Source organism: Amborella trichopoda, chromosome 13 (assembly GCF_054954075.1).
Source record: "Amborella trichopoda isolate Santa Cruz 75 chromosome 13, AtrichopodaSantaCruz75HAP2 v2.0, whole genome shotgun sequence".
NCBI classification, from domain to species: domain Eukaryota; kingdom Viridiplantae; phylum Streptophyta; class Magnoliopsida; order Amborellales; family Amborellaceae; genus Amborella; species Amborella trichopoda.
Window position 1 is genome coordinate 36,403,758 of NC_142348.1, and position 72,089 is coordinate 36,475,846.

General features: G+C 40.6%; 1 protein-coding gene across 3 annotated transcripts; it reads right to left on the reverse strand.

Moving 5' to 3' along the window:
• Window positions 1-8,322: 8,322 nt before the first annotated feature.
• Window positions 8,323-28,281, reverse strand: LOC18446337 (Myosin heavy chain-related protein). Of its 3 annotated transcripts, none has more exons than XM_020674953.2 (3): window positions 28,052-28,281; window positions 27,590-27,693; window positions 8,323-11,257 (listed from the first exon to the last, which is right to left on the reverse strand). In XM_020674953.2, coding segments are annotated over exons 1-3 (2,406 nt in total). In that variant the 5' UTR covers window positions 28,053-28,281; the 3' UTR covers window positions 8,323-8,956. The 3 variants fall into 3 exon arrangements, with proteins under 3 accessions (XP_020530612.1, XP_020530613.1, XP_006856519.2); XM_020674954.2 differs by having other exon boundaries at window positions 27,961-28,074; XM_006856457.4 differs by having other exon boundaries at window positions 27,851-28,064.
• Window positions 28,282-72,089: the final 43,808 nt, after the last annotated feature.

Sequence of the window (72,089 nt, forward strand, 5' to 3'; positions counted from 1 at the left end):
CATACCCATCGTCTATTTAAAATAGTTCAAGATCATTTGGACACCATTTAGTTAGTAAACAGTCCATTACAAAAACATGTGCAGTTTCTGGAAATTCACTGCAACCACTAAAGTAACACATTCGCACAAAAAGGGGTATTTTTTCAAACCATGGGGAATTTCAACATTGCCCTAGCACTAAATTTGAAATACACACACTCATCTTCCATTTAAAAGTAGTTTGAAGTCATTTGGACACCGTTTGGTCAGTAAATAGTCCATTACAAAAACATGTACAGTTTCTGGAAATTCACTGCACCTACCACAGTGACACATTTACAAAAAAAGGGGCATATTTTTCAAACCATGGGGAATTTCAATATGGTCCCAACACCAAATTTGAAATAGATACACTCATATTCCATTTAAAAGTAGTTTGAAGTTATTTAGACATCGTTTGGTCAGTGAACACTTCATTACAAAAACATGTAGGGTTCTTGAAATTTCACAGTAAGGTTTTGGCATACATTATAGAATGATCAAGAACTTCCAAATCAGAATGGGTATTAACACAAAATCTTGTTCATCTTAAATTAGATACGCAAGGGTACTTTTCCACAATTTTCCATAGCCAATCAGGAGTATTTTCATGCTCAATTTATCATGCTAATGAGAACCACATTCCTGAGAAAACAAGCATATCTAACATAAATTTCATAACATGCAACCACATTTCATTTCACAATTCACAAGTATACTCAAGCTTAGCCTCATGCCTATTTTCATGCTTGCATAACTAAAGACATACAAGGTGTTTGATCCACGTACTTGGTGTGTAATGGTGTCCCCAAATCCCTCACATAGCCCCCCTTGAAGTTCACCCTACGTTCTCCCACAATGACTAGAAAGGACTGGAATTTGGCTTTCAAGGGTGAGAAATGAGCATGGCGTGGGGGAAAGAGAGAGAAAGGCTTAAATAACTCAAGGATGGGAGGTGGCAGCTGTTAGTGGTATAAAACCAATGGGCTACAAATACAATCTTTTAAAAACTTTCCATTGTATAAAAACTCAAAGGTTTAAATGCATGAATATCTCAATACAAAACCATAATACATATATTCCAGCCTACAAACATGGTTTATACACATTTGAATAATAAAATTCAACCTTAAGAGGTCCCTTACAAACCCCTTACTAAAAAATTCAATTAAACTGAATACAATATTTAAATATTCACATTGTACATATCTACAACATATTGCATGACTTGCACTAGCAATTCCTCATTTTATATCAAAATTATATGATAATTTCATCTTCATTCTTCATCCTCATCATATATCATAATATCTCATACACATCATACACTTGATCATAATAATTCAATAAGATTTCAATTCGTATAAACAATAATGCATATCATTAAAGCTCTTACCGCAAGATTAAAAAACAATCTCAATATTCACACAACATACTCAATTTAACCAATCATGAATCTATTTAATAATTGTAAATACATCAAATTAACATGCAAACATACATGGGGAAACGATAGCTCGAACCCCTTGTGCCCGGGCCACGAAAGGGCCTTTTGAAGACTTAATGTTGTCCCATTGTCTAAGGCCCGGGTGATAATAATAACTCAAGGAGATCAATCCAATGGGAAGTAAATGATCATATTTATTTCACTTAATGGGGATCAAATCATAAGAGAGACATGTATCAAAATAGCCCTTCAAAGTTTGAGAGAGATACTACACAAAATAAGGAAGTTATGGTGAAACTACACCATGTGGTCCATAAAGGACCACACGAACTTTTCAACATTAAAAAGGGAACTCAATAGACTGTTTTTTATGCTCAAATATGATGAAATAAACTTCTCATCAGTTGTATATTCTCAGTAAAGTTGAAACTATTCAAGATCATGGAGTAAGAAAGCTAGTCTAGACATACTATGTGTATGGACTATACTATTGCTTTGAGACTCTTCAAATATCAATTTTTCATGACCAAAAATGAAGAAAGCTATTGTAAATTAAGAATTACAGCAAACTTTGATAATGGAAATGAAGTAAGAATTAAAAATATGAGAAAAAAAATCAATACCTTAATGAAGCAATAGTATGTGCTTGATCACATAAATGATGGACTATACTCCATGGAAGGGTTTCAAATGAAAACTCAAGGAAGAAGATAATCTCATGGGTGACCACATTTTTGTCAAGGGCTCTCTCTCTCTCTCTCTCTCTCTCTCTCTCTCTCTCTGAAGTGGATACTCAAGTTAGGGTTATAATTGATCTCATAAGTTACTTTTATACTTAGATTATAAAGATGGATTTGATTTTGATCCTTGGTGGCTTTGATCAATGGCACATGAGAGGCTTTTATCGAAGCCACTCATTCATATCTTATTACCAAGATCAATAGATGAGCTTTTGACACCTCTCACTCCTTAAAACCTAGGTTTATAATCATTTTACTTGAAATCCTTAACTCCATGTTTTATTTTCCATTAAGTCCAAATTCATGTTTACACTTATGCTCATGGTTTTAAATAATTTGTGAGAGTCAATAAAATATAAGGACATGGACATAAATGTAATATGGGACATCCACACATATGAATAAAATATCTTATGACACCACCAATAGGATTTTAACAACACTAAAGTTTTATATGGGTGAAGCGCATAAGGTGGTGCCACATAAGATATACTTACATGCTACAAAATCATATGTGGATAATAATATGAATTAAATTAATTCTCAAAATTTCATGACTTCACACATGCCAAAAATGGCACATATGAGCAAAAAAAACATGTGACTTAAATCAAACTTAAGTTATAACGATATATAACACTTTAAATAACAAGATAACATGTTATAACATAATACCAACAAAAGAACTATGATAAATAGGTCCCCACATAGATATGATGTCATCCACGAGTAGGGAGGTGGGGTGCCACGTGGCATCCCTATGGCCACTTGGGATCCATGTGGTATTCCCATAGAATGTCCTTGTTTGATATTTATGTCAAACAAATATGAAAATCATATTTTCTTGTTTAAAAAAAAATTAAAAAAACCTCCAAAAATCTCAAAAATTCTTTATATAATTTTTCAATATTATTACACAATTTTTCATCGATATAAAATATTTTCCCATCAATTTTAGATTAATAGGAGCCAAAGGTAAATGAGATCTCAAGCAGACCCAATAGACCTGTGCTCCATAGTCTAAGGCATGGACACATAATTGGTCACATCAAAGTCGCTGAGGCAGAGCTTCCCATCACCAAGGGTTCAATGGATTACTGGTGCACTCTGGTGGGACATGTTCCTACTCAAATACAGGGGTCTTCTCAAAGCACTCCGGTGGGACATGTTCCTACTCAAATACAGGGGTCTTCTCAAAGCACATGTGCATTAGCTCTTCTAAGTCGGATAATATTATAGAAGAGTGGATTCCCCATACGACTGTGGGTGAACATGTCATGGAACGGTTTCGTGTCAAGATACGGGCTCATGTCTCATGACCCGACCATTCCATATGGGGCGATTACTCTTCTAAATACTGAGGTTATATTATTCTTAATTGGATTCTTCAAGCCCTGGCTTATAACATCAACTATGAGGCATTCTAATCAATATAGTCCTGACTGGGAGGTGACCCTCACACTTTCCTGAGAGTTTACACTCTCAAAGCGTATACTCTCAATGCCTCAAATACTCGGGGATATGAATCTGGGTCCAGTACGCCAAGCACCCAGATTCAGTCTCTCTCTAACTCCCACTTAGCGTAAGATTATTGGCTTTAAGGCCTTGAAAGGCCACATAGCCAACAACTTTTCATACAAATGGGACACGTGGTGAGTGGAATAGCATGCAAAGGACAGATGGAACCTAAGGGGCATGCATGGCTCGACAGTGTCATGCACGGCGGCCTTCTCTTCACACTGTCGAGCACGCCTCTCTCTTCTCACTTAGTCCGGTCAAATCTGGGTCGTTACAGTCCCCCTCGTTACATGTTTGACCATCGCCTCCCAAAACTGCACCACACTGTAAAATCATGGGTGGCATAAATGACATATTATGCACCATGTAATAAATAATAGGGAAACGTAGGTGACAATGGAGTTGGTGACATTGTCACTCTTGATCGGTCTAAACGGCCAAGATTTGACTCCGAACTGCAATGGTGATCAAAGGGGATGTTTGTTTGTAAATATGGGAGCAATTATCTGATTTAGAAAATGGATCACTGACGTATGCGCCTAGAGTCTGTTGTACTAATCCGAGACCCGGCTATACCTAAATCAAACCAAAACCACGGACCCGAAGACTTCGGCCCAGCTTAACCAAACCAACAAGCCCGAGTATCTTGACTTTTCAATCCCCCCCGTTACTCGTTTGTGCCTTGCTCGGCAAACCCCTGAAGGATCGGGGGGAGTCGTGTCATTACTGACTTTGAACTCTAGGTATCGGGTCGGGGGGCCCGGCTTCAGGTATACTGTTATTTTATATTATTTCTTATTCGATTCCGATTATATTTCTAAAACATCTTTGAAATCTCCCCCCTTTTCTGTCTGGACTTCATGCTCAACCATATCAGGAGGCCACTCTACTGACCATTCGAGCGGATTAGTTTCCTATAGCCTGACTCTCACCCGAACAACAATTTGACGGGACTCTTTTCTCTACCTAATCTTTTCGACGAGTTTATGCCTGAAAACAAGGCATGGACTGCATTCCCTACTAGAATTTTCGAGTATAACAATCTAGCACGTACTGCGGGGCTTGGCATGTTTGAATTGTTGAAGTGACTCTGTGAACTCCATCCTGAAGGGCCACCATCAATTCGAAACCCATTCCACCACGTCTCGGGCCCCTTTCGCACGTGGGGCATGAAACATGCAAACAATTTTGGAAATAGCATTGTCGCATGTTCCAATAACGTTTGCTTGGTTCCACCCCTCCTGCTTCCTCTCTGGCACGTCCCTGTATCCTGGTATTTTTTGAGGACTCAGGACCTTCCTTGAAAACGAGGCTAGTAGTGGCGTTGGCGAAGTTGGTTGTTGTCATGCCTCTGAGCTCCAGAAACCCTCCTCTGAAGGCCTTTTCTGCTTCCTGCTTCGGGTTCAAGAAGTGTTATAGTTGACGCTATTGTGATACTCGTTAACCCTAGCGTCACCTCGTTGTACCTGAAGCCCTAGAATCCATTCATTGGGTCTGAACGCACCGAGGCTGCCACCATCGTTAGAGACAATGGCAGCAACGTTGGCACTCTCTAGCCCTCTTTTTCTCGTGCCCCAGCTTTGCGTTTCTGTATCCAAATGGACCTTTAGGGGCCGTTTGGATAGTTGTATTTCTATTATGGGGAAATAGATTATGAGGAAATAAACAATTTCCGGTGTTTGGATGCACGTAGTTGGTAGGAAATGAAACACATTACACAAAATTTCTTTAATAATCATGAAATTTATTACCCACCCCAGTAAGTAAAAAATCTATTATGAGCGTAATGTGAAATGGCGGACCCGCTAGAAAAGATTAACTGCGTCCAATGAATTTGAACTCCCCCTGTCTCTCGCTCAAAAGACTAATTAATTGCACTCCACGTGGGCATCGAAAGACTCATATATTGCCATCAAGACTCTCTCTCTAACATAAATATTAACCGTTCATTTCTCACGTGCCCATTACAATGTTTTATACTCTCTAATAGTGTGTTGCCATAAGAAAAATACACTCTTCTCTCTCTCGAACATTGTGTCGCTATCAAAAGAGACTCTCTGTCTAGATCAGAGAACAGGCAAAGGTGGGCTAAAACATCTGTTTTTTTTTTTTTTTGAAGAAATTATCTGAAATGTTAAGTAGAAGATGGTGTAAAAATTGTCCATGCCATCAGTTGGATAAAAATGCCAATTTGCCATGTCCAAATTTGTACATGAAAATAGAGAATAACATGTGCAATTAAATTTTCATCTTTTTTACTCTAATAATTTATGCCATTGATTTGTCTTATTCAAAGGCATCAAAAGGAAAATAAAATAGAGAGAAAAGATCCTTGAGATTTAATGCTATAGTTGTAATTATGACTATATTCTTTCTTTAGAAAATTGTGACACCATTCACCTATTAATGAAATAACAATATGGAAAAGAATAAAATTAACCCATATGGATATTACCTTTAAATATTAGAAAAAAAATAGATTTAATTAGTATTTTATCTTAAAAAAGAAAGCTCTATATATATATATATATATATATATATATATATATATATATATATATATATATATATATATATATATATATATAAAAGACACTATTATACATAAAATTAGTGCAGTATTGCCTAGTCAAAACGTCGGTAATGTATTTTCAAAATTTCTTCTAGACATAGCTAAACAGTAACAATATATTTTTCAGGTTGCATCTAGATGCTATCCAAACAGTAACAATATATTTGTAGATAATATATTACATCGGTAATATATTACACGTGTAATATATTTCAAAGGCAAAATATTTTTAGGTACTTAGTATCACACTAATCCCTCACGCCCGTTGAACTGAAATTAGAGACACCAATCTTAATAACCTCATAAGAGTGATATGATCTCAAACCATAATCCCTCCTTGAATAGCACTATCAACCTCACATAGGAAACTGAGAAACCAAGTGCAGATACAAATCACTCGTACCAATTCTATCAGAAATTATATATTTCTTGTTCACTGCAACCCTAGAAACAAGCTAAACCAAATTTCGCAGAGAGCATTTGGTCATATCAAAACTAAACACCTTCCACTGAATCTAATGCCTAGATGACCAAACAAAATTTCTCATTCCACTAGCATGGACGATGTCCACATGCAGCTTGTTACTAACTGTGGGGCGTGTTTGTTTCATGGAAGAGGGGGTTGCCAAAGACCCTTCTTTGGCATCTTGGAAGCTGCCGCTTCCATGGGTAACCATGGAAGCAGCAGCGTCTACAAAACATCAGATTGACATTCACACTTCCCTCAAGCAAACGTTGCAAGAGTGCTGGAATTTTGGAAGACATGAGTTCCATTACATGCCCTGGGCTTCAGAACTCTTTTAAAATTGGGTGTGGTTTGCATAAGGTTGTGACCTTAAACAATCACATTAAGGTGCACCTCCAAATTTTATCTTAAGATGTAATTTTGGTGTTAATATTTAGGATGGCCTAAGAATCTATTTTCATAACATTATAAATTTTAAACTTAAAAAATTAGTTAAAATCAAATAGATCTATAAATACAATAAAATCTTGAAAATGGATGGTCTAGATAATTTGTTGCATGATGCCCTATTTTGGCATTCAAAATCTCTTCTTTTTTTTTTTTTTTCTGTATTGATACATCTCGATATCAACATTATCTTTTTAGATGATTTTCCAACATCAATACAACCTTTGTTTATGGATTTTTGAGGTGCACCTTGATTGTACATTTTAAGATTGCAACCTCGTGTAAATTTTTCTTTTTAAAATTTGTTTCTCTATTGCAAAGATTCAGATTTTTAAAATGTAAAGTACATAATAAGACTATTAACCATTAATCATTAGGGGTATTGCTATTAGCTGCTCTCAAAGCTCGGGAAAGTTTCACAAGAGCATGTATACTCTGCTCCTGTGGGAGCATAATGTACTAGTCCCTCAATTAGGACTTTATTCAGTCTTGAAATTTTTGGAAACAACTTGGAATCACTAGATTGTTGTCAAAAGAACAAATTTCAATTTTGAGTTTTTTTGGCATAAATCACGTCTGTACAAAATTGGATGGTCTCCATTCAATCTCAAGTTATTATTATTATTATTAATATTTTACTGGGATGAGTCTTTGGGTTGAGAAGGTTACATCCACAAAATTTAGGGTCCAAAAATTATTCGTATAATGTATTTTACCCAAGGGATTAAATGGACAATATACTCCTTATTAATGCATAGAATCTTTGGGTATTTCTCAAACTTTGTGGAAAATGAAACACCCCCCCAGCCTTCTCGTACTAAAGGTCAAAAATAATTCCAGTGCCTTGTAGAAAACGTTCACATTATGTGCATGTGGCACAAGGCATAACGGGCAAATATTATATAAATCTGTGCATATACAGCTGCAACCAAAATCTTCTCAGAGAAACTGATCCTGGTCCCATAAAGCACACAACTTCATGCACTTAAAATATTCTCTAAAATTTTAGATGATGCTCAAAATCTTCACAAGAAAGTGAATGGATGCACTAAATTCGGCCTTCAGAGAAGCTTTAACCAAATATGAATATCAAAATTGCATTTGCAAAAAAGGGTGCATCACGAACACAATCCTTTCCTGGCTTTCTATTTGTCAGATGTATTCTGAATACAAATTTTATGAAATGGAATTCTGAATACAATTTAGGTTAGCAAATTACATAAAACATCTGTAACAAAACCAACTATAGCAATCTCATTAATAAAACTAGAGGAGTGCTGGTGCGCTGCATAACCGTGTGAACCACCGATGCATATGGCAAGCCTCTTTGACATGAAGTGGATGAACAGTGAAATTCTAGCTTCACTGTATATCATAGATGATCTGTAATGACTTTGGAAGGCATTCCTGCTGAGATTATCCATTTAAACCTTTATGGCCTGGGAACTTCTTACTGTAAGAATGCAATGAAGAATTTACAGATGTTTGCAGACTACAAAATACTGTAGTAGTAGTGCCCCTTCATGTACTTCTCCATGACAAAATAAAACATGGCAGGGGGGGAATTTATACAAAAGAATATACAGGTTGGTACAAGTTGCAGGTATCATACAAATACAACATCAACGATGCATACCGGTAGGAAAAGAAAAATGAAAAGAAGGAACATCATTGCCATTAGCCTGCTAAAGCAGAAACAAATTCGTTAGGTATATACGCTACCAGTATGCCACTGATCGCCTCTCTCCCTAATCTTTCACAGCAATACCAGCATCTTCCAAGAGTTTATCTGTCAAGGCTGAAAGATGAGCAATGGCTTCTTTTGTTTTCAAAAAAGATTCAGTTGCATCCAAGCTTTCGTTCAAGGATGGCTCATATGAAGTTTCCGGATCTTCTTCATCAAGGATCTCCATTTTTGACTGGGCCATAGTTATATAATCAGGAGAATCAAACTTCAAATGAGTCTCCGTCCCTTTAAGAAGCGTTTGGCTCATATTTGCAAGGTTGCGGAGTGCACTAGTAGCAACTTCAACCTCGAGCTGAGCAGCCTCAAGCTGAAGCTTCTCCATAGTCAACTCCTCAATACTCCTATTCCCTATTCCGTCATCTGCAATGGCTTGTGGTTTTTGTAAACCATTAACCTCTTCCTGAACGTTTTCCTGTAACTTTTCTAATTCCTTCTCTCTCGTATCCCATTCGTTAAGAATTGCTTGGAGCTCCTCTTCTTTGACAGATAGAGCTCTTTGGGCACTCAGATATTCTGACTCTGTGTGTCTAAGACGCGCTTTAGTCATTTCAAGTTCAATCTCAGTTTCTTTATGTCTATCTCGCATTTGCTCTAGTTCAGAACCCTCCACACCTGATAGTAAGGATCCATGGCTTTCCAAGTTCCAAGTTTCTTCCCTAGCTGTATTGACCAGTATATTAGTGAGCTGCATGATACGCCCCACCACTGCTGCAGCTTCCAAATACTTCAACTTTGTGTCGTCGATCTCAAGTCTCATCATCTCAACAAGTTGGTCTTTCTCCTGCAGCCCCAGAGTTGCTTGTATAAGTTGTTCTTCCTTCTCTCTCATCAGCTTCTTCAAATCCCTGACCTCCTTATCCAAATCCTCTAAGTTCTTATTTGCAAGACTAAGCTCAACATCTTTTTCCTTCAGTAGAAGCTGAATGGATTCATGATCAGATTTCAAAAGCTGGATCTCAGATCTGGCAGATACTAATTCAGATTCCTTAACTTTGAGAAGTTTTAGGGTATTGTCAAGATCAGATATTTTCTGTTCTAGAAGTGCCGTAAGTGAACCAACATCCTTGGTTGTCTTCTCCAGTGATAGCTTCTCCCTGTTCAACTCATTTTGTAATTTCTCTATCATTGCTTGCTCCTTTGATATCTTTTGCTCAAGTTCCTGGTTTCGAGCCTCAGCATATCTCAGCTTCTTTCTCTCACTCTCAACTTCTAACTGGGCTTCTTTTAAATTGGTCATGTATGACGTTAGCAGAGATTTTTCTTCATTGAGATCTTCCAGTTGTTTCTTAAGTTCAACGCCTTGGTCATCCAGCCTCCTGCCAGAAGATGCAAGAGACTTTTGGGAAGCAATCAGCTCAGTCTTCACATCAGCAAGAAGCACTCTCACCCTCTTCAACTCTTGTGCAGTCCCCTTAGCTTCAGCCTTGTATTTTGAAGCTTCCTCTGCTATTTTTTTCAGTTCTTCCTGAGAAGACAGCCATTCTACAGCTCTCTGTTCCAAATTAGCCTTTGCATTTTTCAGCTTCTCCTCATCATTTTTTCGTTGCTGAATGGTGTCAGCCAACTCTTCTTCCTTTGACATGATCGCTTCTTTGAGATCTTGAACCTCAGCTTCTTGCTTCCTAATAACTTTATTGGTTTGTTCAAGAATTTGGTCTCTCGATTTGAGGTCTAAATTGATCCTTTCTACCTCCTCTGTTTTCTCTACTAACTCGTTTCTTAGTATATCTAGTCCGGCTTCCTTCAAAGAAAGAGCTGATCGAGCATTTTGCATCTCCCTATCCTTCTCTTTTACTAAATGCTTTAGCTCTTCAATCTGCTTTTCTTGAGAAGCAAAATCCTCTTGTGCCTTCTTTAGGTCTTCTTCCAATTTAGCTTGTTTAGCATGGGCAGCTATGATTTCTTCCTCTCGATGATCCAGGTCTTGTTTGACATCAGTTAACTTAGCACGATCCATCAACACCATCTTCTCTGCATATTGAAGATCTTCTTCCTTCTTCTTCAAGGCTGCCAAGGCAGCTTGAAGATCTGATTCAAGGACTTCAAGATTTATATCAAGTTTGATGTCCTTCAAAGATCTCCGCCGTTTACCCATTTGTTCCTCCAGTTTCTGTGTCTGAGCAAACAATCTCTCAAGTAGAACCCTGGCAGACTCAGAGGGCTCATGCCCATTGCTCCCAATGTTTGATGTTGGCTTATCAACAACTGATCTGATCAATGGCAGGCAATGTCTTTTCTTGACATAATGCACTATGGAAGTATTCACAATTTTTTCTTTAGAATAGAGTCGCACAGCACAATGCTGCAGATAAAAAAATATGAATGTAAAAAAGTATCCTAATTATAATCATAACATTATACAAGTAAATTTAAAAATTCAACAAACCTAGTAGCAGATTGATATCAACATTCTACTAGGCCCTTATTGATGTTCTAAAACTGAATGATCATGATAGATCTGCAATCTACAACCATTCATAACTCACATACAGAAATCAACTCTCTAAAGCTTTTAGACAAAAATAAAAAATGAGTGAACTCTTATTCTTTTTGGCTGATGAAAATGACTGAACTCATTCATCACTACTGATAAGAATAGGAAGGAGTAATGCTAGGAAATGAATAACAATCCAATATTAAACATGACAGTTACTATTGTTGGTGTTTGTGCATAGCCTCGAAATCCTTACCCATACATATATGTACACATGGTGAAACTAATTGGAATAATGGGCAATTGGGCATCACCTACATATGGGGTGCAATGAGGGAGATCTAATCCATCTTGTATAGTCCATATAAGATGGGAGCAAGATCGACAAGCCAAAACACCGGATCCACCTGTGAAACCCCACAAGATGGACCGGTGGACTTCGTTAGAAGGTTCATGGACGTTTGTGTTTCTTCATTCTTTTTAAGAGAAGAATGAAGCGACCATGAAAATGAGAAGCCCTTCCACTGTGGGATCCCAGTTTGGCTATGATCCTGTGTTGGGGGAGTACACCACAATAGTATGGGGGTCGATTAAAAAGTCAACACAATCATATTCTTTATATTTTTAAAGGAATACAAGCAATTCATGCATGTCAAACAAAAAAAAGCAATAAATTCACGTCCATCAAATAAAGGAAAAGGCAATAAATGCATATTAATAAAAAAGAAAGCACAAATTATTCAAATCCATGTACCATAAATTTCTCAAACGGAAAGATTCTTAAATCTATATCAATCAAAAAGAGAGTTTTAAATACAATACGCCCACAATCGAATCTGTTGTATGGAATGGTGGTTCCAACTTATGTCACAAATGGATATGAGATTTTGACACGTTATCTTTTTAAAAACATCTACGAGGAAGGGAAGATCTCGCTCTTTATATTTATATAGTTATTTGCTCTCTCTACCTCATGCTTTAGTTTTCCCCCACCAATGCCCACCCCCCTAATTGAAATGAATGGGGAGATATGAAGAAAAGGGTATATGGTTTGTATATGATTTGACCGAAATAATCTCCTTTCTTATCATATCATCATCATCATCAGAGCCTTTTTCCAACTACTTGGTGTTGGCTACACGAATCCTGATCCGCCATTCTGCTCTATCAAGGGCCATACCTTTAATGAAGCTATGAGTCCCCCATATTTTTTGTCACTACTTCCAATTATGTCCTTTTGGGCCTACCACTTGCTATTCTTTAGCCTCCCACTTGAACCAACTCGCACCTGCTAACAGGTACTGTATTGGATCTATGTTGTACATGGCCAGCCAGCCTAAGTCTACTATCTCTCATCTTATCACCTATTGGAGCCACGCCTAAGTTCTCCTAAATGTATTTATTTCGAATTATATCCCTTCTTGTCTTGCCATTCACCTAATCTCAACATCCTCATCTCAGCTACACTTATCCTATGGGTATGTTGTTTCTTGTTCGCCAAATATTCTGCCCTATAAAGCAAAGCTGGTCTCACAGCTGTCCTAAAAGCAAAGCTAAACCTATCATATGCAATGTAAAAATCAAATAAATATCTTTACTATATTATTGTGAAGGCCTTATCTAGGAGAAGACTCAAGAATAAATGTACAGTAATACTCAGTTTTCATTTAAGTAAATACACTTATAACAAATCGATCTCCAATACACTCTAGTCCACCTCTTTTTCATCTAGAGCCACCAGAATATTGGAATTAATCAAGAAGAACGATGCCCCTCTCCATCCAATGCTAGAGTTCTAACAAATATTTCATATTTGCTTCCTAGAAAAAATATCTGCCCATTGTATAAAATCCAGGTTCATCCACTGTTTTTTTTAGAAAGTTAACTTTGAATAAGAGATAAAAGAGTAAAGCAAAACATCGAGAATGGGCTATCCACAGGGTGGATAGTTCAAGATACAAAATGCTCTTTTGAAAAGGGAGGTGAGAGAGTAGAATAAAAGAGCCTTCTTTTAAAGGTTACTATGACATAGAGGCTAAGCAACCGGCAAAAAGAAACCGATCCCAAAAAGTCGATCCTATAATCCATCAAGGGCCACTGCTTCCTTAGCTAGAGCGTCTGCTGCCTGGTTTGACTCCCTCAAGATATACCTCCATAAGAAGCGTGTATCCCTGCAAAGGTGGTTAATGTCGTAAACAATATGCGCTAGAACCCAAAGAGAGGGGGGGGGGGGTATTTGTAGCCCATGCTATAACATTCTTGGAATCTCCCTCTATGATAACAGACTCTATCCTATGAAGACGAATAAGAAGAATAAGCTTAAGTCCCTGAAGTAGCGCAGTGGCCTCGGCCTCCATTGAATCAGTATGACGGATGTTCTTAGATATAGAAGTGATAGTTGAGCCCAAATAGTCCCTGAAGATGGCATCAATACTGGTAGAGGCCCGGTTTTACCCAAAGAGCAACCATCGAAGTTAAGCTTAAATTGGCCCTGGTTAGGTGGTCTCCAATTTGATGCCTGAGGTAGACACTTTCTACAATGTTGTGGGGTAGCAGTCCAGTCCCGGTAAAAGGCTGAAGGACCCCTTTAAAACTTTTGTGATTGGTTGCCCAAAACACTACCAATGATTTAAGCTTAACAAAAGTATTGTACGAGGAGTACTCTCCTCGAAAATTACTCTTGTTTCGCTCTATCCAAATAGCCCAGAAAGAGGCAGCCACCGCGGATTTCCACAACAAAATGCCTGCTTTAGGCCAAGGCAAAGGTTGTAGGGTGCTAGTGGTAAGAGGTATTGTAGCTAGTAGCACCCACTGAATATTGAAGAGGCTAAGAAGTTCTCCTCAAATCTTGAAAGCAAACAGGCAGTGCAGGAAAATATGGGCATTAGTCTCCTCATCGGTGAAACAGAGCACACATAAATTGGGTAGAGGGATTCCTGTTCTTTGAAGCTGGTTAACTGTGAGTGCCCTCAGGGAAAGATCTAGCCACATGAAGACCTGAATTTTCGGAAGGGCAAAAGAGGACCAAGCTGGGGGCACAATAGAGGAGGGAGATAGAGGGTAAGTGGGAGGTTGGATAAGTTTTTGTTCTTGTTGATCTTACATGAGAGAAATATTACAAGTAGTAAGATATAAGGCATCCCTGGAAGCCTAAATCCTGCCAAAAATGGAGGCATCGAGGCAACTAGGGGTAAACCATGGTATGCCTGAAGCTTTGTATCTCTGGTTGCAGCAATAGACATGGGTATGGGTCAGTGAGTCTGTCACACCCCAAGTTTTATAACATTAAAATTCTTGAGATGTGACAGTTTATTCTTAAGGAACAAAACAAATTCGAAATTTTTACTATACATTGGTCCAAACAAATTTACCATTCAAAATTTTTTTGTACGAAGTCTATTTCACATATTACAATAACATGAAGATCTATATATATACAACTTTGATAGACAAAGTTACAAAGACGAATTTATCTATGAGTACAAACTTCTTTCAAACTACTCTTGGTGTACATATGAACAATACGGCTACGATTACTCTGAAAAAAATTCACAATAGCTTGATGAGTTTGGCTACTCAGTAAGTGATTATCATTATCCTTAAATATCATGGTTGGAAAGTGTAAATATTTTCTAAAAGAATGCATATTAGGCAGAATTTCGACGTATTGATTTCACGCATTCTAATACATGCTATTAAACAGATTCATTTCTTATCTTACACATATCCTGTATTCCTTATTGGACAAAGAAAATAAGCATGATACATAAACCATATGCACATGATTCATATCAAGATCATCAATAAATCTAAATTTAGTAGTTTAAAACATTACTGTAATTAAGTATCAGATATTATCAAAGAAGCATTCACAACAACAGAAGTCTTGCAGTAGAAGCACTAACCCTTGGGTCTGAGGTTAGAACTTTTACCAACCCACAGGAAGAAGCACCACCAACAGATAAATCCGTTGCGTAGTGCCTCACACACGCACACAACCCCAGCTTGCTTTGGGGCTTTTGATTAGCATTGGCCTTGCAAGACACGGCTCTCTCATGTGCCCTTCTGACGAGAGAGTGTTACACTACCAAAGGGGTCCTAATGAGTAGTGCCTCACATAAGTTTTGGGGGAGCGACCACTCAAACACACACACTCCTAACTTTCATCCTATCATAAAGTTAGGGAATATCACAGCTGCCGGCACAAATATCTCATCAGATCATAACAGAGGCATGCACCCATATCTTATCGAAAGCATGTTACCATGCACACATATCTTATAAGAAACATGTTACCATGCACACATATCTTATCAATAGCATATTACCATGCATACATATCTTATCAGAAGCATGTTACCATGCACACATATCTTATCAGAAGCATGTTACCATGCACACATATCTTATCAGAAGTATGTTACCATGCACACATATCTTATCAGAAGCATGTTATCATGCACACATATCATATCAGAAGCATGTTACTATGCACACATATCTTACTAGAAGCATGTTACCATGCACACATCTTATCAGAAGCATATTACCATGCACACATATCTTATTAGAAGCATATCTCATATGTACTCAAAAGAAATATCAACATGTCTATGCTATACATATAGTCACAAGAGACATCACTATGTCATATTATCGTGCATATAAATTCAAAAGACATAATTATGTCAATTGCAGGCCATATATCAATGTAGTAGCTATCGAGAAACAATAATATCGTATTTTCAAAATATCCTAAAAATTATTAACATGAATTCACATGAAGCAATTTATAGCAATCACTTGCACACAACACTTGCACATAACACTAACACTTACACATACCACTTGCACGTAACACTTGCACATAACACTTACACATAACACTTACAGTATTTTCAAATAATCACGTTACAAAAACACGTAAAACTTATAGCGCAGAAACCCAAATTTTTAAACAATTGTTTTTCAAGAAAAGTAAGGCCACTTGCACATAACACTTATAGTAACTAAATAAATATAGAAATACGTAAAACCTACAATATCGGAAATATCACAAAATTAAATGCAGAAATATCTCTAGGAGTATTACAGAAATATCAATTTTTCAAATAATGAATTTACAGGAAAAATGAAGTCACTTATACATAAAACTTACGATATCTAAAATTCATAACAATAAACAAAAATATTACAATTTTATTGAAGGAGGAAATACTATAATTTACAATATCTAAAATTCATAACAGTAAATGGAATATTATAATTTTATTAAAAGCGAAAATACCAATTTTCAAATAACTATTTTACAGGACAATGAGATCACTTACATATATGTCACTCTGAGATGGATATGTTATTACCGTTGCCGGAGTAGAACTGGAATCAAGGGTGTTTAGTGCAGAGAGAGCTCATTGTAAACACTCACAACAAGAGAGAGAGAGAGAGAGAGAGAGAGAGAGAGAGAGCTTACTATAGAGACAGCTCACCGTTGCCTGTTTTCAACAGGAAGCCGAAAGGCATTAATCTTAAAAAAATCAAGTGAGTTGTATTAAAGAGAAACATCGTCAAAATTCCTGATAACAGGAAGCCCGTTACTGTTACCTGAGCCCATAAAAGGACCCAGAGAGAGTATGCTTCTCTTATTAACGAGAGTGTGAGAGAGAATCTAAAAATAAGAGAGAGAGAGAGAGAGAGAGAGAGAGAGACTAACTTAACACCTCATAATAATGTGTCAAAATAACAAGAATGGGGGTTGCAAAGTTGCCACGTAGGTGGTTGTACCAGCCACCTTTAACGTAAAAACTTTTGCAAAAGCTAGTGGAGCAAATGTCCACAATAACAAAATGGACCAGCACAATTTTAAGTGGTTTTGAAACACTTTATATTAACAAAAAGCTAACAATCCCCCACCTGTTTTCAAAATATCAAGATCTCTATCCAAACATATCAGGAAAGATGAAAAGAATGGTGCCTATGGTGTATTAATAACACAATGAACCATCACTCAAAATCATTTCTTTATGTAAGTATTTTGTTTTTTTTTTATTGTTATTGTTATTGTTATTGTTATTCAGTTTCAGAAAAAAGATTAGGGTCATCACATTCGTCATGCACCTCATAATCTTTCCTCTCATTGTACTTTTACGCCTTAACCAACACTCTAATGTTCAAATGAAGGACTTTCTTTGGGGTAAGTAATGGGAGACTTTGTTATCACTTACCAAGAAAAGCACTTTAAGATTCATCCATGTCTAGATCTATTGATTTTAGGCCTTAACTAGCAATCTAACGTTCAAATGAAGGACTTTCTTTGGGGTTAGTAATGGGCGACTTTGTTATCACTTATCAAGAAAAGAACTTTAATATTCATCCATGTCTAGATCATTGCTATGAGTACTATGTCCCATTCTCATCCCTTCTAGCAAGTCCTAGAGTTATGTCAGTAGCATCCAGATAGTTAGATGTATGCTTTCATTCATTTATTTCCTATTGCAATATATGGTGGCTGATGCAAGTTCTGTACCACTTAATTTCTAACCTGTTGTTGTGCAAAATAAGCAGTAATTGAATCAAATGATGGTTTTTGTGTCCACAACAACTTTCATGAAATTAATGCCAACACACAAGGCATTCACTTTTAAGAAGAAGAAGAAGATGAATAAGCAAAGCCTCAAGCAACAACCTCTCTCAATCTTTGTCAAGGTTATAACTGAACTATCTTTTCCTCAATCTCTGGTTCCATATCATTTCTAACACAAATAGAATGAGCGATATCAAAGAAAATGTAAAAACAAAATAAGATCTCAATCTCTGGTTCCATCTGTGGTATGCCGTTTTACCTGCAAAATATGGAGCAAATCGAAATAGAATGTGGATTGGAGGTGGTAGGGGCAATGTATATAGATATTCCTGCTGGAAAGCTATTTTTTTGTGCAACCCATTTTTAGATCGGAATATCCGATTGTGTGTAGGTATGGGCAATCAAGTCTTCTTTTGGCACCATAAGCGGCTTGGTGATAGTCCACATAAGGTGTCCTACCCAGAATTATTTAATAAGGTGGCGCTACCAATGCGAAGATGGCTGATATTGCTGTGGGACATGGCAACAATGTGGTTTGGAGCCTTAACTTCCCTTATAATCGTTTAGATGATGGACGGTCTACTCAGCTCATTAGCTTATTAGCAGAATTGGAAGATGAGATTGTGTGGGAGGTGGAGAATGATGGACAATTTACAGTAAGGTCCATTTATAGATTCTTGGTTCATGACCATTGGCATTGGTCCGTACCACAGATTGCTCAAATTTGGAATGGCCAATCCCACACAAAGTTCAAGAGTTCATTTGGTTGGAGGCTCAAAATAAGGTACTTACCATAACCTGATCAAAAGGGTAAAATCCTTTCAAATACATGCCCTATGTGTAAGAGAGATGCTGAATCAAGTGCGCACTTATTTTTGCACTACCCCTTTGTCTCTAGGATGTGGTATTGGTTTCTCATGCAACTTGGGGTTAGGGTGGCTTTGCCCCAAGATGTTTTGGGTGTGGTGACTCAATTGGTGTTCCGTGACCTTCCTAAGGTCGGTTCAGTGGTGTGCAAGATAGTGAGAGGGGTAGTCTTCTGGGAGGTGTGGAAAGAACATAATAGAAAAACTTTTGATGGGGAGGCCTTGCCTTTTGATAGAGTCTTCAATAATATAAAGCACTCTCTTTGGTGTTGGTTGTCAATTGCTAAGGAGGGCTGAGGCATTTCTGAGGCAGATGTTATGCTTAACTTGCCCAATCTTTTCCAGATGGATATAGTTAAAGTAGACCTCACAATAGATGGCTTCCTCCACTCTAGGGCTGTTGAAAGCTCAACTTCAATGGAAGCTCGTAGGGGAACCCCGGTGTGGCAGGTATTAGGGGACTCGTTAGAGATTGAAATGGCGTGGTGATATTTACTTTTACAGTTCCTATCGGGGTCGCCACGGCTAATTTCGCTGAGTTCTCAGCATTTCTCCATGGTCTGAAGCTTTTTCTGACTAGAAATTTGGGGAATTTTTGCATGGTGAAAGGGGACTCCTTGAATGTTATCAGTTGGTGTAAGTTAGAACAGAGTGTCCCTTGGGCTCTCAAATCGTTTTTATTACAAGTTCTTCACTCGACTGAGTCTTTGCATATCTCGTTTTTTCATGTTTTTAGGGAGGCCAATCATGAGGCTGATTGCCATGCCAAGAGGGGTGCTGCTCTGCCCTTGCTTGTTGTCTCTGATACTAGCTGTTGTAATTTACTTCCAGAAATAAAGCTTTTAACGTTTGTCAAAAATAAAATAAAAAGAATCTCTTATTTTTCATTTTTCTCATCTTGATAGTTTTATCTCATCCCTTAATCTCATCCATCTGTTTTATTGTATTGTCACTTTATCTCCCTATAGTCTATACACTATCCCAATATAAACAAATGGCCTACATAGCCACCTAGACACGCCCTTGGACTACTTCTGCACCTACTGTTGTGCAGCCTCCTTGATAGCCTAGGCAGTTGTCTAGAATCTTTGAATTTTGGCTGAGATAAAGACATTAAAAATTGGATAAAATTAAGAATCTCGATTTAACAAAAATTCCATCAAAACTTTTCACCAACATTTTTCATAAAATATTGTATTACAAATAAATGCCACCAACACATTCATATTTTAAAAATATTCTCCCAAAACAAACCGCATATCTCAAAATAATAAGTAAATTTAGAGTAAGAGTAACTCAATGGAAAATCATCTTTTTCTCTAAACCAAGAGCGCCATTACATAGAGGAGAGAGAGAGAGAGAGAGAGAGAGAGATTCAGCCAATTGGGAATTAGGTTGAGGTTCAAATATTTGTGTTTTCTTACACATGTTGTTTATTACATTTAAGGCTTATGTTACTCTTCATGTACAAAAATTTGTTTAATTTCACTTTTTCTGAATTTTTTGTTATTTCATTGGTGTATACAACACAATAATTTAGATAAACTATTGTTTCACATTTTTTGTGTTTTAATTGCAATCATATAGTGAACTTTTTTTTTTTACATTCTAGCAGTATTCCAAAACCTAGGGCTATTGTTCTTGTTATTTGTTAATTAAATTGAAGCATTTGGTAATGTTGCTGTTGTTTCATTTTATGCTCCCAATAAAATCATAGTACATTTTGTGTCTTTTTTTTTGGGTAATTATATTGTGTCATGATAGTGGAGGAAAACTATGTTGGTGTTTAATGGAACTTCAAACAAAATTTGTCAAGTAAGACCCTAAAGTTACTAGGTAAGGACATAATTATTGTTCAATGACTTTAATGTATCATTATCATTATCATCTACGCCTTAACCCAACTATTTGGAGTCGGCTGCATGAATCTTGTTCTGCCACTTTACTCATAGGTTCAGGATTCATAACAAGATTTGATAAAGTATTAAGCTGGCTGCCCCTACCTAACACAACCCTCCTCCTTTACCTGGGCTTGGGACCGGCAAGACCAACTTGGGGCCGGCCAAGGCAGAGTTATGTAACTTAAAATTATCCTTACAATAACTGCAAATCATATTTATCTTATTATGTCATCTTTACATATCCAATTTTTTCAATCCATTTTTTTGAGCCAAATTTGAAATACTCATGATCCTTTAACTCGAATAGTTTTTGGAGGTCTGTATTTTTTCCCTTGAGATTTTGGACCACAATTGATTTATCACTGAAATATTGGTTTGTCGATACATTGTTAATCCCAGACTTGCTAACTATGATTTGGACTACCGTTGCCAAAATGCAAGAAACAAATCTGGATAATGTTTGGGCTGCTTGGTTAGAGGCCTTTTGTCAATGTACTTCATGCACACAAGAATCTTATTATGGTTCCAACATATAAACTATTTTCCTCTTTGTCTTTAGCTACTATTGACTGTGATTGTTCCCTCCTCCCACTATGTTTCTATTGTTTCTCTGCCCACAGTTGGTAAAGCAAATTGTGTCCGACCCCTTGCATACAGGAAAAAAATAAATAAATGAAATCATAAGCCACCTTCTACCACTATGTGACATCATCACCTTCCATTGACAAGTTATTTTAAGGCAATTTGCCCTGGATACCCACTTCTGAACACAAGCTGATTGTCTTAGATACCCAGCTAGTCATTTGAGGGCTCAAACCTTTCCACTTTGAGCTTGCTTCGCTCGAGGAGCTAAATTTTCTCTCCTTGGTTCCGTCCTGGTGGGATTCGTTTCCAAATTAGGTCCATGGGTGGGCCGGATTTCAACATCAAGAAAATTACAATTTCCCAAATCCTCTACGAGAAGTTGTAGCAACCGACTCCCTAGAAATTATCAAACTAAAAGACCTCTTATTCCAAACTATAAATAATTGGGATTGAGAACCCAGAACTTTGGACCATGGCGAAATGAACCAAAGAACCCAGGCTAAGCTCAATAACCAGCTCCTTACTAAAAAGGGAGAGATTTATTCGTTCCAACATTCTAGGATTAAAATGGCTGAAATATGGGGACTTCAATAACACCATCTTCCACAAGATTGCCTATTGCAGAAAGCTCGACAATAACAACACACAAGACAAAGTTAGCAATCACCTCTTTGATCAACCCCCTCTAGCGGAAAATGCCATCATTGATTACTTCAAGAACCTCTTCACAACCCCTTCTTGGCCTAGGCCACGGATGGCTGACTTGTCTTTACACTGGGTTCCCCAAGACAAAGTGGTGTGGCTAAAGCACCTTTTCTCTGAAGAGGAGATCCTCATAGCCATTAGAGTCCTTGGTCAGGATCATGCTCCTAGTACCATGGATACCGAGTTGCTCCATTCAGGAATTCCTAAGACTCCCTAGGACCTAACTTGCTTTCCTTCTTCCAAGAAATCCATGAAAGAGGTATTATCCATAAGGCCAAGAATGCTACTTTTATCACCTTAATACCCAAAACCCAAGGGGTTAAAGGACTGAAAGACTTCATAACTATTAGCTTTATCAAGAGTTCTTACAAGATCCTTTCTAAGGCCTTGGCATCCAAGGTGAGAGACGTCCTAGGCTGGGTCATTTCATCGAACCAAGGGTCCTTTGTCAAGAACCATAAAATCCTCGATGGAGCCTTAGATGTCGACGAATGCATCCCTTCCAGGCATTTGTCCAAAATAACGGGCATGGTGATCAAACTAGATTGGGAAAAAGGCCAACGACGTCGATTGGGCCATCCTAGATGAAACCCTCCGTAGGTGGGCTTTGGGTACCATTGTAGTGCCTGGATCCCCAGATGCATATTGACACCCTTCTCCATCCTCATTAACAGATCCCAGAAGGTTTCTTCCCTTCTTCTATAGGACTAAGGCAAGGGCTGACCTTTCCCCTTTTCTATTTGTCCACAAAAGTCTTTTGCAAAGCCATTGCTAGGAGGTACCACCATGGTCTTCGGAAAGGTTTCAAAACTGGGAACCACGGCCTCTCTCACCTTCACCATGCTGATGATACCCTCCACAGCAGGTGAACTCCTTACTAATTTTTCTTAAATTGTTTGAAATGGCTACAGGCCTACGGGTAAACATGGCCAAGTCCAAGATGATAGGGGTTGGCAACTAAGGGCCATGTCATTTACAGCCTAGCTAATCAGTGGGGCTATGAAGTCGATGTCTTGCCTTCTACTTGCTTGGGCCTGCCCCTGTGAATCGGCAAACTTAAACTGCGATAGTGGGGCCACATCATAGAAACGTTCAACTACAAGCCCACTGGTAGGAAGGGGAGATTCCTCTCTTCTGCTAGTAGAATCACCCTCTTTAAAGAGACCCTCTCAAACTTTCCTATCTTCTGAGGGTCCCTGTTTCAGACGTTTATCTTAGTTGTAGATTGCCTCAAACAGCTGATGAGGAACTTCCTTTGGTCAGGTGAAGGGGGAGTAACAAGTACCACCACAATGCATAGGACAAAGCTTGCTTACCAAGACAGCAAGGTTGCCCAGGAATCCAGAGTCTCAAAAGACACAATTTGGCGCCTTTAGGCAAGTGGTGGGGGTGCTTCGTCACCACCACAAGACAACCACCTCTTGCAAGAGGTTATCTGCCACAAATACCGCTGCGAAAATTCTGGTGGCTTCCCAGGGGTTCGTTGAACAACAGATCGTCAGGAGTCTGGTAGTTTCTGCTACACAGCTATAGTCTATTCAAAGACCTCCTGGAGGGGACTAGAGTCAAGTTCTAGTCCGACATTCGAATAGGTAACTTCCCACTCAAAGACAGCTTCCACAACCTATTTCTTGGAGCTCGGGACAGTAATGCCACCGTGGTTTCAAGATACTGGGAAACTCAAGGGTCTAGATTCCCATCATCAGGCGGCTCCTATTGGAGAAGGAATCTGCTGAATTTCAAGCCCTATCCTGTCTCTTACAATCATCCCTCCCAAAGAGCCTTGACTGTGGATCAACTTCAAAGAAGGAACTGCCGATCCCCAACAGATGCATAGTGTGCAAATCCGAGGAAGAAACCAACACTCACCTCTTCATTCCACTGTGACTTCGCAAGTGCATTGTGCGGGGAATCCAATGCAACTCTTCAATTGGAGGTCGGTGACCTGTCCCCCACCTTTTCAGCTCCCTTACTTTTCCTCTTTGGTCAAAGTCAGGCATCCTTTTTTGGCAGGCTGTAGTGGCAGCCACCTTGTGGGTGATTTGGATCGACAGAAACCACAGGATCTTCCATGCTGAGGTGTCTACCAAATAAGCTTTGGTAGACAAGAACAGTGGTTTATCTTTTGGGCTACGAACCACAAATACTTCAAGCACTTTCCTCCTATTGACTTCCTCCACAAAATTACTTCCCAGGTAATCTTTTGGGCTTCCAACCACATGGCTTTCAAAGGAATCTCGGCTTTAACTTTCCTGCAAAATTGGGAAGAAGTCCTCCACTTACGCTCCCCTCGGGCAGCACACGCTAATAACTGGTCCCCACCACCGGAAGGTCTCATTAAACTCAACTTCGACGGGTGCTCCTTAGGTAACCCTGGACAAGTAGAAGTGGGAGGGGTCTTCAGAGACCACCATAACAATATCTTGGCCTCTTTTTTCAAAAACATTGGCCACACCGATTCCCAGTTTGCCGAGTCAATGGCACTCCTTTTGGAGCTCAAGTTCTTCAACCACAAGTGCGGTCAACCACTCATTGTCGAGGGAGATGCCCAAAATATAATCACTTGAGCTGCTAGACTTGCTCCCCCCCTGGCATCTTGCTTCGATTTATGATGAGATAATGCACATTTGCAGGGATACAGCCGTCTTATGGATGCATACCTGGAGGACGTCAAATGCTTTGGCGGACCAGATGGCTAAGGAAGGCGCATTGTCAACCACATGAGACACTCAAGCTTTTTGACTTACTGCAGTTTCGACAGGTTTCCCTCGATGTTTTGGACTGTCTGGGTCATCGGCTCCTCTCTTTTGTAAATCCTTGTAATGGGCACATTTTTGTAAATCTGATGTAATGGGCATTACTTTCTAGCCCCATCCATTTTTTGTACAAGAGCTCTCCTTTGGGGAGCCTAATATTTTTTGCCGAGAGACCTGATATGTGGGTAACCTTGACAGACTATTGTATTACTCCTCTTATCTTTTTACAACAGTTAACAATTTCACAAAAAAAAAAAAACGGTAGTTACATTGCCACTACAGTGGTAAAAAATGGCAAGGTATGTTGAATCTGAAGTCTCCTCAGATCCATCATGGTTCCCTTTGGAGGCCACTAGAGCCAATCAATCCAAGTTTAACTTTGACGGTTGCTCTGTAGGCAACCCGAGTCCAGCTGGTATAGGGGCATTTTAAGAGGTGCAAATGGCCTCACTCTTTTCCCATTGTCCAAACTATCGGCCACACAGACTCCAATACAATGGAGGAACTTGCCCTTCTCAAAGGCCTAAAATATTTTAAACCGTTGTAGAGCCCTATTTTGCTAATTAAGAGGGACTCCAAAAATGTCATCTCCTGGGCCTCAAAGGTCGCACCCCATCCATGGAGACTTGAGCACGTGTTTGATGACATATTACACATTTTCAGGCATATGCATGTCTCATGGAGGCACACTTGGCACGAGGCCAATTCAATAGGCATGTCAGGGACCTTTTTGAGCTACCGTACCCCTTTTCTTTTTTCTTCTTTCTTTGTATCTAAGGCTATGCCTTACTTTGCTGTACAACATTTTTTGACGTATAACCCTTTTTGTATAGAACACCCAGCCTATGGGATGCCATAACTGTTGCTTTTTCATTCCTTCTTTTCACTCAATACAAATGTTAATAGTTTTGGGGGCAAAAAGAAGAAAAACAACTTCCCCTAGACACCCATCTCTATGTAGATAATCGTGTAGTCTCACTTAGAAGTGACGAGCCTTCTCTAAGAAGACCTAGTTTCAGTGTTGCTAGATTCGCTTTGGAGCTTACTTCAGTTCGGTCTAAAAAATGAAGAGGTTTGGTGCTTCGGCTGATTCAGGAGAAGACTTCGGTTCTTTTTTTAAATATTTTAAAATAACTAAAATATATTTTTATAATTTTATAAAGAATTAAAAATAAATATTTAAAAATAAAAAATTAATAATAAGCAAATTTATTTCTACACTGAATAATAAATAAGGGAAAATTTTATATAGAGCCGAGGCTCTAAACAATCAAATTAGAGCCTACCGCAAAAATTTCACTACAAGAGGTTGTTTTGATGCTCAAATATCCTCAACTTGATCATCTCAACATCAAGATGCATGGACATGAGAAAAAAAATGGATTTCAAGTTTTGGAAATAGTGTATTTTGTAACTCATTTTTGGACCATCAATTTTCAAGATTTTCAAGTTTTCATAGATCTGTCGATCTTACACTATTTTTGAAGCTTTAAACTTTATAAATAAAGATGAAAATATACTATGGATTTAAATTTTAAAAATATAAATACCTTTTCACTTTTGACTTTTTGTGTCCTGTCAAGGTTGTCTTTCCTTCTTGTATTTCTCTCTAAACGTGGCATGTTGTTGTTTTAAGTTTACACATTTTATTTGTTCCTTGTTACTTTTGAAAGGCATTTGATAAGAACAAGTAACATCACTCTTCACTATTTGCTTCACGTCAGTGGTTAGGGAAAACACAAAGACTTCGGGTGCTTCACCTGAAGCGAAGCGAATTTAACAACATTGCTTAGTTTCCTAATGAATTGGCCATGGTGCCCAAGCTCTGATCTCTAGAGAACATCTGGTAAGCTACCTATCTTGACCCATGTTGGAAAACCTCAAACTTCTCCCTTCGAACGACCTGGCATCTCCGTGCAAACATAGTGTAGGTTAAAATACAATAGGGAAAAGCTTGTTCCTTTTGGGACAATCTCATTAGTCCTTTGACATGTTATCATTTAGCCAAGCTTCTCTTTAATAGAGTCTAATTACACATAATGCCCGATATCATCCGACCAGACTAAAATTCATTTCGTTACTCTCCTTGTAATCTCTTTGATAATGCACACGGTAGGACCATCATGTTGCCCAGGAGCTCATCCCTTTGAACAACAGCCAATCAGGAGGCTAGGCTTTAAAAAGGAATCTCCCCTTGGGTCCATCCTAAGCTAATATCTTTATAGAGAGATCTGCCCCATTGGCAAGAAGATATGTGAGAGGTATTGAGGAGGATGAAAAGGAGGGTAAGTGCAGAGCTTGAACAGAGAGTTTAATGGGTAGGCAAAAGGGTGCCCTCCAATATGTGGGGTTGCGGAGTGATTCTACAACTACATCCAGAAGTCATGTTAGTTAGATGATAGACACTATTGAAATCAATAGAGCAACAAAGATATAAAAAATACACAAATAATGCACTTCTTTAAGCAATAACTATGCAAATAATGCAATTACAAACTTATTTGAATGTAAAACTCGTCACAGCTATGCAATCAGTTTCACAAGAATTGATCCACCCCATCATATTATAAACAATAAATATGCAAATAATGCAATTACAATCAGTTTCACAACATCTGAATCAAAAGAATTGATCCACCCCATCAGATTATAAGCTCGAAAAACCACAGACTATCTAGCACCTTCATCTAGTTACTCCTTCACTTAATTTCGTAACAGAGACTAAGACCAAAGAGAGATATTGGAAAGAATAACGAGAGATTACCCAAAAAATGGCGGAAAAAAGGAGAGAGAAGAGGGGATACCTCTGATACATGAGACCTCCGAAGAAGCGAACTACTGAAAGATTTCCCATACAAAGGTGTGGAAGCCATCTCCTGCTTCAAAAGCTGGTGCCTTTCTACTGGCACTGTTCCATAAAACCAAACAGAAATGAGAAAAGCCCAAAACAACTCAATTTCAACTGTCTGCAATTTCCATTTCAAAAAGGAAAAACAAAAAAAACAAAAATTAAAGAACCGAAAACTGGAAGAGAACAAAGCTCAACATTAGAATCAGCTCCTTACAATAACCCGTCACAATCGCAAACCTTCTCTCTACGTGCCAGAGGCAAAAGCTTGAGAAAAAATTATTGGACACAGAAATTAAAAAAAAAAGAGAACAAAAATAGCAGAACCTCGAAAATAAAGAACAGAGACCCGAAAATCCTGCAATTTATAAAGCGACCAGAAAAAGTAATGGTGTAATGCGAGGTTCTGGGTTCTCACTTTGCTTCAGTTCTCGTCCACAAAGGTGTCCTAGACAGAGAAAGATTCCGCATGCTCCGGCGGGAGCATGCTATTTAAACATTTGTCTGCACTTCAGTTACTCTTCTCTCTCTATTCAGTCACGTGTAATGGATAACGTAACGCGGACCTTATATTTGAATTTTCATTTTTAACGAGGTACATTAGGCTTTCCTTAATTTCATAGGGCTGAAAAAATAAAATAAAGCTTCAAAAAATGATATAGATCTTGCCCATATTTGAACATTTATTTTTATGGTTAAATGGATAGTCTAGACAATATACACTATTTTTACATATTGAAATCCTAATTTTTTTTCACTAATGTTCAAGCCGAGATGATCCAGGCAAAAATCTTTGAATGTTTGAATCGCAATTTTGATGAGTTATGCGATAAGGCTTTACTTAATTTGAGAGGGTTGCAGTCCTATCAAACCATTTTCCTTTCCAAAATACCAAAATAATGCAGTTAAGGTTTGGATCATGAGGTTGTAGCAAAACCAGCGATGTTTGTGTCCTGGCACATATTGTGGCACGTGATGCTTTTGGTTGCAAAAACGGTTTTTGTACAGTGTTATCAAACCTTGGATTTTCGGCTTAATATTTAAGCGAAGTGAAGCGTGGTGCTACGACTTCAATCATACTCGAGCCGAAATTTAGATTTGCTTCATGACAATTCGGTGGAAGTTTCGGTGACTTCTGCCAAAGCAAATAAAATAATTTTTATTTTTTTGAATTTTTTATTTTACATTTTCTATTTTTTTTATGTATTATATATATAAGTATCTAATTTATTTATATTAAATTTTTTTAAAAAAATCCGAAGTCTTCTCTTGATTCGATCGAAACACTGGATTGCTTAATTTTCTCACCAAACCAAAGAAGATTCTTGGGCGAATACGACAACATTGGTTTTAAGTTTGAGTTATTTCTAAGACCAATTTTAGGAAATCGACAACTCCAATAATCAAATAAATTAAGCATGGTATGCTTTGTGAAGACAATAGGCCAAAAGGTGGCATTTGAACTTTATTTTCAAACAAAGACTTCGTTCCTCAAGAGGACATGAGAAACCAAATAATGAAAATTTAGCCCTCATTAGTTGTATTGCTCTCGTGACTATTGTGTTGGTTTTTTAGTCATAGTGTTGTATGTTTAAGTTTTGAGAAGAAAATTTTTGTTTGTACACACTTTGAGCTAGACCGCTCTATACATTCCATCAATTAAAACCATCAAAACAGTCAAATTAACTAATTCATTAATAAAACAGTTACTTTAAAGCCAAAATATTTTATCTTTGTATGGGAGTATACTGTGGATTTACTTCTATGTGTAAAACCCAATTTAGAAGTTATTTTGTGACCCTCCCCTCTTCAACCTATAGACTTTCATTAAAAACAAAACAAAACAAAAAACAAATTGAACTCTCTATATATCTGGAAGAAAATTAGTCTCAATATTAAACAAAGACCATATAATTTCTGAAGGGAGATATCTAAGTATAAAAAAAACTCAAAATTCAAATTTTTATTAAAATAATTTTCTAATGATTCTTAGGTAGCTCCTAAAATTTCAGTCTGAAAAATCCAAGTATATCTTTTAATATAGTATTGTTACTCAAAAACATAATATATGTGTTCTAATTTAAAAATACCAATCTGGTACAACTTGTTCATAAAAATCCAACACCTTGAGGTGCCTAAAAAAAAAAGGGGGACTTTAAACTCAAGTACTGGCACATCTCGAGCTATATAATTTCGCACATCAAACATCCCCAAGTGAGTGATGGACTCCTGGTATTGTATACAATGAGACCATTTACTTTTAGTACAAGGAGGTCACAATTATTTATAAGCATACGATGTGAAATCTGATAGTTTGGATGTGTTATAAAATTCAATAATTTCTTTTTTTAACTTTGAGCTTAGTAAACAGAATAAAAGCAACCACCCAATTTCACATCTAATAGTCAAGATTAATTATGACCACCTTATACCAACGATAAATGGTCTCATTGTATATTTTTTCTTGACTCCTTGTACCAAAAGCAAATAATCTTATTTTACACTTTTGTTAAATGGCAGCGGACGCGTCCTGTGGATAAGACGAGTATCAATATTTTCTAGGTGAAGAGTATCTGAATTAAAGGGGTATTTATAACATATTGATCAGTTAACAAAATCAATGCATAATTACACACAATAAGATACATATTAGAGTATGCAATACTGGGATGTGTATTTGAAAAGCATTTTCCAGATTTTGTGCAATTGTTGGGAAAAGTTTTTTTAGAAGATAATTTGTGGTTTCCATTCCCACTAACACCATTCCACTAATACTTACCAAAAAAAAAAAAAAACTAACTTCTAAACTATTTAAAAAAACAAGTAGGGGTCTGTCTTTCCCTCTGAACTACCCAAAAAAAAAAAGAAAAAATTGTGTATTTCAAGGGTAACACCTCAATGTTTAGGGATAAAGCGCAATTTTAAAGTGCATTCTTTTGAAATGGATGATCTATGAAACTATATGAAATAAGCAAGCAGGTTCTTATGCAAGGATACCATCAATTTACTCCCTCGATGTATTTATGGGGACTCAAATTTGAGTTACAGCCTCGTCAATGCAGCAACCAAGAAAGAAAACATTTTATATGTGAATAATAAAAAAAAATCCTAATATGGAGCAACAAGATCTAAAGTGGATTTTCAAATTTGGAATCCATGAAATTCTCTAAAGCTGGTCTTTTATATGAGAGATTAAGTATACAAAGTGTTCCTCCGAGGGCAGGGCTATATGTCGTCATTATACAAAGGAAAAACGTTTATATTTCAATGATGTACCTTGAAAATCCACTAAAAAAGGCTCCTCTAAAACCATATAATTGATCATCTCATATCAAGATATACATTTTTTTTTTTTTTAAAGTTGAAGCTCTAAAACTGGTGCATCTTGTAATACATTATGTATTCCGCCCATTTTTAAATATTTTAAATTTTGTGTAGATATCCTTGATCTAGACCTTGGTACTTTAGTTTTCATAATTAGAGGTGAAATTTTTTTTTTAAGCCATCATAAAGGTCTCTAGCAGCATAACTGTCTCTCTTAGCACGATTTAAAGGTTTGCTTATTTTAATTGTTTAAGATTGACTCCTTGTACAAATAACACCTTATAAAAATAGGGAGAGATTTAAAGGAGGTGGATGTGGAAAGAGTACTTGGTTTAGGTGGATTCTGTTGAAAATTTAACCTATGAGGTTATTGGCTTCTTGAGATCGATTGCGGAACGGGGAATCCCAATTACTGGGATCCCACTCAAGATCGTGTACTCAATTGGTCAAATGCGAAATAGATGCATACAACTATAAATCGAGTGCGAGAAATAAATCAAACATAAAAAATACACCACAACAACACATGATTTACGTGGTTCACCCCATAGGGTTACATCTACTGCCTCGGCAACTAGAAATCCACTATCACAATGAAGATTACAATTTTGACTTACAAGAGATAATACCTATCTCTAAACATCGGTAAAAAAACCATCACCGCTATTCCCTTCTATATTCGCTCTACCAACCGAGCAACACCGTCAATCAACCTCTTTCCCATCGCAATACTGCTATTGGAAAGATAACATCGAGAGCAATATAGAGATCTTATCTCTCTAGAAGTGGAAGTTAACTAACTAAAAATTCATGGGAATACCGCCTCTCTCTTGAAGGCTATGTCTCTCTCTCTTGGAGACCCATCTCCATATTGAAGATCCATTCCCATAACCTTCAAAAGGGTGACCCTCAAAGGATGAGTATTATGTCATCTTTCACTCTCTTATAAAGATTTCACTTTCTTGCTTTCCAAGAAAGTCAATTTTCTATTTCTCATAATACCATAATCTTTAGAAGAAAATATAGGTATGATGATTTAACTATCACCAAACCCAACAATCTCCACCTAAATAACAAAATCATCATAATTGCCTTGACAACTTTCATTGAATAGATTTATTGATTTCTTCATATTTGCCTCCATTGTGGAATTTTCATAAACACTTTGCCTCCATGTTTCTCCACTTCAAACCATGTATCCATAAAACTGTCATTCCTTTTTTTCTTGACATAAACCTTTGCCTCGTACACATCCTGTGCTTTGATATCAATTGAAGAGTTCTCAAGAACTCCGCGGCTTGCGAAATCGGGAATCCCAAACACTGGGATCCCATCCAAGATCATATACATGATTGACTAAATATGAAGTAGATGAATACAATTATAAATCAAGCGCGAGAAATAAAGCAAATATAAAAAGTACACCACAACAATACACGATTTACGTGGTTCACCTCGTAGGGCTACATCCACGGCCTCAGCAACTAAAAATCAACTATCACAATGAAGATTACAGTTTTGAGTTAGAAAAGATAATACCTATCTCTAAACATCAATAAAAACCATCACCGATCTTTCCTTCTATACCCGCTCTCCCATTTCGAGCAACACCGTCGATCAACCTCTTTCCCACCGCAATACCGCTACCGGAAAAATAACTTCGAGAGCAATATAGATATTTTCTCTATCTAGAAGTGAAAGTTAACCTACTCCAAACTCATGGAAATACTGCCTCTCTCTCGGAGGCCATGTCTCTCTCTCGTGGATACTCATCTCCATTTTTGAGATCCATTGCCATAACCCCCAAATGGATGACCCTCAAAGGATGGGTATTATGTCCTCCTTCATTCTGTTATAAAGATATCACTTTCTTGCTTCCCAAGAAAATTAATTTCCTATTTCCCATAATACCTTAATCTTTATAAGAAAATATGAGTATGGTGATTTAGCTATTACCAAACCCAATAGAGGTTTCTTCTCGTGAACTACGGAAAGTGACACGTGATTTATTTTTTTTGGGTACACTATTGAGAATTAAATTGACATAAATAACGAAATACAACATTCACATATGCAAAACAAAAAAATGGGGGTGTAAGCATATTTGGGTTGGGGCATGACCCCATACCACTTATGTGGAATTTCTTGCATCCTTTTTGGTTTTTCAATGGTTGGATTGATGCAACAAAAATATGAATTTACTAGGAATCAGATCAAGGCTAGGTAGTCATGGTGGTAGGGTGTCACAATTTAATGTCTTGAGTTCTATTTTTATCAAGAGTAATGAACCCTGTCCCTACTAAATTATACTGGAAAAAAAAAACTATATACTTACTATTTACCATCTATCAGATGGTCAAGCAAATAATTGTCTAATAATGTTAACATACTTGTGCATGTACTTGGTCAGAGTTTCACTTCCTCATGATCTTGAGTCCGTTGTTTCCTTTTCATATTCAATAAGTGGCTTGCGCTACCACTCACACCACGTTTTGAAGCCCTCATAGCTGGGGGATTTTTTTTTTCTTGTAGATTTTTAGATCATTCTTGTCATTTGCGATGTGGTTTGTATGAGGCTGAGGACTTAAACAATCAAAATAAGGCATAACATCAAATAGTGCTAAAATATGTTGTTTTAATATTAAAAATCTTTATAATGACTTGAAACTTTATTTTCATCTCTAATTATAAATTTAAATATTAAAAAATAGTATAGATTGAGCAGATATATGAACATTAGAAAAACTAGAAAATTGATGTTCTGGATAATACATTACAGGATGTACTATTTTCAGGACTTAAAATCTATTTTTTCTCATGTCCATAAATCTTAAGGTTGAGATGATTGAATTGAAGGTTTTTCCGCTTTAATTTGATTGTTTGGAGCCTCGCCCTTGTATAAACTTTATCCTTTACTTTGAAGATCAATTTAAAGTAGAAAAGGAAAAAAGGGTTATTTAGAGATCAAGAAATACTCCTAATTGATTCCCTTCAAACAATGACTTTGACCTGTCAATATGAGGGAGGATAGACATACAATTTTAAGAGCTCGAAGGCATCTCAAAATTGTTAATTGCCATCAATAATTACGTGCTGTACTTGATCATAGTTTCATTTCCTTATGTTCATGAGTTCTTTGTTTCCTTTTCATATTAATAGTTAGCTTGATCTACCACTCACACTACATCATCGATCCCTCACAGTTGGGGGGATCTTTTTTACTTTTTTTTTTTTTTATTATAAATTTTTAGATCATTTTTTACTTTGAAAATCAATTTGAAGTAGAAAAGAAAAATATTTATTTTGAATAAAGAAATGCTCTTAATTGATTCCTCCTCAAACAATTACTTTGACCTGTCATTTGGGGGATGATAGACCTACAGTTTTAAGAGCTCAAAATCTCAGAAGTGAATTAAGATTGTTTGAAACTTTTCAGATAGAGAAACCTCTTATCATTGGGGAGCCCTCTAAATAAGGAGAGAGGGAGAGAGTTTCTCCCAAGATACCGAGGTTCAAATAAGAATTTAGTGATTCTATCTATGAGGGGTTAGGATTTGGGCTTGGGATTAGATTGGTTAGGTTAAACTGGATTGAAAAATTCCTGAAGAGTTGGGTGTGAGCTCAAATACAGTAACATTATTAAATTTCATAACCATTTCACAGAAATTTATCTGTCATTTGTTTGTTGCTCTCTATAAAGGAGCGAGAGAGGGAGTTCCTCCGAAGATACCAAGGTTCATACAAGAATTTAGTGATTCCATCCATGGAGGGTTAGGATTTGGGCTTGGACTTGGGCTTAAATTGGTTAGGTCGTTTATGGTTACATTCCCTACTTTAAACTGGCTAGAAAAATTCCTCAAGGGTTGTGTATGAGCTCAAATACAGTAAAATTATTAAATTAGTCAACTCCGCCAAGGCTTCATGCTCACATGGAGCTATAAATGGGTTTGTATCTGGATCGATAAATCCTGGTTTTTTATTTGACCATCGGAGACATCACTTGCTAGGTCCACTTAATGGTCCAGGTCATCGAAGTGACACCTCGCAATGATAAAGAGGGTGGTTTTGTAGACTCTGTTTAAATGACTAACTCAACCCAAATATAGATCTAAACCCAAATAGGTTTGGATCCACTTGACTTGGATTTGAGCAGCCCGCACAGTCTTGTTATTGATTGATCATTTGACAGGACGACTACAAGAAGTTCTTACAGGAACCGTCTTGTGTCCAAATCCTAGTTTTGAAGATCAAAGTCACCATAGGAAGATCAAAATCATCATACCAAAGGAGATCGAGAAGTCCTTGAGGACAAAATAGGTTTTCGCTATTGCCTCCTATCACCACATGAGGCAAGGACCATGAAAAGCCCTTTTGAGTATTGCCTCGTTTGAGTCATGGAAGGGGCAGATAAGGGTTGAATTAGAGAAATTTTAGGCTTTTATGTATTGCATATTTGAATCACTTCTTGTTCACCTAACGGTGCTTGCATCTTTGATGAATATCCCAACGGAGTACATGATAAATTAACCTTAGAAGATGATCAATCAATTATTTAATGTAGTCTTTATGCACTCAAATATACATCTTAAGAGAGCTGGTGGCAAACCAACATATTTCATGACTACTACATTGATTAATACAAGGTTTTCTATATCTTTGTTAGTGGTAGAAGCTGAAGGATGGCATTGATCAACAAAGTGTAATTAAAGATCTAAGTTTCAATATGAGAACAAGTGGTCTATAGAGATAAGAACATTTAATAGAGTAAAATGATAGGAGAATGAATGAGCTCATCATGGCTAGGTACTCAGGGTTGCAACTTGACATCTTAAGTTCTATACCTACACGGTAAGGACCCCCTTTCCCACTAAAGTACCCAAAAAACAGAAAGAACTGTTAAATATGTGAACTTTATCAAAATACACCCCAAAGATGAACTATTCAACATTTACTTATTGCTTTTGATATAATTTCAAAATCCCATCAAAATTCAACATTTACTTATTGCTTTTGATCTAATTTCAAAATCCCATCAAAAGATACATGGTCATGCTTTGGAATGCTGAAAAAGGGAAAAATGTCAAATAATTAAAATTGTATGTGTATTTTGATAACTTTCCCTTGACACATTTTTATCATTTTAGGCCTCCAATTTCAGGGAAAAATAGGTGACAAGACATTTGGAGGATTTTAAACTTTTAATTTATGATTAGGTAGTTTAGTTATTTTCCTTTTGAAGAGTAATGGTTAGTTAAGGAGATGATTGGTAGAAATATCCTTTTCTAACGTTTTGATATTTGTCTTAGAGAGAGACACTCGGAAAGGGAAAGTGCCCTAGTTTTAGTTTGGTAGCCATTCTTAGAGCTTGCCCCATTTTTCAACGCTCTTTTGTAGTTGGAAAAAATTTATATAGAACCGAGGCTCTAAACAATTAAATTAGAGCCCACCTCAAAAATTTCATTAGAAGAAGTTGTTTTGATGCTCAAATATACTCAAATTAATCATCTCGACATCAAGATGCATGAACATGAGGAAAAAATGGATTTCAAGTTTTGGAAATGATGCATCTTGTAACGTATTTTTGGACTGTCAATTTTCAAGATTTTCAAGATTTCATAGATTTGTTCAATCTACACTACTTTTAAAGCTTCCAATTTTATAATTAAAAATGAAATATATTTTAAGGCTATCACAAAGATTTCTAATATTGAAATCATATTTCTCAACACTATTTGAGAGTGCACTTTATTTTGATTGTTTAGAGCCTCGACTCTATACAAACCGCACCCTTTTTACTTTATCAGATATATTTTCCCTTACTATTTGCATTTGATTTCTTCTGCAGCACCACATTGTTTCATAAATACATGATCCACCTAAAGGCTAACATTATTGTTGCCATATTTCAACATTGCATTCGCTATCAGTTTTCAACTCCATCGACCTCACTCTATGCCATTGCCAATGAGGACAATGTGTATGATATGCAAACATGAATGAGACACTGAAGCTATTAATGCTCCTGCATCATTGGAGAGAATTACGTTTACCCTACTCTTACATCTGGACATGGTCAACAGGAAATACTAGGGCTTTTGAACCAATCCAGGTAGGTTATTCATTTATTTGCTTTGGGTAGTTTAGTTGTAAGAATCGAACATGATACATAAGATTGCAATTGTCGGAAAATAACGAATTAAAGCCCAAGCCCGTTCCGTACTATCGAAATAATTTACATATATGATAGGAAAAGGATATGATGAGACCATTTACCTTTGGTACAAGGTGGTCACAATAAATCTTGACCATTGGATGTGAAATTCGGTGGCTACATTTATTTCATTGACCAAATACAAAATTCAAAAGAATTTTTCTCAAACTTTGTGATACACCCAAGCTATCAGATTTCACATCAGATGGTTGTAAGTGTTGTAACCTCTCTATTTCAAAGATAAATGGTCTCATTATATACAATCCTTATATGATATCTGCATTATAATTTATGGATTGCTCACTGCTGTAATTAGGAGTCAAACCCATCGGCCATTAGAATAGATTAGCTCAATGCCAGCATGCAAAAAAAGTTAAAGTAATTCCTTATAAAATAAATGAACAATAATGGGATAAGTTCTTGTAGACAAATAGTTGCCATAACATCCAATGCCACAGATAGAGAACATAATCCTAATTCTCATTCTTGTTTTTAAATCAAGATCCCTTCCTCTAAAATCTCTTCTGAATCCCTTGGGATAAATTTGGTTTATATGAAATATGTTGCTCATGTAACACTATTTATGCAAACAACTTACAGAAAAGTGTTTTTCATGCTTGTTTTTCCCATATTTGATAAATACATTTGGAAAACACTTTGCAATTAATAGTTTGTAAACTGTATTATGGAAACTTTTGTTACATGTGTGAAAACAAATCACACATGTAGGTGTTTTATTTGACTTTTCTCTTTTTTATTTTGGGTCATTGGATTGTATCTAATCCACTGGTTGTGGTGTTATTGGAACTTTACTCTTTTAAAGGGATTAAAACCCTTTTGTTTAGAGTGAGAAAGAGTGAGAAAAATATTGAGGGATTGGGCTGCAATTGGGTTTTCTCTTGAGGGTTACTGTTTGCCTTGTTTTAGAGAGAGAAAGTAAGCAAAAGCTTGAGCACATCGTAGGTTTGTTGTATGCCCTGTTTTAGTGAGAGAAAATGTCAAAGGAACCTATTTTTTGGTGTTCTTAGTGCCTTATTTTTGGGCTTTGTTTAAGTGACAAAGGGCTGCTAGAAATTAATGTTTTGAGCTCTATTTCATTTTGTAATATTCCCAAATAAGTAAGTAAAGCCTCATACCGTTTTCCTGTGGATGTAGGTCACGATTTGTGACCGAACCACATTAAATTGTTGTGCTCTTTGAATGCTTGTTGCTGGGTTTTTCATTCCATGTTCTTGCTTTGATATTGTGTAATTTCTATTACTTGTTTATATTAATATGAATGCACAATAGCTGTGAATGTTATAAATCCTTGTTAATTTTTCACCAATCAATCCAACAATTGATATTAAAGCCTAGGGTTTGTTCTTCATTATGTTTGTGAAGAAAGGGTTTTTTGCTATTATGGTTATTTGCTGTATTTTTCCTTAAAATGGAAAGGGCAATAGAATTTGAAAAAATAAATAAAAAATAATTGGGCAATATGGCAAATGATGATGAAAGCTTATCTTGTTGGGAAAGAATTGGGTCGGCAATTTCGAGGAAAAGAGGCCATGCCTGTTGGAATGGAGATTGGGAATAAGATATTCTTGATCGAAAATGTTTGGCAGCCATAAGACCATGTATTTTACCCTCAATTTTATTTGATGTTTGTCAATATAAAACATATGCAGAGCTTTGGCAATCTCTAGAGTAATCTTTTGAACAACCCTTTGGTGCAAATAAAATGCATGCGATGAACAAACTTTCTTTTTTGAAAATGAAAGAAGGTGCTATAATTAGATCGCATGTGAGTGAATTTAATTCAATTCAATTTCTGCACAATTGAAGTCTTTGAAAGTGAATTTGGATGAAGAAGCTTTATGTTTTCTTTTGTTGAGTTCTTTGTTTGCTAGTTGTATTACCGTGGCTACCACTATGACTAATACAATGGGTAACAAGTTTAATTTGAAAGATGTTGTGGATTGATTGTTGAATGAAGAAACTTGAAAGGCATTCATACAAATGCTTGCTGAGTCAAATCAAGCATTGACGGCAAGAGATAAAGGAAAAATCCAACATAGAGCTTGCACTATGGATTTCATAGGGGTAAATATCATAGCAGAGGCAGGTCTAAGTTACAGGGCAAGAAGGTTACTTGCTGGTATTATAAGACCCTTGGTCATACAAGAAAATATTGTTATGCTCTGAAAAATAAGCAAAAGGCCAAGGACAAGGATGGCCATGCCGAAGCAAGTACAATTTCAGATGGTGAAGATGGGGTCACTTTTAGTGTTTCATGTACAACACTGTCTATTGCAGCTACTTGGGGTTTTAGACTCTGGTGCTTCATTTCATGTTTGCCTAGAAAGATCATGTTTTTCATCCTACACAGATGCGGATGGTGACTTGGTTTATCTTGGTAATGATCGAGCTTGCAAAATTTTGAGCATTGGAGATGTTATTATCAAGCAATCAAATGGAAAGAAGCACACATTTGATAAATGTGAGGCATGTTCCTGACTTGAAGAAAAATCAAATTTCAGCCGGGCAATTAGATGACTAGTTTCATAGTGACTTTTGGAAATGAGTCATGGCAGATTTCAAGAGGTTGTATGGCCATATTGAAAGGGCAACGAGATGAGAGTCTCTACACTCTTCATGGTATGGCTCAAAGGGATGATGCTACAGGGAAGATCATTACTACAACTAGTAAGCAAGAGGACATGCAGATTTGGCATAGTCGATTGGGTTATCTCAGTGAGCATGGTATGAAGGTATTACAAACTCAAAATCTTATTCCCATTTGCAAGCATTCCTTTCTTGATCTTACTGATCATTATGCCATGGGTAAGCATCGTAGAGTTAGTTTCAAAAGAAATAAATCTCATAGAAAAAGTAAAGCATTAGAATTGATTTATTATGATGTTTGTGGCCCTATTAATGTTAAATCTCTTGGTGGAGCTTTTTATTTTTTCACTTTTTTAGATGATTATTCTAAAAAGTGCCAATTGTATCCTTTGGCATCTAAGGATCTAGTTTTTGAAGTTTTTAAAGTTTTCAAAGCCAAGTTTGAAAAAAAACTAGAGAGATTTATAAAATGCTTGCAAACTGATAATGGTGGTGAATATTGCTTGAATGCTTTTGATATTTTTTGTAGAGAGAATGACATTAACAGAGTAAAGACTGTTCTTGGGACACCACAACAAAATGATGTCATTGAGAAGATGAATATGACCATCATTGAAAGGGTAAGAAGCATGCTTTCACAATCTGGTCTTGGTAAGAATTTGGGGCTGAAGCTGCTAATACAGCTGTATATTTAATCATTAGATATCTCAGCGCACCCTTGAATGGTGAAATACCTGAAATTATATGGAAATGTAAAAGTGTGTCATATGAATAATTGAAAACATTTGGGTGTGATGCTTATGTTCAAGCTTAGTGAGAATAGAGCCAAGCTAGATGCCAAATCAAGAAGATGTGTTTTTTCTAGGTATAGTGATGATAATAGAGGTTATAGGATTTGTAATCCTATTACAAAGAAGACCATAAGAAGTAGGGATGTTCTCTTCAATGAGAATGTGATGTTTGCTGAAAAGAAACAAGAAGTAATCAAAACAAGAAAGACTTGCTGTGGATATACAAGAACCAAATCCTATCGTTTCACCTCGACGAGTGCAAGAAACTCAAGCTCAAGCTCAAGATGGTTTTAATGGACGTGATGATAGATATGATGAAGACACTAAATTAATTCAAGATGAAGAAAGACTACTAGTTACATCCAGAGTCAGAATTGAGAAGATCCACACGTCCTCCCAAACCCACACAAAGGTATTCTCCTTCCTTATATTATGCTTTATATACTGCTAGTGGTGAACCTGAATCTTTTCAAGAGGCTATTTATTGCCCTAATGTTGAAAAATAACATAAGGCAATGGAGGAGGAGATTGATGTTTTGCATAAGAATGATACATGAGAGTTAGTAGAACTTCCACATGGGAAGAAAGCATTGAAGAATAGGTGGGTATATGCAATTACGTGAGAGATAAATGGTCTTATGTGATATAAGGTCAGAGTTGTGGTGAAAGGTTATGGGAAAAAACCAGGTGTTGATTTTAATGAAAATTTTGTTCATGTCTTTAAACATAACTCTATTACAGTTGTTTTATCTTCGGTTGCTAACATGAATTTGGAGTTAGAATAACTTGATATTAAAACTGCCTTCTTGCATCTTGATCTTGATGAAGAAATTTATATGTGTCAACCTGAAGGTTTTGAGACAAAACTAATAATTACTTGGTTTGCAAGTTGAAAAAGGGATTGTATGGTTTGAAACAAGTATCTAGGAAATGATATAAGAAATTTGATAGTTTTATGCTAGGTGAAGGTTTTTCTAGATGCAATTTTGATCATTGTGTGTACTTCAAGGGTTTAACATATGATTCTTTTACTGTTTTGTTGTTTGAAGTTGAGGATATGCTTATTGCTAGCAATGATTTGAGTGAAATCAAACATTTAAATGTTGATATGTCCAAGTATTTTGCCACCAAAGATCTTGGACCAAGCAAGAAGATTTTGGGCATGCACATCCATAAACACAAAAAACAAGGTAAGCTTTAGTTAAGTCATTCTTAATATATTTTTATAGTTCTTGAGCGCTTCAATATGATTGACTCTAAACCTATTTCTACGCTATTAGCTACACATTTCAAGTTGTCTAAAAGGGACTCTCCAATGAATGAGATAGATAGAAGTAAGATGAAGAATGTTCCATATGCTTTTGCAGTGGGCAGTTTGATGTATGCAATGGTTTGTACTGGACCTGACATTGCCCATGTAGTGGGAGTTGTTTCCATATTTATGTCTAATCCAGGTTGGGAACATTGGCAAGCTGTTAAGTGGATCTTTTGGTATTTGAAGGAGATATGAAATGTATGCTTGTGTTTTGAGAACTCATCATTGGAAGTTGTTGATTTGTAGATGTAGATTATGCAGGATGACGTGTTACTAGAAGGTCTACCACTCGGTACATTTTCATGGTTGGTAGTGGTGTAGTCAGTTGAATGTCAAGGCTGCAAGATATTGTCACTTTGTCGTCAATTGAAGCTGAATATGTGGCATTGACAGAGGCAACAAAAGAAATGATTTGGGGTACTTGACCAGTTTGGGGTGAAACAAGATAAATATAATGTGCATTGTAATAACCATAATGATATTCATCTGGCTAAGAATGTAACTTATCAATCCAAGACAAAGCATATAGAGGTTAGATACCATTTTATTCGGTTGTCCCTCAAGCAAGAGATTTGCAAGTTGAAAAATTTCATTTGAGAAGAACCTTGCTGATATGTTGACAAAGGTTGTCTCAATTAAGAAGAATAGGATGTGTAGAAGGTTTTCAGGGTTGGAGGAAACATAACCTCGAGATGATGGAGAATGGTGCATTGGTGTTTTTTTAGAGGCTTAGTGATTTGTCTTCAAGTGGGAGATTGTTACATGGATGAAAACAAATCATACATGTGGGTTTTTTCTCTTTTATTTTGGGCCATTGGATTGCATCTAATCTAATGGTTGTGGTGTTGTAGGAACTTTACTATTTAAAAGGGATTAAGACGCTTTTGTTTAGAGTGAGACAAAGTAAGAAAACTATAGAAGGATTGAGCTGTATTTGGGTTTTCTCTTGAGGGTTGTTGTGTACGCTGTTTTAGAGAGAGAAAGTATACAAAAGCTTGAGTTCATCATGTGTTTGTTGTGTCCTGTTTAGTGGGAGAAAGTGTCAAAGAGAACCTATTTTTGGGTGTTCTTGGTGCCTTATTTTTGGACTCTATTTAGAGCGAGAAATGACTGATGGAAATTGATGTTTTGAGCTCGATTTCACTTTATAATCTTTTCAAATAAGTATGTAAAACCTCGTACCATTCTTCCGTAGATGTAGGTCATGATTTGTGACCAAACCCCGTTAAATTGTTGTGCTTTGTGAATGCATGTTGCTGGATTTTTCATACCATATTCTTGCTTTGAATTGTGTAGTTTCCATTACTTGTTTATATTGATATGAATGCACAATAGTTGTGAATGTTATAAACCCTTGCTGATTTTCACGAATTGATGCCAACAACCTTGAAAGAAATATGTTTTTTAACCACTCATCTGTATAACAAATTACACTATTATATCACAACTGCCTCTTTCTCCCTATCCTTCTCTCTTAAATGGAGAAAAATGTTGAAATCATATCATTATTTCAACATATATATATATATATATATATCTCTCTCTCTCTCTCTCTCTCTCGCATATTCCTTTTAATCAAGATAGGCTAATTTAGATTTAAGCTTATGTTGGGTAAGCCTCAAGAACTCCCCCAACTCCAAAGCCAAATGGAGAAAAAAATAGAAATTATGCCATTATTTTGACATCTCTCTCTCTCTCTCTCAAAAATGGAAAAAGGATTTCTCTAATTACTCAATAAATATCATACATGACCATCGTACATATATCATTACATGCTTTTCAAAATTCATCCTATAACATTAATTCATAAGCATTACTACAACAATGTTCATATTTACTTAGTAATGCAAATGAAGTTACAAAAGTTCCATTTCGATCTAGTTTTTTGAAAGATAAAAGAGGATGAATTAGATTATAATAATTACAAATGGTAGGACAAAGTATATTTTCCAACTACTACATTTCTTTGGTTGCTCGACTTTTGAATCAAATTCTAACCTAGAAGATGCAAATCGAGCCGTTCTTCTTGTAGAACGATCGTCACGACATGCTCATTACACTATGATGAAGAAATTGACAAAAAAACGTTGAGAATATAAGATCGTACGTTTTCCCATGTTTTGCCACGTCATAATCATGGCCCTAGAGTTCGATCCATGGCACAAAAAGGGTATCAAAATGATCATTTTCCCAAGCCAATTAAGAAAAGAATAATGTTTTGGTCGGATGAAGACCAGAAGGATCCCGAATGGATTTCAAAAGATCGTGAAGATTGCATAGGCATTATGGAGTCTGATTTAGAATTTCACATATTGTTGGTGCAGGGGCAAATTGTTAATTTTCATTAATTAGGTTAGAAATTGATCATCCACCCATGTTTGGGCCCCACTTCTATATAAAGACGTACTCTCTACATGTAAAGGACCTTTCTTTCATCAATTAAAAATTCCCTTTTGCTTGAGTTTTGGGTCACGGCTAGGAGAGACAAAGAGAGAGGAGAGAGAAAATCTGGACGGGTACTCCGCCTCAAAGGTAACTTTCTCTCTTCTCCTCTCTCTTCTTTCTCTCTCTTCTTCTTTCCTTTCTCTCTCTTCTTCTTTCCTTTCTCTCTCTTCTTATTTCCTTTTTCTCTCTTCTTCTTTCCTTTCTCTGACTTCTTCTCTTTCTCTCTCTTTTTCTTTCTTTTTCTCTCTCTTCTTTCTTTTTTCTGTCATGCATGGCAGCGAACATTGTCAAGCTCGACCTTGTCTCTCTTCTTCCTCTCTTCTGTTGTGCACGACAGTGAACATTACCGAGCGCCACCTTCTCGCTCTTCTTCCTCTCTTATGTCGTGCACGGCAGTGAACACTACCGGGCATGACCTTCTCTCTCTTCTTCCTCTCTTATGTCATGCACGGCAGTGAACAAGGTCGAGCATAACTTTCTCTCTCTTCTCTCTTTCTTCTGTCATACACGGTAATGAACACTGCTGATCCCCTCTCTCTCTTCTTTTTTTCTTCTATCGTGCACGATGGTGAACACTGCCGAGTGTGACCTTCTCTCTCTTCTTCCTCTCTTCTGTCCTGCACAGCAATGAGCACTGCTGAGCGCAACCTTCTCTTTCTTCTATCTTCTCTCTGTCTCGCATGGCAGTGAACATTACACCCTCTCTCTCTTCTCTCTGTCTCGCATGACAGTGAGCATCGCTGAGCGTGACCTTTCTTCTCTCCCCCTTCATGTCTTGCGTGACACCACACACTGCCGAGCATGACACTTCTTTCTTTCTTTTTCTTCTTTGTCTTGCACGACAGTGCATATTACCGAGCACGATATCTTTCTGCTTTCTCTTTCTCTCTCCCTTGCTTGTTTGATTAGAGGACAAGCTGAGTCTTGTACTGCCGTGCTAGTCTTGTCACCGAGCAGCTTAGCCGTTGTGCCGGTCTAGTTACCCTTCCCGTTTAACTGCCGTGTCAGACCAGCCGCTTTGTCAGACCAGCTATCGTGCTAGTCTCATCGTCGACCAGTCTAGCCGTCGTGCCGATCTAGTTACCGTGCCTATCTACCTACCGCGTCAGACCAGTCGCCACACCGGTCTTACCACTGTGCCAATCTAGCCGAATGGTCAAACTTCTCCTCTCTCTTTCACCTTCCCTCATATCTTTTCTTCTTCCCCTCTTTAAAGAAAATACTTCTTTTTATCCATCTCTGAAGGATCTGAGTGAAAAACAAATCAGCGTTTGTTCCTCTTTTCTCTCTTCTCAAAAATACATTTTATCTCTGAAATGTTGAGTGAAAGCCAAACGAGCCTTCGTCTCTCTTTTCTCTTTAAAATATACATTTTCTCTGGAGGACTAGTTGAAAGACATGCTAGCCTTCATTATTTTTTCTTCATTTTCTCGTTCTTTTCCAAAATACACATTACCTTTGGAGTACAGGGTGAAAAGCAGACCAGCCTTCAATTTGTTCTTTCTTTATTTCTTTGGAGTACTGGGTGAAAAGCAGACCACCCTTCAAACTCTTCTTTCTTTTTTCTTTTCTTCTCTCTTTTCTTTTCTCTTTCACTTTCTCTACCTCACCCTTTTCTTTCTTTCTTTACTGTAAGATATGTACTAAGATTCCCTCGTCAAGGAGATGCTGTAAGGCTATAGAATTGACACGGACTCCATCATGCTATTTTCCATTTCTTCAAGTTCCCATGTACCTGTGCGCTCACCCTATGACAAGGTTGGGTCCTCAGACCCACTTGTTTGTATTCTAATGTGTGTGTGTGGTCGCAGGTAAAAAGAAATAAGCCAAGGGAGACAATTGCGAACTGGCCATAAGCCAAGGGGCATTCTACGTGATTTAAGAGGGCGCCCATGCGAGTTATCCTGAGTGTGTCACAAACCCATGTGAGATAAGTCTCGCCTCACAACTAAATTTCTCTCTCACCAGATGGTATTCTTGCCTGCATCTTCCTTACACAATTCACGAGAGAGCGGTCTCAGGTCCTGGGTTCATCTTGAACCCGGAGCCATGCCACTAGGTCATCTCGACCCGGAGGGTGAGATCGAGGCATCTAACTAGCTTGGCGACTCCAATGGGGACACGCTACCCCATAGTCAGATCGTCCTTGTTTGGCTTGTCTTTCTTCTATTTCCTATTCACTATACACACACATGTCTTCGGGTTTGCATAACCATGTCATCTGAGTCGGGGACTTTCTGATCCCTGTACTCGTTAATCCATGTCGAGAATAAGTTCCCCGAACCTTGTTCTCGACCTTCCTTCTGAGTGTCGAACCCCGTGTCATGCTCCCAGGTCTTGACCTAAAAGTCCCTCACTCCCCATCTCCTAGCTTTGGTGGACCCCCCACCAATGCGCCGTGCATAGGTGGTGCACTAGCCACTACACACATCATGCACCCTGTTACCTACAAATCACATGCTGGTCCCATTGCTCGGGGCAGCCCAAAGGCCGACCTTGCCCTTCCTGCACATGGAAATCCAGCTGCCAATGCTCCTATGGGTCACCGTACGGTCACCCCTCACTTTTAGTTTCATCGAGCCCCTATAATAAGAGGCTCGACACACGAAGGAAGAGGCCCTAGGCCACTACCTCCCACACACGCATTAGAGCTCGTGGTCCATTCGCTCGAGCTACACCCCGGGGCAGCCCTCAAGCTGCCGTGAGCCACTGTCCGGGCTCAGGTCTTCTTGGACTCGACCATGTATGCCTGATGCATACATATCGCACTACTCAGGGTAGCCCTATGATTGCGCTGAGTACAGGAGAGATGACCCCCTCGTCATCCCTCCCAGCATATGCCTGCTCACTTTGTGAGGGATGGTCACAAATCCATTACCTCACAAACACATGCTTGCAATCCTCGGCCTCTTAAGGCCTGACCTATTGCTCGAGCCGGGGTTGACCCTAAGGTCACCCGGAACCCTGCTACAAGTGGTACACCTGAGCCCCTCCCTCGGACAACTCCAAGCTCTTGGTTGAAAGGTCACTGATGGTTGACTCCTCCCCCATTCATCCCTTCTCCTCCGAATGAGCCACTCAAGACTTGGTAATCGAAGGCTTTCCCTAAGAGTACCCTCTTGAAGTACCCTTTCCAGTTTGGCCCTACCTTTGGAGCTCACAAAAGAGCTTAGGGAAAGGCTCCCTTGGGCGATGAAGTCTTCCAGCCCATGTCTCTCCCCAAGCTGAGACAAAATTCTGAGCTGACTCCCTTTTCTAGCTTGCATTCCTTGCAGCATCTGGTGAAGATGGCTCAGTCATGTCTGAAGAAAGCGGACCATTCTAAATCATGGTCCCAGTCTCAGCTCTGAAGAGAAGTACACAAGAGCCTGAGAGCCAAACATGATCGAGGTCTGCGACTATTCCCAAGAGAAGAAGCCCAGACGCACGAGGAAAGGAAGCCTGCTGATCCCTTGGTCTAGAATCTCTTTTATCCACTACAGGCTGCAGCAGAGCCTAAGATAGAAGAATCCAGCATGGTTGTTAATGTCGTAGGAGACAACCCAACCGTGCAGCACTTGCTGTCTCAAGACTGTCGCGAATTGGTCCTGATCCGATTAGCATACAAAGCTCGAGCTCAGTCGGGGCATGCTGGACCCCTACTGACCTACTTGCTTCACCCAGTCAGGCATGTGTGCCAGACCTCGGCCTTGCACGAGATCAATCTCCCTCAAGAAACAGTCAGCGTGATGGTCGTTGATGAACCCATTGATGATAGAGAAGACTGTATGAATCGGTTCGAGGACATGATTCGTAAGATGATGGAGAAGATCAAACTAATGAAAAGTATCTAGCTCCCTGAGAACTCATCTCTGCAGGAAGCCAATTCTCCTCCTCCAGCTGAGCCGGTCCTAAGACAACCACTTCCCTCGCATGACCATTCTTCCTCTCAGCAGGTCTCTCAATCCAACATCAATGCCATGGTCACTCACAGTTTGCGAGGTAGATAGATCCTGGGCATCCAAGATACAACCTTGTATCAGAAGCCCTATCCATCTTATATTGACCAGCTCACATTTCCCCCTAATTACAAGAAGGGGCATATATATCTCGATAGTCTCAAAATGGCATTCGGGTTAACTGAAGCGGCTCATGTGGTAACAGTTCAAGAAGAAGACAAGCAAGAGTATCATCTTGATGAACTATCACCAGACTTTCTTCAGACACTATTTTGTATCATACTACAAATAGGGACATCGCACCAAAGCCGTTAAGGCAGCCTACGCACCTCGCTCGAAGGACTCAAAACCTCTGGTGCCCGTATCATCAGATATGAGGACATGACCTAGAAGGGTGCTTTGCCTTCCAAGCCATAATCATAGAGAAAGTCCAGGGAGAGCATGCCACTGACACTATCCTATGTAATGACGTTCGAACTGCCAGATTGCCAACACAGGAGGTCACTCAGGCACAGACCTCCGGTGAGAACGCACCCCTCGAGCCTTCGGACTTTGATGAAACCTTAACTTCACAACCATGGCAGGTCTATCGAGGACGAAGCAGGATGAAATCCATGAAGAGGGAAGCAGTCTTCCAAGCAAAGTTGGCTCCTAAGCCTCGTGAACCTAGTCAGCCTGCGCTCATTTCCAAAAATGGTAGAAGGAGATGAGCACCAAGAGCCGCTCGTCGAAAGAGGAAACTCCCTCAACCCCGGATTGAGGTCAAGTTCCTCAAGACCCTTCCTCCGTTACCAACCCTGTAGGACTTTTTCCCTGAGTTAGTTGCTCTTGCTGACCAAGACCCATAGTCCAGTCAAGAGGATGATCCTGACCCTTCCTTCGCTCAGGTTACCAACACGTCCAATAAGGGTGACAACATTAAAAGCACCCCCCAATGGTCCAAGTAGGGTGAAGATCTAAAAAACTCCCTGCACTCATCCAATTTCGGTGATGACGATAAAAGCTACCCGGATCGTCCAATCTGAGTGACAACCTTAAAAGCTCTCCCCCATCTTCTATCCTTGATTCTTCTAACCTTTCTTCTTCTTCTGCTAACAGGTCTTCTGTGGGTTCAAATCGCAAATGCCTAGACGTTGAAGCTCTTGACAAATAGCTGAAAAGTTGTAATACTAGCAAGCGGCATCGAAGGCAGCTGAAAAAGACGGTGGCCCAAGCAGCTGGTTTCCTGACAGTCGCTGACGCCTTAGCTTCTAGAGCATTTACAAAATCTCCTCCCATCATTGAGGAGCTCATCATGCACCATAGGAATCCTAAGGCTAAGAAACCCCAATGGCCTCTTGAGCCTGACTTTGAGCAATGACTTTGAGAGTCAAGAGGGCAAAGCTTCTATTCTCATGAAGCATGCCACATGGTGCAGATCTCTGAAGTAGTGACCAACACTAACCCAATCGGTCTAAGGTCAGGTAAGAAGTTGCAGCCACTTGTGCAGAAACCTCAACAACCAAGACTCTTGAAGGACCCTAGTTCGCTATACCCTAACACACCAACCAATCCACCACTCCTTAAGTTCCCGGGATCACCATTGGTCCCATATACCCAATCATCTCCAAATCCTCAATTTCCATCAACCTATATTTTATCAACACCTACCCCTATTTCACATGTTTGAAGACATTTTCAGCACCTTGAGTCCCCAATGCAAAATAAAAGAGAAGCCGATCAATAAAGCCCTGACTTACAGAAGAATTTTTGAAAGTCTCAGAATTGCTCCAAAAAGGGTGAAGATGTTCTTAAGGACATTAGAAGGCCACTTACCAAGTTTCATTGCAATCCGACATGTCTAGGGTAGCGCAGACAAAGAAACAATTTCGAAAAAATCGGTCTCTAGCACCCTGAAATGGACCCTATAACTACAACACTATCAACGGAGTGTCAAATGGTTGTGAGAAGATTGCCATTGGATCCGGAACAGTTGAAAACCTTTAGGGGTCAAATTTCGGCTTGAACAGACATTCCAGGACAAAGTTATAGGCAAAAGACTAAAAACGGAGAGGCTGCACAATATTCCTGTGCGCCCTCTCTGCACCAATCTCCATTAAAGGAGGCTGGTTTTCACAATCATGAATAGAAACTTTGAAGAATCATATCTCCCTTGTTTTGAGTGGATTCGACCCCAAATTTTGGGAGCGTGTTCGTCTCGTCAAGACGAGCATTTTGATATTGGCACGGCCCGTGACAACGTTCGAGCAGGGAGAAAAGCTAGAGAGAAGATGATGATTAGAGAATAAGAGTTGCAGAAAATCAACAGTAGCGTGTCTTACTCGAGCGGCCATATCATGGTGCTTGCTTGTCTGATCGATGCGAAACCAGTTGCATTGCATGCGTAAAGTCCAGGGCTATATCTGGTCTAAAATCCACACATGATGGACGATTATATTTGACATACAAAGGTGTTAATGTTGCTGCAGAATTCCGGCCGTAGGAATCCAAATTCCGACCAAAAACCCAAAATTGTAAAATCTTCGTTCGGACACAAAATCGAGCTACATTTGTTGCAACGCGATCGTGACAGCATGCTCAGTGAAATTCAGTGAAAAAACAAAGGAAATACATCAAGAAATAAGCACACTGTTGATTAGAAGTTTTCAAGTTTCATACAAATTTCAAGTTGCATGACCATGGCTTAAATACGTGATCCATGGCTCGCAGTTAGTATCCAATTAATCGTCATGCTGAGCCCAACAAGAAAGTAATTATATTTTGGCCATACAGGCGTCGGAGTAACCCTGAATCATCTTAAGAAAATCGAACACGTTCCATAGTTGCAGCAGTGACTGTTTTGGAATTTCGTCTATTGTTGGGTAGGGGAAAAACCGTAATTTTACAACCATTTTAAGATTTTATTTTAATTCAAATAAATTGTATTTTTTAGCAATTAGGGTAAGTTTTAGCCCAACTCTATAAATACATGTTAGCTCTCATTGTAAAAGACTGCAACGTCATAAATAAAAATTAAGAGTTTTAGTCTTGAGATTGTGGCACGTCTTAGAGAGAGAGAGAGAGAGGAGAGAGAAGAAAAGGTCCGGTACCCCTAAGTGAAGGTAATTGTCTCTCCTCCTCTCTTCTCTCTCCTCTTCTTTCTTTCTCTCTTATTCTTCTTCTATCTTTCTCTCTCTTCTTCTTTCGCTCTCTTTTCTTCTTTTTTCCTTTCTCCTCTTCTCTCTGTCTCTATCTCCTCTTCTTCTTCTCTCTATCTCTCTCTTCTCTACCTCAAACATGCACGACAGTGAGCATCGTCATGCATGTCTCTCTCTTTCTCTCTTCTTTTATCTTTCTCTCACTTCCTATTTTTGCCTCTTTTTTCTCTCTCAACATGCACGGCAGTAGGCACGGCCGTGCATGTCTCTCTTTCCGTTCTTTCCTCTCTTTTGCTATCTTTCCTCTCTCTGCTATCTTTCCTCTCTCATTCGCCCTCTTTCCTAATATTTTTTCTTTTTCTTAATCTTCTCTTTCTCTCTCTCTACATTCCCTTCTTTCTCTGCTCTCTTTCCTGATCTCTTTTTGCACTTTCCTCTCTTTCTCTCTCCTTTGTCTCTCTTTTTCTCTCTCTATCTTTCCTTTTGTCTCTCTATTCTTTCCTTTCTCTCTCCTCACCAGTCATGCACGGCGGCGTCGATCGCTGAGCATGACATCCTCCTTCTCCTGGAATATGCACAGTGAGCCAAGCCTTAACTCAAGTGACGGGCTAAGTCTCTGTCTGAGTTCCTCCTTCTCCATGTTGTGCACGACAATGCTCATTGCCGCGCACAACATTTCTTCTGGAGGTTGCATATTGGCCCATCTTGATGGGGAGGAGGTAATGCCTCCTATCAATGGACACTACCTAAAAAGGTACTACCTATGACTTACGGTCTCGGAGGCATGACCTTAAAACACACCCTTAGGTCTTAGTGTACGACCTTAAAACTCACTATCACTACGGTCTCAGAGGCACGCCCTTAAACACACCCTCAGGTCTTGGTGTGCGACCTTAAAACTCACTATCACTACGGTCCCAGAGACAAAATGGTGATGGGCCAAACTAAGTCAGGTTTCGGCCCGAGTCCAAACTTGAAATGTCTCCCTTCAACTCAGCCCGCTGTGCGCTGACTGTCGTGCGCATGATGCCGTGCACAAATCTCTACCCTGTCTGCCGTATGCATTCAACAGCCATGTGCATGCTGCCGAGCATGTCTCTCTAAGCAGACTGCCATGTGTGTTAACGTCGAATGCTTCCTACTACTGTGTGCGTCCTTTTGTCATGCGCACCTCAATGCTTGGGTTGCCATGCAGGACCCCCGCTTTGACTGCCATGCGTGTCTGTCTTCCACAGACCACCACCAAGCTCAACCCCTTTACCACCGAGTGCAACCCTTTTTCCACTGCGCACACGCCTGTTGCATGCGCTCCCATGCATGCCTCCCCTCCCATGCATGCCTCCCCTAGCCAGTCTGTACGTGTGCATGTTGGAATGCCTTCTTTGCCCCAGCACAGTCGAGCCCCTCACTGCTCTTCAACCCCAGTGAAGCCTTAGTGAGCCCACCATCTTCCCTAGTGAAGTCTCACTCAAGCCCTTGAGTCTGCCGTCCCTCATCATAGTTTCACCACCATGGTGTCAAACTCGTGTCTCCCATCACATGAGTAAACCCATTTAATCACCAAGGAGTCACACTCGCTTGTTAATCCCCAGTGAGTCCGCTTGCACCCACCATCCCTCATTTCGTCAACTTCATCATCTGAACCCGCTACCTATAAATGGTCTTGGCCATTTCATCCCTAGCGAGTCAAACCATCATCCACAGACTCATTCCCCATGAAGTCTTATTCACTTCACATTCCTCAGTGAGTCTACCTACACTCACCGCCTCTCATTGAGCCACCTTCATCACTTGAACCCAAGGTCCAGTTACACGACCTTAAACTGTAGCGCATGCCTTGACCGCATGATGTTAAACTGCTTTGCACAACGGTCCAGTTACATGACCTTAAACTATAGTGCTCTTCCTGGCTGCATGATGTTAAACTGCTTTGTACAACAGTCCAATTACACGACCTTAAACTATAGCGCACGTCTTGGCCACATGATGTTAAACTGCTTCGCACAATGGTCCAAGTTATACGACCTTAAACTATAGCGCACATGGCCGCATGACATTAAACTACTTTGCACAATGGTCTAGTTACACGACCTTAAACTGTAGCGCACATCCTGACCGCATAACATAAACTGCTTTGCATAATGGTCCAAGTTATATGACCATAAACTATAGCGCACTTCTTGGTCGCATGACAATAAATTGCTTCACACAATGGTCCGTGCTACAAGACCCTAAACGGCATAGAGAGGGTCCAAGTTATATGACCTTAAACTATAACACACTTTCTGACCGCAGGACGTTAAATTGGTTCGCGCAATGGTTAAGGTTATATGACCTTAAATTATAGCCTAGGTCCTTATGGCATGACCTTAAACATGCCCTCACAAAAAATGGGCACGGTGGAAACTCGAAAGGCCACCATGAGTAAAAATGATGGACATGCATGGTCATGAAACCATAAGTAAAAGCATTTCGTGAATAAAAACCTGGCACAGTGGAAAGCCGAAAGGGCACCGTGAGCAAAAAATGGAAAAAGGGTGGAAATGACCGTGAGGTCATGGGTAAAAGAACCCAATAAAAAGGAGGTTGGTGAAAACCATCTTTACGACACCACTTCCCTTATCCAAGTGAAAACTTGAATGCGAACTCGGACTAATAAACAGGTTGATGCGGCGCTCGCCTCCATAGGTGGCTTCAACCAGCATTCCAAGAAAAATCCTCGGTACCAGAATACCTTGGGGCCCAAAGAGGTACCCTGCTTGTCAAAGCAGACCTGGTATAACATCAAACAATGCCTACCAAGGGCTCCTAGGATGTCTATCCAAAGCAAGCTCCCGATGTGGATGATGGGCATTCCCAGAGGGGTCCCCCATTGGAAGAAAAACAAAAGTCTCTGATGTGGATGATGGGACTTCCTTGAGGGGTCCCCCATTAGAAGACATAAACAAAATTTGATTGATTTGGAAGAAAGCCCTTAAGCAAGGCTCCCGACTGTTAGACAAGTCAAGATCCTGACTGACTGGGTCTACAATCGCTTAAGAAAGCCCCCTAGCTATTGGAACAAAAAACAAAAGCTCTTGACGTGGATGATGGGCCTTCCCAAAGGGGTCTCCCACCAGTAGCTCTAGTCTCTTTTCCCCCCAAAAGTCTCAACACTTGAGTTTACAAGCCCTTAAGTAAGGCCCCCAGACATCAGAGCACATTGGTCACCCTTCTGGGAAGCAGCTTCGCATGAGTATCCCTTCAGCGGTCGTGTTGATCCGGTGGCCAGGAAGAAAGCTAAGGCCGAAGGACCATTTTGATTCCGAATGTTGCCCTTCTCACTTCTCTGACTGATTGGGAAGAAAGCCCTTAAGCAAGTCCGTCGATTGCCAAACAAGCCTGGATTTTGACTGACTTGGTCTACAAGCCCTTAAGCAAGGCCCCCAGCTATTGGACCCAAAAACAAAAGCTCCTAACGTGGATGATGAGCCTTCCCAGAGGGGTCTCTCACTAGTAGCTCAAATCTCTTCTCCCCCTAAAAGTCTCAACGTCTAGGTCTACAAGTCCTTAAGCAAGGCCTCAAGATGTCAGAGCACCTTGGTCACCCTTATGGGAAGCAGCTTCACACGAGTATCCTTTCGACGGTCATGTTGATCCGGTGGCCAAGAAGAAAGCTAAGGCCGAAGGACCATTTTGATTATGAATGTTATCGTTCTCACTTTTCTCGAAGCATAACATTCGGTGGGGCCAGCTGTTTGAGGATAATTTTCAACACTTATATCTGCGATATGAATAAGGAGAGAGAAGTTTGCGACTTAGGACCGCAGATACCAACATGCCTGTGCATTACTGAAGCCGTAGGTCAATAAGCCCTGATTTAAAATGAAATTTCCGACAGTCTCAAAATGGTCAAAGAATGGCCAGAAATGTGGGTATCCTAAGAATACCTGTCAAGTTTCTTCACGATCTGATGAGTTTAAGGCAGTGTAGACGCAAAAAACATTTTCGTAGTTGCCTTCAGCACGCTGAAATGGACCTTATAACTACAGTCGTATCACTGAAGCGTCAAATGATCATGGGATCACCAGCATTGAATCTGAAATTTTGAAAAACCCTGGGACCAAGTTTCGTCTTGAATGGATGTCTCTAGACTAGGTTATGGACAAATTACTCAAAATGGGTAGGTCGCATACTATTACGGTGCACCCTCAGTGAACTAGTTTTCATTAATGATAACTACATTTTTTAGATTTTGGATTAATTTTGGACACTCATATCTTCTTTGTCTTGAGTCAGAATGAGCTCAAATTCTCGAAGCATGTTCGTCTCATTGACTCGATCGATTTGATCTATGGTATGCCCCACGATATGATCCGAGTTGAGAGAAAACCTAGAGAGAATATTGGGATTCAAAGTGAGGTTGTAGAATTTTCAGCAAGTGCATGCCTTGATTGAGTGGCCACATCATGACGCGCGCACGTCAGATCGGTCTGAAACTAGTCCTGTTGCGGCCATAACGTCAAGGGATTCACACAAACTAAACCTTGCCCGTGATGGATGGTCATTCACTGCACGACAAGGATAAAGTTGCTGCAATTTCAGGCCACCGGAAACCAAATTCTGACCAAAATACCTAATTTGGAAAATGATTATTCGAGCACCAGCACCAAATTGAGCCACATTCGTTGCCAAATGTTCATGACGACATGCTCGTCAAAATGCAGTGATGAAATTGTGAATAAACAACGAGAAACGAGTGTGATCTTGAACCAAAGATCACATGTTTCTCGTAAATTTCACACCTTGAGATCGTAGCCCAAAAACCAGATCCATGGCTCGAAATGAGTATCAAAATGACCGTCTCCCCGAGATGATCAAGAAAGTAGTATTCTTTTAGCTGGATAGAGGCCGAAAAGATCCCGAACGGGCCATGTAAGATCGCAAGAGTTGCATGGTTGTGATAGGGACCAAATTGAAATTTCAGGAATTGTGGGCAAGGGGCAAAATTATTATTTTACCCTTATTTTCTTATTTTTAGTTAATTCATTTAAATTTTAGTTTTCAACAATTACGTCAAAAACTAGGCATCCACTCATTTTTGGATTGAAACTATGTATATATATATATACAGATGATGAGAACTTGTAAAGGACCCCTTGGTCAATTAAAAGTTTTTGGCTTGTGCTCATCTTTGGGTCAAAATTTTTTTTTATTGAAGAAAGAAAGAGAGGAGAGAGAAAACTTTGGCTTGTACCCCAGGGTCTCATTGTGGTAATCTTCTCTCTCCTCTCCTTTCTCTCTCCTCTTCTCTCACTTCCTTAGGACGGTAGGGTTTGGTGCTATCCCAAACTCTCTCTCCTAGTTCTCTCTCATATTTCTTCTCTCTTTCTCTCTCTTCTTTTTTCCTTTCTCTCTCTTTTTTTCTTTTCTCTTTCTTCTTCTTTACTTTCTCCCTCTTCTTTTTTCCATTTTCTCTCTTCTTCTTTCCTTTCTTTCTCTACTTCTTTCTTTTCTCTCTCCTTCTTTCCCTTGCCTTCTCTTTCTTAATAGATACTACAGCTAGAGCCCTTTCTCGAGTGGTGAGCTCAGTTGTCGTCCCTGTTCTTCTCCCTTCTCTCTCTTTCCTTCTCTTTCTTGACAGAGACAACAGCTAGAGCTCTTTCTCGAGTGGCGGTCTCAGCTGCCGTCCCTGTGTTTCTTTATTTTGTCTCTTGTTTCCCTTCTCTTGACAGAGACGACAGCCAGAGCCTTTTCCCGAGTGGGGGGCTCAGCTGCCGCCCCTGTCCTTCTTCTTTGTCTTTCACTGGGACGGCAGTCTAGCTACTGTCCCCAACTTTATCTCTCTTCTCTCTTTCACTGAGACGACTGTCTAGCTGCTTCCCAAACTTTTCCTCTCTCATCTCACTGGAATGACAAGTGTCATCGCAAACTTTCTCTCTCTTCTCTCTTTCGCTGGGATGAGCTGTCGTCCCAAACTTTTCCTCTCTCATCTCACTGAGACGATAGGGTCTACCCACCGTCCCCAATTCTTCTCATCTCACTGGGATGGCAGGGTCCACCTGCCGTCTCAAACTCTGACTCTCCCTTTCTTCTATGATATCACTAGGACGATAGGCTTTACTGTCGTCCCAAATTCTCTCCCTCTCTTTTCATCCTATTTCTTTGGGACGACAGGTTTAGCTGCCGTCCCTGCTTTCTCTTCTTCTCTCTCTTTCACTCTCTTCTCTTCTTCTCTCTTCCTTCTTCTATCTCTTTCTCTCTATCTTATTTCACCATCTTTGTTTCCCCTTCGAAAGATTAACGAAAGCCAAGGTAACCTTCACCCTCTTTATTTCTCTCTTTTCTTTCTCTCTTCTCTCCCAATTACCTTATTCTTTCTTCTCTCTCTCTCTGAAGAGCTAGGTGAAAACCAAACTAGCCTTCGTCCCTCTTTTCTCTCTCTACTTCCTTCTCTCTCTCTCTCTGAAGAGCTAGGTGAAAACCAAACTAGCATTCGTCTCTCTTTTCTCTCTCTCATTCTTCTTCTTTTCTTCTTTTCTTTGAAGAGCTAGGTGAAAAAAAAACTAGCCTTCGTTTCTCTTTTCTCTCTCTACTTTTTCTCTCTTTCTGAAGAACTACGTGTAACCCAAACTACCCTTCTTTTCTCTTTTCTCTCTCTCTTCTCTTCTCTTTTTGTCTCTCATCACTTTTCTTCCCTCTCTCATTCTCTTCATCTCACCCCCTTTCTCTCATTTCTCTACTAAGGAACGCTGTCAGGAGTCCCCTGTTAAGAAGACACCGAAAGGTTGTCTAATTAACATGGACTTAATGGCATCATTCCCTCATTTACCCTTCGAATGTGCAAACTTGTGAGTATTCACCCAAATACAAGGTGGGGTTTTTTAATCCACTTGTCTATAGCTTTAACGTGTGTGTGTGAATGCAGAAAGGAAGAAACAGGTCAAGGGAGGCGATTCCAAACCGACCTTAGGCTAGGGGGCATTCCTCGTGATCTAAGAGGGCATGAATGCAAGCAGCCCGAGCGTGGCACGAATCCACGTGAGGTAAGTCTCACCTCATGACCAAATTCCTCTCTCACCGATTGGTATTCCTGCATGTGTCCCCTTTATGCAGTTCTCAAGAGAGCGTTCTCTGGTCCTGGGTCCAACGCGAACCTGGAGCCATGCCACCAGGTCAACCCGACCCAGAGCTCGAGATCAAGGTTTCTAATTAGTGACTTGTGGCCCAATCATGAGGGAGCATCAATGGCACGTAAAACGACACGTCGTGTAAAAATAGGGGCACAAAAGCACAACTAACGTGTGAACTGAAATGCCGCACAAGCGAAACGTCACATGACTCAAAGGTATGAGAGTACGAACAACACATGAAGCGACGTGCCACACATGTGAAAGATCGTGTTTCATCCCGAGGAGTGACAATGGACACATAATCAAAGATTATGTGCAATCCCGATGCAGTCCCTTCATGAAGCATTTACTGCCCCGAATGCACGACTCCATTTATCAGGAACAACGCGCCCACCACCGGCAAAACGCTACTCAGGTACGTAATAATTCCCCCCAGCCCACACATGCCTCGTGCTCACTCAAGAGCTCATCATGCACTCACGCACTGCTACACTTGGTGGACAAGAGAACCACATTCCTTGTGCCAATCGAAAAAAAAAAAAACAGGGGTCCTTGAGAAAATCGAAAACAATGCACACCCATAGGGTTAGGACGAAAATCCATAATGGCGTCCCAACCATCCCAACTAAGGCAAGAAGTGATGGCCCTATGGGAAAGATGAGGGTCTTACAGACCATTGTTTGAAGAAATTTTTCAGCACCACGGATCCCCGATGCGGAATAAAAAGAGAAGTCGGCAATAAAGCCTGACAGATAGTGGAAATTTCGACAGTCTCAGAATGGCCCCAGAACAGGTTAAAATCTTCATAAGAACTCTAAAAGTGCCCTGCCAAGTTTCGTCATGTTCTGAAATCTCTAAGGCAGTGCAGACTAAGAAAGAGTTCCTGAAGAATCAACCTCTAGCACCCTGAAACGAACCCCTTATAACTGAAACCTGACTTTCGGAGCGTCAAACGGCCTTGGGACCAACGCTATTGGATTCACCACGATACTATAAAAGGTCAAATTTTAGCTTAAATGGACACTCTAGGAAGAAGTTATCGGTAAAAGATCAAAACAGCAGAAGCCGCACACTATTCCCATGCGGCCACCTTGCAACTAGACTCCATTAAAGGGGCAGTCACAAACAGTGACTTGCAACGCTCATATCTCACTCATCCAAGGTGGGGTCATGCTCAAACTTATTGGAATGTGTTCGTCTCGTCGAAGTGAGCGTTTCGATATGTGGCATGCCCCATGTCGACACCCGAGAAAGGAGAAAAGCTAGAGAGAAGTTGCCGATCCGTGAAGAAAGTTGCAAGAAAATCAGCAGCGACATGCCTCGCTCGAGTGATCAAATCACGAAGCTCGCGAACCAGATCAACGTGAAACTAGTTGCATCACATACGAAAGGTCATGGGTATCATTGGTCCGAACTCCGTGCATGATAAATGATCAGATTTCACAAACAAAGCGATGAAGTGGCTGCAAATTCCGGCGCTAGAATTTCAGATTCTAGCCAAACCTCAAAAGTTGCGAAATATTCATTCGGGCACGAAATCGAGTTGCGTTTGTTGCAACGTGACCGTGATGGCATACTCATTGTAATACAATGAAGAAATCACGAAGAAACATTAAGGAACGAGCACACTATTGATTCGAAGTTTGCAAGATTCATCCAAATTTCAAGCCACATGATTGTGGCTTAAAAACACGATCTGTGGCACGAAGTTGGTATCAAATCGATCGCCATGCCGAGACCTACAAGAAAATAATCATCTTTCAGACAAACGGGTATCAGAGCAACCCTGAATCCTTCATGAATGATCATGCACGTTCTAACGCAGCAGCAAGGACTGTTCTAGAATTTTTTTAATTGCTAGGAAGGGGCAAATCAGTCATTTTGCACCTATTTTCTTAGTTTATTTAGTTCAATTAAATCTTAATTTTCAGTAATTAGGTTTAATTTTCATCAATCCACTCATGTTTGGGCAAAACTCTATATATATCACATACTATCATTGTACATGGACTGAAGTTTGCTTAATAAAATTTCTATCTCTTATTATCGTTGGGTCAAGTTTTATGAGAGATAGGAAGGTGAGAGAAACTTTTAGGTCAGTACCCCTGAGCTTAAGGTAAATCTCTTTCTCTCTCGTCTTCTCTTTATTCTCCTTCGTCTAAGTTTTTCTCAAAGGCCATGCAGGGCATTGGTAGTGCCGCGCATGCCTCTTCCTTTCTTTCCTTTCCTATGGTTTCGCAGGTCGTGCATGGCGATGGCAGTACCATGCGTGAGTTTCTTTCCCCCTCTCTTCATTCATCTCTATCTCTCAACGAAGTTTGCAGATGGCACTGCTCATCGCTGTTCGCAGGCATGTCCTCGATGTCCCGCATAAGTGCAAACGGCGATGCCTATTGTCGCCCGCAGGGGTCTCATCCTGTTACATGCTTATCATAGACGGCAATGCCTATCGTCACCCGCGAAGGGCCATGACGATGCCTATGTCCGTCCGTGAGCTTCTTTCTTACGCCTTGTACGTATTACATACGATGATGCCTATCAACACTCACGAAGTGTCGCGGCGATGCCTATCGCCATCCGTAGGCTTCCTTTGTGCGCTCGGTGCCTATCGCTGTCCGCGAGCTTCTTTCATGCATTCGGTGCCTATCCCCATTCGTAAGCTTCTCTCGCGTCCCATGCCTATTGTCGTGCGCTTCACAGTAAGTTATCACCGCCAGTGGAGGGATGTGTTGTCTTCTCGTGTTGCCAACGACGATGCCTAATGCCATCTGAGGTTCGCTGCTTACCCCTTTCACCGTGAGCAGCATTGTCCAGCGCCATCCAGGGGCTGCGACACTATTACTCCACGACCGTGGGTAGCGATCTTAACACTGTCGGGATCCTCCCTCTTCACCGTCTTGCACTTTCTCTTTATTCTCTTTTCTTCTCTTTCTCCTCATTCTTGCTTGATTAAAGGACAAACTCAGTCTAGCACTGTCATAGTGGTCTGGCTATCGAGTAGTATTACCGTCATGTTGGTCCTGAGTACCATACCCATCTTGCTGCCACACCAGATTAGGATAGTCATTTCGACATTGGTTTCGAGTAGTATTGTTGTCACGTCGGTCTGAGTTACCGTGCCCATCTTGCTACCACTCCGAGTCGGTCACTGTACTGGTCTAGCTATCATGTTAGTCTCGTTCCCTTATCAAGTCCTCTTCTCTTTTCTTTCTTTTTTCGAACCTTCTTCTTCATCACCATAACTTCTTATCTTTTCTTCCATATGAATGTGCATTGCTCTAAGACAAGGGTGTGTCCTTCGGCGCACTTTTCTTGCAAGTTAACCATGATAGTGTTATGCAGATAACAAGGAGATTATAGCTCAAGGGAGGCGATTCCGAACCAGCTGAAGCAGCTGAGGGGTTTTCTGTTGTGATCTAAGAGGGCGACGGCGCGAATCAGCTTGAATAAGTCACAGACCCAGGTGAGGTTGCTCCCCACCTCACGAATAAAATTCCTCTCTCGCTAATTAGGCACCTTCCCTTGTTTTGTGAATAAGGTTCATGAGAGAGCGATCCCAGGTCCCGGATATTCCGAATTCGAGACACGTGTCACCCGATCACCTAGATCCGGGGAGGCGAGATTGAGGCATACGATCAATTTAGCGACTCCACTGGGGACCTATTACCCCTTCGTCAGTTTGCTCTTTCTTGATTACATCACCTTTTACTTTCTGCACTATATTTCATGGCATCTGGGTTATTCAACCAATTCATCCGAGTTGGGGATTTTCTCATCCTCGCACTCGTGGTCGTTCTAAGGAAGCGAGCTTCTAAAGCCTCGTTCCCTACACTCCTCTTGAGTCAGGACTCATTGTTCGACTCTCAGGTTCTTTCCTGGATTGGTGCGAGAAGGGATTTGAAGGCCCTTAACTCCCCACTTCCTAGCCCTGGTGGACCCTCCACGTAGGCCCTTCGCATTGGTGGCACACATGCACTGGCAAGTCCCTTGCCGGTCATATTGTTAAGGTACGTCTCAAGGCTGCTCTGTCTGCTTTCACAGAAGCCAAGCAGGTTGCCATCACTCCTGAGGGTCGCCGCAAGGCCACTCCCCATATTCCTTCACCACCCCGAACCTCTATGCCTAGAGGCTTGACACACTGCGGGGAGATCCTGCAGCCTCAACCTCTCGCACATACTTGAACGGTCATGGTCGGACCAATCGAGCCACACCTCAAGGCAACTTTCCTGTAGCCTTGAGTTTGTGTCCAAGGCTAGGCCTTCTCGGGCCGAACCCTTGACCCGCCATGCATCTACATCCCACAGCTCGGGGCAATGCCAATTCTATGCCAACTTGAGCACATGAGGGTCGTCCGCTTCGTCCTCCCTCTCAGCACACACGGCTTCACCCTGTGAGGAATGGGCTCCTTCTTTGTCCCTCACAGATGCGAGGTCAAAAGTCTCGGCTTCCAAAGGTTGAAGCAGCTGACCCAGCCCAGGCTGACCCCCAAGTCGCCTGGATGGCTACCTCCAAAGGTGCACACACACCAATTTCAAAGGTTCCTCCTTGATCCCGACTCAAACAGAGTCGTGAGCCAGTTCCTTCTTCTGTTGCTCTTCCTTCGCCAGGCAAACACCTTGAGACCTGGTAGTCAAAGGTTTTCCCTAAGAGTACCATCTTGAGTCAGCCGCCCCAGATCAGCCAGACCTCACAAGGGAATTCGGGGCAAAGGCCTGATGATAGACAGAAGCCTACATAATCCAAGGCGGCAGCCCGGATTGCCCTCTATCTTGGGACCTCATTCTTTGCTCCAGCTGATAAACACATCCCTCGCATGCTCAAAAAAGTTGGGGAAGTCCAAGTCACAGGCTTGATTCTGGATTGAAATATATTGTAGTCTTAGGATCAAGTAGAAGAGAGGCCTACATCTCCGAACTAGAGAGATTCTTGAGGTAGTTGAAGTTACCACTCTTGATGACCTCCTACCTCACAATCCCTTCTTCCCTCTTTGGATTCCAGAACCTGAACATTAAGTCCAAGATTGCTAGGTGGTTACCGTCCTAGGAAAAGATCGAGCTGCCACGAAGTCACAGTCCCTAGACCGTCAAGAACCGATCCTCACATGGTTGGCATACAAGGCTCGAGTCATGACGGGGCATGCTGAGCCCCTACAGACCAACTTGCCACGTACGACTCGCCAGCCCTGACAGTCCACGACTCCACCTGGCTCCGACCTTCTAGAAGAAAGGGTCAGCGTCATGGTGATCAACGAGCCGAATGGAACCCTTGAAGAGCGGCTGAACAGGCTCGGGTGATGATGTGGTCCATTCTCGAAAAGATGGATCCCCTAGAGGCCTCCAGGTCCCCTGCTTCCCTTCCTCACCACGAGGAAAATTCCTAGCCTGGACAGGACACAAATCTCGGGAAAACTCCCCCAATGGGCTCCCAAGACAGCTCTGCTCCTCACATGGTTTCGGAAATTGACATAGAAGCATGGTGACCGACAGTCTCAAGAATAAGGTCCCAGGCAGGAGAGGGGAGCCGCTTTACCAAAATCCATACCCCTCGTATATTGACCAGGTGCCGTTTCCCCAAAATTATAAAAAAGGGAAGCTCCCCTCGTTCAATGGTACTATGTCCCCGCACCAGCATACCGCTCACTTCCAAGCGGCTTGTCGAGAGATGGAAACTGACGGGAAACTCCTCCTTCGTCAGTTCATTGAAACTCTTGAAGGGCCAGCCTTCCAGTGGTATGCTAGGCTACCTCCAAGCTTGGTGCACACATGGCAAGAAATGAAGCAGTTGTTTTACCAGCGCTTCTAAGAAGTATAGGGAAACATGGAAACCATCGAGCTCCTCACTCTGACTCAAGACCCTAGTGAGCTAGTCGATAAGTTCATCTCCCAATGTAGAGAGTTGGCAACCTATCATGCTACTCCCATGTCTAACACTCTCATGATTGAAAGAGAAGCAGTTCAGACCTTCATACGAAATATGCTTCCCGAGATCACCCTACATGTTGAGGCCTCCAATCCACCCTCCATATCAGAGTTCATCTCTAAAGCAGTTCGTATAGAAGGTCTGTCCAAGCACCGTGGTGGATCTCACCAGTAGTCCTCTAGCTCGGGAAACAATTGGGGCAATAGAAATTCTCGCTCCAACAATCAAGGCAACTAATAAAAAACGGTGATTAGTGCGGCCGTCACCGTGACTGACACTAAGAAAGCCACCCCTCAAACTTTGGACCGCTCCAAGGCATAGACACATCAAGCTAGAGGAAAGCAGCAGCAGTCCTATAACAAGGTCTCACCCCCTAAAATTATAAATCGAAGTGACTACTGGATCCAACACCAGAACAAGGTGTACCCCTTTGAGAAGGAGTGGGTTCTTGCGCTGCTTTGATTACTACTAGAGAAAAACATGTTTCAGCTGCCGGAGATCAACACCCCAGAGCAAGCTAGACAGGAGACACACGAGAGGTACTACGCCTATCACAGGAGAGTAGGTCACCCCACTCAAGAGTGCTATATGGTCAAAGACATTATCAAAGCCCTTATTAATAAGGGCTAGATAAATCTCGAAGAGCTAAAGAAAGCATTAGGGGCAACTGAGGTTTCCCGCATAGTGACAATCCAAGAGGATGACGAGGCACCAGCTATCTTCCGTGCACTATTCTCAGTAATTCTTGAAGAAGGTCTCATCACGCCGAAGCTGACAAGGCAGCCCATGTTCCTGCCTCCATGCACTAAGAACCTCTAGTGTCTGTATCATCTGATACCAGGACATGACCTGAGTGAATGCACTGGCTTCCACGAGCTCTTGGCAAAGAAGATGCAATGGCACTAAGAAGTTCATGGTAACTCAGAAGGACAACCTCAAGTCCCTGCTCCACCAATGCAAGATGACCTCCCGACACAAGCTCAGCAAAGTGGGCTAGACCCTCTACAGACCCTCTTCGAGGCAATGCTCCAACAGGGTCTCGTCAGTCCCAAGCCCGCCAGGCAACTTAGGCATCTTGCCCAGGGTACAAAAAAAATTTGATGTCCATATCACCAGGTATGCGGCCATAAGCTGAAAGAATGCTCTGGTTTCGAAGCTGTAGTCATGGAGAAGTTACGGGAAGGCCACATAGTTTGCACCGTTCTCGCATAATGTTTCTAAGCCATCACTTCGGTCCAAGAGGAAATCCCACTACGGGTTCCTTATGAGCATACACTGGACCCTTCAGAACCCTCAACTTCTTAACCTTGAGAAGTCTACCATGGGCGAATCAAGTCCCTGAAGCGTGAGGCAGTTCACCAAGCTAGGGCTACTCATCAGCTCGATAGGATAGACTAAACACCTCCCAAAGGATCCAAAAGGAGACGAGCACCTAGGTCAGCTCACCGAAGGAATCATATTCCTTAGCCACCAGTCGAAGAAGAATTCCTCAAGCCCCTTCCTCCACTTCATACCTTATAGGACTTCATCCTAGGTGCAACTCGTCGTATCCCTTCATCCGATCAAGTGGACGTCCCCGAGTCATCAACTGCTCGAGAGTCGTCCAATATGGGTGACGACACTAAAAGCACCCCCCAACGGTCAGAGTCGGGGCAAGACCTAAAACACCCCTGCACATGTCAAATTTTGGTGACGATGTATAAAGCTGCCCAGGACATTCTAACTCCACTTTTTCTCCTTCTCCTCCCTCCTCTTCTATTTCTTTCACAGGTGCAGATCGGTAGTGCCCTAGACTTTGACACCCTAAATGGAGAGCTCGAAGGCACCTACATCAACAGATCACAACGGAAGCACCTAAGAAAGATACTGATCCAGGCAGTTGGATTCTTGTCAGTCGCCTATGCCCTGGCAGCCAAAGCCAAGTCTGAGCCATCTTCAAGTTCCTGTTCCAAGGAGGCCTCTCATATGGTGCAGATCTTGGAAGTACCATCCAGCACACAGAAAATGAGCGTAAGATCAGGGAAGAAGCAACAACCCACACCTCAAAAGCTCAAGGTTCTCAGGTTTCCTGATCCTTCACTTTTCCATAAACCTAAACCTCAAACCTCTACATCCCTAATACCAATCCCTACTACCTCCCCATCAGCCTAGACCGCACCGGTCGAACAACAAAGTCATCCAGTGTCACAAACCAAAACGCAACCAAAACCTACTCCTAAACCTACCCTACTACTCAAACCAGTGTCTGGATCAGGAACACAGAAGGCTAATGAGGATAAGGTGAAATATGATGTAATTGGGTATTTGAAAAAGCTTCCAGCCTTTCTAAGCATCTATGATGCCCTTATGTTGTTCAGAGACTACCGTATGGCCCTGCTTCAAGACCTTTATGACCCGAAAGTGTACGATACTGGAGTGGAGCCTATTGAGTTGGATCCAGCTATCTTGGGGTGATTGGCAATCACTTTTCCGAAGATGACCTGTAGTTGGGAGGCGAATTTCATAATCATCCCCTCTTTATGAATGGTGAATTACACGCCTGCCATATCAACCAGATTATGTTGGATGGATGGTCAGTAGTCAACTTGATCCTAAGAAGGATCCTCACCTGACGGGGATTAGGATCTGGCAACCTCACTCCTACCCACATCACTATGTAAGGGTTCAACCAATCAGGAGAAAAGCCGGCTGGGACAGTTTGTCTTCACATCAAGATTGGTGACCTAAAAGATTACGCTCAGTTTCACGTAATCGACACTCATACGTCTTACAATGTCTTGCTCGGCTGCCCTTGGTTTCATGATCAGGGGGGAGTCCCTTCCATGCTCCACCAATGCTTCAAGTACAGTTGAGATGGGAGACAACACATGGTCTATGCTGATAAGAGACCGTTCCCTGTAGCCAAGACTCACTATGCTGACGCTAAGTACTATTTCACAGACCTTCCAACATCAGAAAGGCCAAAGGATGATGATTGGAAGCCTGTAAGAGTGAGAGGACCCTCGTCTCATGAGGCTGGTGAGGACCTTAGGTGAATGATTACAGACATGTTCAAAGAAGAGGAAAGACAAGGTAATACCATCTCCTTGACTCGTATCTACCCAAGTATACCTTGCCACATCTCCAAGGTCATGACGTCATCTCCTGAAGATGAAGCCTCTTCCTCTACTTCTAATTCGCCAGAACAAAGTGATGAGCTAGAAGCAACCTCTAAGACTGAGGAATCCCTAGAGGTAGACCTTCCAGCACTAAGGGTCACCTATACGCCGAATCAGCAAAAGGTCCTGCATTTCCCCATTGCTCTTCTAGAAGTAGAACTGACATACCAACCACTAAGGAAAGTACTCCAAATCCCATCCTCCTTGAACAAGGAGATCACCAGTAACTAAAAGAAGGTCTTACACTTCTCATAGGCTCTCAAAAAAGTACAGGTGGACAAGAGTCAGCCTTTCGACTCTCAAGAGCAAGACCCCATGGCAGAGTTGAGAAGTGAGGTTTGCAGCCTCCAGAATCAGTTGGAGGTTATGCGTGTCGCTTCAAAACACTTAAGAGAGTTTTTCCCTGTGACGAAGACCTATAACGAGTTCAAAAGTAATCACCTTGAATCGAAGCCAAGGTTCCCCTAGATTGGAGTATTTATAGCGAACAGGCTCACCAAATCATGAGAACCATGGATTATGAACCCCTGTCGAATCAAACACTTAGGGGCGAGGAAGCAATTGCTCCCCCATTCGAGGTCATTGAAGCCACAGTAAGCTGTCATAAGACAAAGTAAGGAGTGGGCTAATCTTCTTTGTCTCACACTATGAAAGGGCAGAAGCAATAAAACAGAAAAAGAAGGAAGAATAAAAGAGCCACGCATCACACTGAAACAAAAGGAAGAATTTTTTTCATAAAGAAAGGGGTTATTACATGTGTCAAAAATATGAGAAAAAGAAAAGAAATAAGATGTCACGCAAGGCCTTACTCTCCACCCTTCTTGCTCGTTTACGACATCATCAAAGTAAGGGAAGACCTCTAGTGCACACCCTACAAGGGCGACCTACCTCAACTGTTGGATTGCACCATTAAGTTTAGCAAGTGGCAGACCCTTCAGTCTTTGCATGCCCAAATGAAGCATGTCCATAATTATGTCGGACTTCCCACTCAAGCTGGGCCTAGGCAATGCTGTTGAGGCCGCTGCAACGAAAGGAGTATCAGTCTCCACGACAGAACTCGAAGGGATGATAACCTTGTGAGTAACTGGCTCTTCTTGAGGGACTGTGAAGCCCAAGCCTCGTCGTTTGCAGGTGCGGAGGGGGCCCTAGTTTCAACCTTCTCGACCCTCACAGCCTCCTCGCCTGGCATGTCAGACTCGCCATTAGCAGGCTTGGTTACCCCAAGGACGACCTCTTCTCCTTGCCCCTTGTTTTCTAGAGCAATTGCAATATGCTCCAAAGCGGCCGCAGTCCTTTTAGGGCCAACTCCTTCTCCCTTCTCCCTCTCTTCTTGAACCGCCATCTCCACCTCGACAGGTTCGACACCTTTCCCCTCTTCTTCTTCTCCCTTGTCCTCCACAGCAACCACTTCAGCTATAGGCTCTCCCATAGGGCCTGCCTCCTATACAGCCAGGGGTACCGCCTCTAGGCCCTCAAAGTCTGACCCTTGAGGATGTCCTACCTCTGCATCCCCTATAGCTACATCACCTGGGGCAGCAACTTCTTATTACTTGGTTGGCCCCTCTTCAGTCCTTAGGGCACCAGCCTCTTCTATGATCACAAGCTTTATCGGGGCCTCCCTTTCCTCGGTAGGCATAGCAGCCTCTTGAGCTTCAACGAACCTCTTCACCTCAACTGCCTCATCAAGGTCGGCTTCATCAGCCCCATTCATCTCCATTGGGACTGGGCCCTCCCCTTTAGCGTCAGATGTTACTTCTTGATCAGAAGCAATTTCAATCGGTGAGGTGGGATCTGAGGTACCAGCCTGAGTCTTTGAAGAGCTAGAGGAGGAAGACGAATCCTCAAGAGTAGAAGGTCATGCAAAAATATTAGGAGACACATAAGACTCTGAAGAAGCAGCTGGCAAAGAGACATCTTCCGGCTCCCGAACCACTGGATGCTTGAGCCCCTTACACTTCGGAGCCCGACGAGCAGGTGCACGAGGAACGGTCGGGGCTGCTCACTTCCTCTTCTTCCCCTTCACTTGAGAGGGTGCGACAGTCTCAGAAGCACCCCCTTGAGAAGAGCTGGCAGGAAGCTTGCTGTGAGGGCCACTCCTTATTAACTTGTTCAAATCCTGGACTGGGCACCCTTCATACCCTGGAACCTTGCGACCCTCCTTTCATTTGAAGATAGCAGAGAGGTTATAAAAAATGCTCTCTTTCTTCTTCTCTATATTGAGAAACTGTGGTAAAGACTTGCCCACGGTAATCTGGCGAGGCCGCTCAATGACGCACCAGTTCCAAGGGAAGCCCAGGGTGAATATCTTCTTCAATAGAGGAGTCATCGTCACTTTCCTCTGCCGCGTGTCCTGGCTCCAACGGGAGTTATCCCCTTTCCAGGGGTGGTCGGATTCCCAATACCCGACCAGAGTTCAGGGGCCTCGATTGCTTGCACTATTTTGCCAAAATATGGCAGCACGTACTTGTTGACCTTCGTAAACTCCAAGCACATGGCCCAAGCTGTGTGAATGTGCCTCGGGAGCAAGGTCTCATGATAGGTCCCTAGCTGGTCTTTCTTCCTGCGGTTGGCTTTGCTATGCCGCTTCTAAAAGAACACCGAGAATGGACACCCTTGGTCCAGCCCATGCTGTTGGGCAAATCGATGAGGGAAATATCCCTCAAGCTTGGCACTATGAATGGTGCGGTAAGGTAGCACCCCACCTTTGACACTCATCATATACATCAACTCCTTATGGGTGGTAGGAGCACCATTCAAGCTCTTGCCCTGCTCATTGGCAAAAGCATGATCTGTGAGGTTCCCAACTGAGAAGGCTGGTCTACTCATATGAAGATGGTCATTGTAGAACAAGTTACGTGCATGAACAGGAGTGTGAAAGATTGCTTTCTGCTCAGCAATCCTTAGAAGAAACGGGGACATTATCTCATCCAACACCCTATTTTTGAGGTAGGTGTTGGGGAAATAAGCCCTGAGCCATCCATACACATAGTGTATGGGGAAAGGCATCTTGAAGTCCTCTGAGAAGGCTCCGTCATCCACTATGTTTTTCCCTCCTTCGTCGCCTTGATATATTTTTCCTCAGGACACGGCTCCCAAGCCATAATAGATGCTACACAAGGTCGGTTGTGCGAGCACTTACTCTCACCCCCTCGCCATGTCACAGGCTACATAGAACATGCTTGGACGTATAATGTCTGCTCCTCCAAGAAGAGCAAACTTACACAGAAAGAGCACTAGGTACGCCTTTAAGAAGATGTTGTCGTTCCCACGTCAAAGCGCAAATACTGGAGGGGTTCCCTCATTGATTCCTTCCCCTTTCTTTGTGGGCTTGGGGAAATCTCATTATAACAACCTAGATTTTCCCGGCCGAATAGTTTGCATGACAGGAAAAGGAGGGAAGGAAAGGGAGTGCACTGCAGTGGAAGGCGCACGACAGAGTGTGCACAACAGTGAACAGAGAGAAGAGAGAAGAGCACGCGGCGATGGTGAGGGGTGCGTGGCGATGGTGAAGAGAGCGAGGGATAAGAAGAATAAGTGTACGATGATAGGAAGTAGAGCACATGGCGATGGTGAGGGGCGCACGGTAATGGTGAAGAGCGCGTGACCATAGGAAGAAGAAGTGCACAACGATAGGAAGGAAAGCGCGTTGCGATAGGAAGGAGAGCACGTGATGATAGGAAGGAGGAGCGCTCGACAATAGGAAGGAGAGCACGTGGCGATAGGAAGAAGAAGCACGTGGCGATAGGAAGGAGAAGAGCGCAGCGATAGTGAAGAGCGCACGACGATAGTAAGCGCGCGGTGGCAGAAGAGAGCTCGACAGTGTGCCCGCGACAGCAAGAATGCAACGCCGCTTGTGAACAAGGGTCATCGCCACGAATGTAAGAAGTAGCGCCATGCGATGATAGGCCAGCACCGTGCATGTACAGCTGTGTGTGTTGTAATTAGACCATCGGGACTGTTGGAGTAGGATGGTCCTTGAGGGACTACCTCTTTTCCCTCTTTTTGCCCTTTTTCCTTCCCTCTCAAGTGTCACCCCCTTGTTGCCACCTCACCCCCTTCTTCTTGTCACTTGGAGGTGGCTTGTTGCCACCTCTCCTTCCCTCCTCTCAAAAGTCATTTAACCCCCCCGGCCTTCATCTCTCTCTCTCTCTATATATATATATATCTCTCTCTCTCTTAGAACCTTTCCCTTAGGACTTTCATGGATCACTTTGTGGCTTGAGGAAATGGTCTCTCTCTCTTAAAACCTTTCCCTTAGGACTTTCATGAATCACTTTGTGGCTTGAGGAAATGGTTGGAGTTTGGAGAAGAAAATTGTGGAAGGAAAGATTAGAGGGCACTTTTGTTGTTAAGGTAAGTGGATTACTACCCCTTGCATCAAGTTGTATGAAGCATGAATTTAAGCATGTATGAAGCATAATTTAGCCATGATTGAAGCTTGAGTTTAAGCACGAAATGAGACATGAGATTGTATAGAAATTGGGTAAAACAATAAGATA

Coding starts and splice junctions, on each gene's coding strand:
- LOC18446337 (XM_020674953.2), bottom strand. Junction 11,258..27,589: donor GGAGGTCTCATGTATCAGAG/GTATCCCCTCTT, acceptor TTTTATCTGCAG/CATTGTGCTGTGCGACTCTA.